The following is a 66863-nucleotide window of genomic DNA, read 5'->3' as shown; positions in this document are numbered from 1 at the left end:
AACCCCGAAATCGTTTGTTTGTACTAGTACATTTTGAACCCTTTCCATATACTTTTCACATTAAATTGCTTCTGTCATTGTGGGGTTACAAATAATGCTGTAGTAATCATTCTTGTATACATTTCTGGCCACGTGTTCATTTGGGGGGGGGGTAGAATCCCTGGAGGTTGCCGAGGCACCTACTCCTCTCCTCACACCTGCGCGTGGCTCTGGCAGCATCGGCCCAGCCTCCAGCTCTTCTGGCCCCTGACCCGTTGGTCTGGTGGCTTCCCCGGCTCCAGGTGGCAGCAGCAGCAGCAGCAGCAGTTGCCACAGCGCCAGTTGGAGAGGTCTGGGGATATCAATTTTTAAATTTAATTCTAGAAATAATAGGCATCCCTTAAAGCTTGATAAAGGCTAATATAAGACAATTAAAGGAAAAAAACATTTAAAATACATTTTAGAACTTCTTTCAAGAATGGTTGGGACAGAAAGCCTGGAAGTTTAATTAAATTTTTAGATTATAGATCTATGAATGGCTTTAAAATTTTTGATATTTCTTGGAGATACCTCAAAGAGATTCCAGAAGCCATTATAGTCTTTTCTGGAACATTCTTCGGTGCACCGTCTTGGACTAAATGCTGGACAGGGTTGAGGTAGTGGGAAGAAATGGCTTCCAAGTGGTGGCTCAGCAGTGTAGCTGGGGAAGTGGGATGGACGGTGCGGACACCTGGGCAGAAAGAAACACAAGTAAGAAACAGCATCAGAGGGGACATATCAGCAAGGAAGTGTGTGATTGCTAAGAATGGACACTGGCGGGTGCATGCGGGATTTCAGAGATCCCAGCCCACTGCGGAATACCAAGGAGATGGAGACATAACCTAGGGGCTGTGTATTTGCCACCATGAGACACCAAGAGGTAGGAGACAGATAAAGTATCTGAAAGTCACTAGTGTATTCTATGTAAAAAGAAGCCCAGGTTGGGGAGAGACAGAGAGAGGCGGGCAGGGCTTGAATTTAGGGTATTCATACATAACTGCTCTCTTTCAGGGATTGTATACCTGAGTAGCAAGGTATGTGCTCTGACCAGGAAACAAACCAGAAACCTTTTGGTGCACAGGGCAATCTCAACCAACTGAGTCACTCTGGCTGGGCTAGGTACTGAATTTTTATAACCAAATCATGGAAGTGATGTTGGATCGCTTTGCTGTCTTCTACAGAGTCACTAATGACATCCACAAGTAAGGGGAGGGGACACATTCACACGACATAAGGAAGGTGAAGTCCATGGGGAGTCACTGAGGAGAGAAGCTGGTGACCCAAGAGTTCCATGGCCTGCCCAAAATCACAGACTGGTCAGAATACAGAGCCTGAGATAAACCCAGCCATGTGCCCTCAAAGTTGGGGTCCTGGCTGCACCCAGGTTTTCTCAGGGGCTCTGGAAAAGGCTCTGCTGGTGGAATCGTGTACAGACATGGAGATGGCATGGAGGAGACGGTGAACACTCGGCAGGCTAGATGAGCATTGGGTCAGTATTTGTCTGAAAAGGAGCCCAGACCTGGAACCATGCAGGTGCACTTCTGTCCACAACTCACCAAGGGTGGAGGGAGCCTGGGCCCCATTTATGCTGAGCTCACGCTTATGTAGTTCTGAATCACACCTTAATTGGATAATTGGGAAACTGAGGCCCATGGAGAGGCAGAAACTGCCCAAGGTACGTGACATTCAGAGTCCAGAGTTCAGGAGTATTCAGACCTTCCAGGCCAAGGCTCCTGCCTGCCCCACAGAGTTGGTTTGGAATCTGGGAATCCTGACATATTGGGAAGTTCCTGCCTATTCCTGCCTATATGGAGGCTGTTTTGTTCTGGGATCCAGAAAGAGAGCACTGTCATGTGTGTGTGCGCGCGCACACACACACACACACACACACACACACACATAATGACCTTGGGTGGGATTAGAAGAAGAGCAGACACAGAGGAGTTGATAACAAGAAGAAAAAGGAGGTTGGAGGCACTACCTCCACGTGACAGCACTCCTCCAGCTTTACAGCTATTGCCCCACATGTGCCTGAGCATCCCTGAGAAGTCCCTGCGCAATAATCCACTGCGCGGGCAGGAGAGACGGGCCCTGACGGGCACAGTGGCTCAGCCAGGATCTAGAAGAGGAAAGACTGAGGAGCTGAGTCTGAGCCCAGGTCTGTCTCCTCAAATCTGGGGCCCTGGCTGCACCCAGGCCTTCTAGGGGGCTGTGGAGAGGGGCGTGTTGGTGTCACTGTGTACAGTATGGCATTCCATGGAGAAGGGGGTGAGCAGTTGGTGGCCCACAGGACTGTCTGTGTAACTGTTATCAGAGGAGGGGGCTCAGGGAAGGGGATCCCAGGAAGTGAGGTCACTTTCCTAAAGAACTTGGAACCCCCGTAACCAGGCAACCACGTTCTTGAAACAGCCCAACAGCCAACTCACTTGGCAAGAGACACTTGACAGTGCAAGATGCTCTCTTGCTGTGTTCCCAGTAATTGGGGCTCTGGTTTCAGGAGCCCCTGCTGTGAGCGTTTTTCCAAACCCTGGAGACGTTGGTTCAACGCTCATCCCCAACGTCTCTGGCCATTTTCGAGACGGTTGCCTAAGGTAACACAAGGCACTCTGGGTCAGCCCAACTCAGGCCAGGCCAAGTCTGTGAGCCATCCCTGGGTAGCCCCCATTCCCTCCTTTTCATGTGGGGGAGAAGAGGGACCTGAAGGGAGGACCCCTGGGCAGGAACAGGTTGTTGGGTGGGACAGGGCTGGCAGGGCTTCCTGAGGGCCTCTTATCTGTGCCAATGGGAATTGTAGACCCTCAGGCTGTCATGCCTTTTCCTCCTGCGTGGAGATCTGAGCAGATCATGGTGTGAGCGAATCTGGAGTGGAGGGTCATAGGGGTCTGAGAACCAGCAAAAACAGGGCTCTGAGGTTTTCCGCCTGGTGACTGGGAACTGTCTTTACAGAGCTCCACACAGGAGAGTGGACAGGAGCTGACAGATGGCGTCTTCAACTCCATCCCCCAGCAGGAGGCACAGGTGCCCCATGCACCCACAGGGGTGCAGCACAGCCTCAGGGTGAGTGTAGGTGCCAAATTCACCTAAACTCCAGGGCCCCAGGGAGTCAGGGGCCCAGGGTTCCAGAAGCCGCCCTGCTACTCCCCTGACATCTCTCCAGAGTCTAATTTCCAAAGGAATCTGGGTCCCCATCCCCTCCCCCCAATCCACCCTCACTGTCCAGCCCCTTTCAGACCAGATGCAAAGTAACTGTCCACAAATTTTTAGGAATATCAGAAAAGAGAGTATTTTTGCATTTTTCTACAGATTTTCCTGTTTTAATGCCCATCCCCAAGTGTACATGTTAGTCTGACAATCCTTGCCCTCCTTCTCCCGTTCTTACACATCATCGTGATTAGTAGGGATGCTTTTCCTTAAAAGGACAATGGGGCTCATGGTACCAAGTCTGTTTCTTTGCCATTTGCTTCCCTGAGGACCACATCCCCGTGGCCCCTCCAGGTCGGGAGCTGGGGCCTCCCTGTACTGCGCAACATACCAGGATGGGGACCAGTTATCATGGCGGGTGATCCATCTCTTCACTGCTGTGGGACATGGACATGATCCCCTTCTGTTGTCATTTCAATTGTGCTTCCCTGAACATCCCATGTGTCCTAATATCCTGACCCCTCCCACCCCAGGAAAAGCCTCTTTGTTCTTATCTTAACATGAGATGTTTTGTCAGAAATCTCAGGGGTGCCCAGCATGGCTCAGTGGTTGAGAATGAACCTATGATCCATCCAGGAGATCACAGTTCGATTCTCAGTCAGGGCACATGCCCGAGTTTTGGGTTCGTGCTCCAGTAGCGGGCGTGCAGGAGGCAGTCAATCAATGACTCATCATTGATGTTTCTATCTCTCTCTCTCTCTCTCCCTTCCTCTCTCTGAAATCAATAAAGACGTATTTTAAAAAAGAAAAGAAATCCCAGGGGTAAACACTTAATACAAGGAGGTGCTGTCCATCCTTGACTAAGAAAATGACCTAAGATACTGATGTGTTTCATCATTCCTTACCTCCAATTCTGCTTTTCTTGCAAAGAATCCTTTCTCCTGTCAACATAAGAAACATTCAAACCTGTGAAGAATTTTTGTGAGTTTATTTGAGACAAACTGTCAACAATTGCCAGAAAGCAAAATTGCAATAGATTGAGATAATGTTCTGAGAATGGCAATTTTGCACTTTATTTTATATATTACAATCAAAAGAGGAGACTTATGTGGGTTACATGAAATTCATTGGTGATAGATTAGGGAGGCGGGGAAACCTCTGGGACTGGGTAAAAAGTAAAACAATAGACACATACTTTTTTTACATAGGTTGGTATAGGATAGTTAACAGTCAACAATCAACTCAATAATAGTGAGGGGATTTGTGGTCTCTGCAGAGTGGTCCCTGTGCTTTGAGGGGTCCGGAAAAAGGAAAATTACCTTTCCAAAGATATGTTAACATAGATACAAAAATATAACAGACAGGCTCAGTTAAGGTAAAGATTGACCTTTGTCAGGGAAGATGCCAGCCTAGCACATGACTGACTACCCACCATAAACTGCTCTTAGTTTAAAAGTTTTAATTTCAGACCATCCTTTGTGGTTACTTCAGGTCTCTGAGTTTGCACGGCCACCAGCAGGCCTCCCCTGAGCTAGTCAGTTTAGCATGTGGCCCCTTTTTGTCTACATTCTCCTTCGATCACTCATATCCCACCTCTTGCCACCGATCACTGAGTGCTTAGGGATTCAGTCTGAGCTGCAGCCCCAACCCACTTGGCAATTCTCCCGCTGATGGCATGTCCCTCCTGAGCTGCCTCTGGTGGCATGTCCCTCCTTTGTCCCACCATAGGGAGATGAATCATCAACCTGCATGATGCAAGCAGCTGCAGCTTCGTCACAGCCCGCGGGCCTGGTCAGCGCGCCCACTGCGCTCAACACACAAGTGGCCGTGAACCTGTTTGCTACCTGGGAGGTGCACTGCTCCAGCCCCAGCTGTGTGCCCAGATTGTGCAGGCTGACTTTAAAGAAGTTGGTGGTCTTCAAGGCACTAGAGAAGGAGCCCATCTCCGTGGTGATTGCAGTGAAGGTGAAGGGCTCCAGAGGCATCCTGCGGTCTCATGAGATTGTGCTGTCCCCCAATGGACAAATGGAGAGTGACCTGGCTCTGGCATTTTCGCTGCAGTACCCCCATTCCCTCAAGGGAGAAGGCAACAAATTACAAATCATGTTGCAGCAGAGGAAGCGGAGGAAGAACCGGTTTACCCAGGGCTACAAGACACTGGCTACGGGTGACATCAACATGGCTGAGGTGATGCAGCGACCCCTCGAGGGTGGCCAGGTGCTGAGCCTCAGCAGCAGCGTCAAGGAGGCCTCCACCAAGGTGGCCAATATCTGGATCTCCTCCTTGTCCAGCCAACCCATTGACGATAAGGACGGCACCGTGCAGGCAGGCCCCAGAGTCAAGGACAACCGCTCCAAGGGGGAGTATGAGAGCTTCAGCAACGATGCCATGCACAGGCAGGACCTGGGAGAGGAGCAACTGCGATGGGTAATAAGAACGACGCCCATGGCCAGTCAACAAAGTGTCCAGCAGAAAGTCCTGGCGTGGCTGCATGGTCTTGACGTGTCGGAGGAGGTCCTGGACTCAGAGAAGAACCCTATGGAGTATGTCCCCCAGGTGGAGGAGGACCTGGACCTCTTGTACGACACACTGGAGAACCCCAGCGACAGCAGCCCAGATATGGAAGATGATGAGAGCATCCGCAGCACCCCCAAGCCCACGCTCAGGCCATACTTTGAAGGCCTGTCACACACCAGCTCACAGAGGGGGATCCGGAGCACCCACAGCGCCTAGAGCCAGACGGAGCCTCTCAGTCTGGCAGATGTGCCCAAGAAGACCCGGGCCCCGGGCAGCAAGCAGCAAGACACAGTGTCTCCCATTCAGTGGCCCACAGCACACGACCCCTGGGGAGCAGCCAGCACAGCCCCAGGACAGCCGGGAGACAGAGACCTCTGCCCTGGACATGTTCATCCAGAAGTTGTCATCTAGCGGGCGCATCACCAAGACTGAGCCTCTGGTCATCCCCTCCACCAAGTCCAAGGGGAAGCAGGCCAGCCTCTGGGGCCGGGGCAAGTCCCTGAAGGAGTGACAGCCTGCATGGCCACAGAACAAGCAGGCCAACAGCCTGGACAACGAGCGTTGCCTGGACCCGCACAGCCAGCTGCACATCCCCAGGAAGACCCTGTACCACCAGCCAGGCTACATTCTCATCTCCCGCGGCCAGCTGCCCGAGAACATCATCGTGGTCACCACCTCCGGCCGGCAGGGCAGCTCCCGCTGGACGCCCTGCAGCAGCACACGCTGTCCCACAGGACGCCTGACTGGCTGGGCTACATGAGCTCTGGTCACCCCGCTGGGTTCCCACCCCGTGGCCAGGTACCTGAGCCGCGGCGTATGTCAGCTGCTGCAGCAGACCGGGCTCTCCGCCTGCTGCCCCCCCCTTCAATTGCCATTTTTACATATTTGTGTTTATCTTACATATACTTAAAATACATATACTGTATTTTTTCTTATACTATCCAGTAAAATAAAATGTATTTTAGATAAAATACTATTAAAAATAAATTTAATTTAGTTTATATAAAATTTAACTCTCTGATCCTTCAAAGTGTAAATTCCAACATCATTAAGTACACTTACAATTTTTTGCAGCCTTCATATCACATCACAACCACTCTCTAGTTACAGAACGTTTTTATCCAGACAAACCCAGGACCTGGTCGTCAGTCACTGCTCAACCTCCCCCTCAGCCCCTGACAATCCCTAATCTCTGTGTGTCTCCGTGGATTTACCTATTGTGGATTTTCATGGGAGTGAAATCATAGCATTTTCGGCCTTTTATGTCTCATTGTGTAATGGGTATGATGAGACGACTGTGACTTGGTTTGAATAAAAACAATTTTTATTAAGAGGGAAAAATCCCAGGAGGCAAAGATTATGTGTAAAAAAGAAACCCCAATATTATTATTGTTATTTTTGTTAATCTTCACCCAAGGATATTTTTTCCATTGATTTTTTTTTTTTTTTTTTTTGAGAGAGAGTGGAAGGGAGGGAAAGAGAGAGAGAAACATCGATGTGAGAGAGACACATTGGTTGCCTTCCGCACATGTGCCAGGGCTGGGAATCGAGCCTGCAACCGAGGTACATGCCCTTGGCCAAAATCGAACCCGGCACCCTTCAGTCCACAGGCTGACTCTCTAACCACTGAGAAAAACTGGCCAGGGCCATCTCATATCTTTTATAAATGATTGAAGACATAGCACAGTGAAAAGAGACATCTCTGATTTGGTCAAGGTTCTAAAACACTATCCAGGGAGGAGACAAGGTTGCCAGGGCCTGGTCTGTAGGGTGGGTTCCTGTTGCTGTTCCCAGCCCTCGTGCATGGTGATGTCCCTGTCTTCCAGGTAGGAGGTGACACACCTGACCTCCCACAACTGTGTGTTCGCCAGGAGGCCTCACCAGCAGCGGAAATAGATTGATTGCACTATATCTACATCAGGGGTCTAGGGTGTCTCCTGTGTGTGGGGACACATTACATTCTCCTGGGGATGGCGGGTGAGATTTTAGCTTCTTTAAAAGAAGCACAGTTTTAAAAAGAAACAATGATTGACATTTGGTTCCCCGAGGTATCTTTGTTACCACATCTAAAATCTTCAGGTTCTGTGTGGCCATCAAAGTGAGATTTGGGTGCCATTAGCATTATGTTGGAATCACTGTTATGTGACCCCTGAGTCCTCTTCAGGACTTTCCTGTGCAAGACGTGAAGGGTCAACAGACGAGAAATCACAAGCCCTGTGACCCCAAAGACAAGGTGACCTAAGGAGTAGGTTCACCAGTTTATTTTTTGGTGAAATAGTTTGAACATCTCATGGAAAGACAGCACAGTGAGCAACATATAACTGGTTGGTACATGGAAACACCGCTCGATACATTTCAACCTCAGTTAGGCTTTGGAGGGCAAGCTGCCAAGGTGGTGGCCCAGAGAGAGCAGAGAGAAGCCAGGTCCCCGGGGAAGAGAGGGCTCAGAATGTGGGGTGGGGCTCTGAGGGGTGAACTTCAGAGCCAGATGTCAGAGCTGCAGTCGCCCCCAGGGTAGCGGAGCTCATGGGCCAGGGCTGGGCCGAGGGGCTCCTTCCCAAAGTCCACCAAGAAGTTGGGGTTCAACTTCAGCCCTCCCTTCACTGTGTCTACATCAATCTGCAGCATCACGGAGCCTTCCCTGGTGGCAATGAGGAGGGGAGAAGAGAGAGGTCAGAGGGGGCAGTCCCTTTCCCCCATGGCTTTGTGAGTGCACAAGTGGGTTCCTGAGGAGGAAGCAGGATCTGCATGGTGGGGGCAGGTGGGGTGCCCGAGGAATCTTCAGAGAGCAGAAAGACCCATCTGGGAGAGGAGGGCTGGGAGGAAAGCCCAGGCTGTCTGCTTCTCACCTGATAAGATCAGGGTAAAACTGCTTGTCCCAGGCACTGTACAGCGACGTGGTGACGTAGAGACGCTTTCCATCTAGGCTAAGCTGGATCATCTGAGGGCCTCCAGCCACCCGTTTCCCCTTGGGAAAACCAGAGGTCAGCCCCCAGGACCCTGGAGGGGATCAGAGGCACCACCCAAACCCCAAGAGCTTGCTCATACGCTCCCCTCCTCCCCTTCCCCACACTTCTCCAGCGTGGACCTGAGTGCGCTCATGAGCAGGAGAGGGAGTCTCACCTTGACCACCAGGGGCTCTGGCTGGGATTTTAGCTCCTGGTCCTCCAGCACTTGCACAGGGCCTCCCTTCACAATGCTGCCCCCCAGGAAGAGCTGGGTGGAAGGGGCAGAGAACAGAGGGTGTCAGTGCGGGAAGAGCCCTTTGCCTCAGTCAGGGCTCCCCACAGTCCTGGCCTCAACCATACCTCAGCCCCCAGTTTTGCCTTTCCTGTGCCTCCCTTATCACCCCCAGCCCCTCCATACCCTTTTCCTCATGTAGTTTCTCTTCCCCTCCTTCCTCCCTCCCTCTTGCCCACTGTGCCAGGGCTCCCACCTGTCCTGTGAGTCGAGGCCTCTGTGGGTCAGAGATGTCGTATTGCCGCAGGTCCCCGTGCAGCCAGTTGCTGAAGTAGAGGAAGCGGTCATCCAGGGACAGCAGGATGTCGGTGATGAGGCCTGGGGTCGGGGTGTGGTTCAGAGGCTTTAAGGACTCCTGATCCCTAGGCCAATATCACCTCCTATTCCCACCCTCCCCTGGGCACCCACCTGGCATTTCAGGTAGCATCCAGCCCTTCACCTTCTTGGGGGGCACCTGTATAACCTTCTCTGCTGACCAAGTGCCTCCCTGAGTTGGAATTAAGAAGCAGAGAGGTGAGACTGTCAGAGTTGGAGGTGGGGGCAGATCTGGGTCTTCCCAGGGCCTATGTCTACAGGGAGACAGTGGATACAGGGCCTCCATACCACTAGGGTCTAGTTACAATGCCAGCTCCTTGAGACAGGAATCATGTCTGCTTCACCACTGTGTGCCCAGCACCTGGCACAGTGCCTGACATACAAATTTGCACAATCTTTCATTGAATAAATGAGTGAATAAGTATGGCCAGTTAGGGTTAAGGTGGAAATAGCCTAGGACTGAGAGTAGAGAGGCAGGCAGGTGGCCCTTTTGGGGGTCCTGGAGAAGTCTGGGCTGGTGGAGCCAGGCAGAGAGGCCTTGTCACTCCTAGGGAGAGGGGAATGTCATGGCTACAGGAGCCTGGGCAGAAGTGATGACAGGACGGCTGGAAAGGGCCAGAGGGCACATGTCACCTCATTCTTGAAGAAGCGCTGGATGTTGGAGCTGAGGGCACAGCCCACGAAGCCCTGGGCGGCAGCTGGGTTGTGCAGGAAGCGGATCTCCAGGGGGATGAGCCCGTCCTGTAAAGGCAGGGTCTGCACGATCTCACGGCACTGCCAGTCCCACACATATAAATGGCTTCCATACAGTCCTGGGTGGGAACAGGGCCAGAGAAGGGGCTCAGACTTGGGGCAAGTGGGCATGGGCAACAGCTGGGGCCCAGCCTTGGGCAGAAAGGTGAATACGGGCTGGTGGGATCAGGACCCCGGAGCAAGCAGAGAACTCAGCACATCCTGTACCATCACTCAAGAGTATGGGGTTCAGGTGAGAGGAGTGAGGGGCTGGAGAGTGGGGCTTGGGCGCAGAAAGAGGGTATGTGTCCGTGCTCCTGCCAACCCGTGGGGGAATTCTCACCAGCCTCTACATCAGCGGGGTTGAAGCCTTCTCTTAAAACTTTGGGAGCTGCCCATTCGGTGCTGATCATGACATTGTGTCGAGGTTGGTACCAGAAGTCATAGCCCAACGGTGCAGCACCCCCAGGTTTCTCCCAAGTCCCCTTCACCTCAAAGGTCTCTCCATCCAGCAGCACGAAACCCCCTGAGCAGGGAAGCAAGTAGGTGGCAAGTAGGAGCAGTTGAGACTACACCTTCCAGCCCTTACCTTAGGCATGTCCAATAGGCACCAAGTCCAGTACCTGGCACCCTCTCCTCCCACTGGGTTTTTCAGCACCTTAAATTCAGGTGTCCAAAGGGTCTCACCCAGAGGGTCAGGTGGGAGGTGGGGACTTACTCCATGCCCCTACCTCACATCACCTTCATCCCTCTCCCAGACCACGGGGGATGTTTTTCTCCCATTGAGACAAAGGACCTTCTGGGATTCAGCATCCTACGCTTCTTTCACCTGGCATCCCATTTACGGTGTGGGATTTCTGCCAGCATCTAAGTTCCATTCTGCTCACTTTATTTTCTTTATAGAGCAGACATATTATATTTATTTTTAGTTCAATATGAATACCCAGTATGTTTTTCCTTTGCTGTATATGTTATGACAAGTTGATAGTTCTTTGCTAATACAACTTGATGTCTACTCCTAAGTGTCATTAAGTCTAGGAATGTCACCCTGGCCAATGTGGCTCAGTTGGGTGTCGTCTAGTGCACTGCAAGGCTGCTGGTTCAATTCTTGGGCAGGCACATGCCTGGGTTGCTTGCATGCAGGAGGCAGCCAATTGATGGTTTCTCTCTCCTTCCCTCTCCCTTCCTTTCTTTCTAAAAATCAATAAACTATTAAAAACAAATAAATCTAGGAATGTCATGGTCCTCACATCTGGAAAAAGCAGTTAAGTAGAATCTAGTGCAGTAACATTAATCTGATGACTTTAACTGATACCTTACCCCAAGCCCTTGGAGGGTGGCTCTGATGAAATAAGTAAGCCTTGGAGAGAAGCAGCACAGTGTGGTGATGGACATGGATTCTGGGGCCTGATTGTTGGGTTTGAGCTCCAGCTCTGCAACTCACTAGCTGTATGACTTTGGGTAAGTTACTCAACCAATCTGGCCCCCCTTTCTAATGTGTAAAAGAAAGATCATAGTAGCTCCCACCTCTTAGGCTGTGTCTGCCATGTAAGACATTTTATAAGTGACAGCTCTGTTCACCATAGCAGAGATAGCAAATGTGGAGATTAAGGATCCTGAGAACTGAGATTTGCTCATAAATTCACTAAGGGTGATAGTAAATGTATGTGTTTTCTGGGGCCATATCTGTGCTCACATATTCCCCGCAGCAGACTGTTCTAGCTATAACTTTTAAGTGACTTCATTAGCCAAAGCTCATTTTCATAGAAATAATGGAAACAACTGAAATTACTTGACTGTAGTTTAGATACTGGATGAGACCAATCCCCCTGACTCTCCCTGGAAGGTCGTTCCATCCTTCCCCAGCTTGGGACCTGCTGCCCCCACAGATGTGCCACAGTGCCAGCAGGTAGGTACCTTTGCCATTGCCCTTGGGGTCTCCCAGGGTGCTGATCATCACTTCCCCACTGGCCAGGCAGTGGCTGGTGTGAAGGTAGCTCAGTTCACATTTGTCATGGATGTCCTTGGCCTCAATGACCTGGAGAGGGGAAAGGAATGACAGTAGAATCTTTTAGGGCTGGGAGTCCCCACTCCCTGCTCCTTCACTCCCCCACTTCTACCTGCTGTCCAGTCCTCTTTTCCTTCAAAATGACACAGTTTTCCCTGTGGGAATGTGGCAGAGAACTCAGTCTGGTCATTTGTGCAAAGTAGCAAGAGAGTCGAGAGACTGCTAACCCCCGAGGCAGAAAGCACTGACTTCTCCCCCTGTCTGTCCTGAAGCACTCACAGCCCTGTGGGACCATAGCTCCCCGTGGGATGGGCCAATGCCAGGGTCCACACTGTATGACCAGCAGCCAGCAGTGAGTGTCGGCTGAAGAGGAAACTCAAAGAAGTGCTGAGAGGAAGGATTGGAGGCTCTTGTCTAAGGGGAGCCATGGGCTCCTAACTGGCTAGGAAAAAATGGCTCTTCCCACTCAGTCAAAACAAGCAGCCTCCCCACTGCTCTCCAGTCCCTGCCCCATGGTGCTGGGAACTCTCTTGTGAGTCTAGCCACCTTTCTGCTGCTGAGCCCAGACCCTTCCCGAGAGCTGGAGGCATCTGGTTTAGGCCTGGCTACCTGCCCATAGGCTACGCAGGGTGGGGGGTCCATCAGGGTCCCTGAGCGGCAGGGGCAGAGAACATGCCTTGTGCAGCTTCGGGGCACGGGGCTCAGTGCCCACATCCACCACATAGATGCGGGACGAGATGAGGCAGGGCAGCACCAGCTTGGTGCGGGCCTTGGTGCTGTCCCCGTAGCAGCTGCTGCACGTGTTCCATCCTGAGTGATGCAGCTCGTCCTTCAGGTTGGGCATGGGCAGCCGGTGGATGACCTAGGATGGGCAAGGGGCAGGGGTGATGCTCAGCCAGACCACGCCCCTGGGAATAGGTGCCCACGGGACCCACTTTGGCTTACAGCGCAGTGCAGGCTGGATTCCAACGCTCCCCTTGCACCTCGGGGGAGCCCTTGTGCAATGAATGGCCTGCACCACCAGTCCCAGGAGGGTGGAGAAGTGTGGAGCTGGGGAAGGGCATCCCAGGGCCAGGGCTACAGCAGGCATCGAAGGGTACTCTGCTGCCCAAGACCCACCTACCTGGCAATACTGGGGAGACTTCGGGTCAACGTCCACTGTGGCTAGATAATCCGGGGCCTCAATGCCAGTGTTTCGGTAAATACAGGGCAGATAGATAATCTCCTCCCTGGGCCCTGGGGGTAGAAAGCAGGCAGGGGGGATGGGGGTGGGGTGGGGGTGGGGTGGAGAGGAATGGCAGGGGCAACGCTGGGTGTGCCCAAGGGTAGAGGCCAGGGTTTGAAAGCCCCCTCACCCCCAGCAGCTGTGACATCAGCAGAGGGCCCTGGCTTGCAGAGTTCCTTCCCATGGTGCGGTCTCCAACATCGCCCACTTACCTCTCATGGCCTCCAGAGGGGTAGAGTACCCCGGTCCACACCTCCCACATCCGGTAGCTGCGAAAACAATGGGGCACGGTGGCTGGACCACACTCTGGAGGGTGAAGGTTCCTTCCCTGCTATAACCTGCCCCCCTACCACGGCCAAGGCAGATGCACTGTCCCAGGCCCCATCCCGATTCCAGCCCCATCACCCCAAGCATCCTTTCAGCACCGATGGTGTTGGGTGCGACCAGAAGCACTGAAGACATAGGACCTGAAGGTGGACACACTCAACAGGACCCAGGGGAGGACAGGAGAGGGACCAGTGCAGTGGAGGCTGGATGGTGTAGTGGTTATAACATTGACTGGGGTCTCATTTTCAGTTCTCACTAAGTAAACGTGGGAGCTGAGGCACATAACTTAACCTCCCCCGTACCCACTCTTACCAGAAGTAACCAAGAGGGTGTGGGCAGTTATGTAGCTCTGTGCCAGCTGGTTGGAGCCGGGGGAAAACTGGCTGTTCCTCAGGAACTAGCCTCGGGGTCCAGAGTGTGCCTGCTCACTTCCTTCCCCAAAATGTGTCTCCTTCAGGGACTGGGACACTTCATGCTTTTCTGCGCTTTGGGTCCTGACCCCAGGCTGCTGGCCAGAGCCAGGATTATACAATTTAGGGCCTGGTAAGGCTTAGGGGGCTGAAGTTCAAGGCTACCGGACCCATGGCACCTGAATGTCCTCAGACTAGTTTTACCCCTGGGTGGGCCCCACTTTCTTAACATGCACAATAGGGTGTTTAGCCCACTATGGAGAGCTCAGAGGCCTGCCCACCAAAGCTGTAGAGAGTGGTTCTCCGGTCCCCTGGAGTCTGGCAAGAGAAGCCACACTGATCTATGGGAAGGAAGCCAGCAGCTGAGAAGGAGGGCTGCCGGGACCAGGCATCAGGCGGCAGGGTTTGGGGCCTGACCAGGAGGACGGGCTGAGGAATAGCACAGAGGGAGCTGCAGGTTGAAGGAAATCGCCAAGTGCAGCCCTCAGGCCTGGGCACTCCTGGCCTGTCCCAGGGCCAGTCTGTCTAGTGTCCTGACAGCTGGGGGCTGCATGTGGGGAGCCAAAAGCAGCCAGGTGGAGCCTGCACTGGTGCCTGGGCCTGGACCTAGGCCTTCAGCCAGGGAGCAGGTCCACTACACAGCTGCCAAGGGCTTAGGAGGCTAAGAGGCAGCTGCAGCGTTTGATTGTCCAGGAACCTGGTTTCAAGCTCCTGGTGTGCTATTTACTCCCTCCAAGTTTTCCCCTTCACTTGCTAAAAGTGGGTAATAATATCCCGTTTTCCTCTCTAGGTGGCTATGAATGTCAACTAGGACACTGTGTGCAGGAGGGCTTTTGTAAAGGAGAAGATTTGTATAAATATGGGTAGGGCTGTACCAGAAAGGGGTGAGGGTCCCCGGCAGTACTTGGTGCCCTGGGTGGGGTGGGGGGGAGTGAGGGTGGGGCGAGATGAGAGAGAGGTCAGTCCAAAGGGGAGTTGTTCAGCTGCACAACCAGCCTGTGTCAGGACTTGTCAGGGGCGACAAGGGGGAGGGGAAGGAGAGCCTGAGCACAGAGAGGGAAGGAGGTTCAATACCCCAGATAGGAAGACAGACACAAATACTGCCAAGCCAAGCAGAGATGGAGCTGATGCCACCTGCATGGTCTTCCCACACCCAGTGAGCATCAGCCCTTTTCCTGGGGAACACTCTCTGAATATATTTGGATTTGAGATGAACCCAAAGAAGCTCATTAAGTTTTCCCAGTCCCAGGCTGGTTGCTGGGCATTCTGCTGGCCCAGGAAAGAGCCAGATTTAAGGGGAAAAAGACTGACCTCTCCAACCAGACCCAAACTCCTCAGCCTGACATCCATTCCCACGGCTGGGGGAATAGAAGGACTTCGGGTATTGAGATGGCAGTGATGGGGCAACAGGCCCACCCTCCCCCAAAAGGGACTGGTGATTTGGGGTAGCTAGAGCACAATCCTGTGTCTTGAAGGCCTGGGGTTCCTACTCCCTGCGGAAAGAAGCTGGCCCAGGGTTGAAATCAGGATTGTGTTTCCTATGGGGACTGCCAGGGACATAGAGGTTCTACTCCTAAGTGCCCAGCACCTGAGCCACAGCTGGGGAGCTGGTGGTGGAGTCCAGGGTCACCCTTCAGAGCATGTCCAGAACTTTGGCTGAACTGGTAAATGAAGGGGGGGGAGGGGGGGACAGAGGACTGGAGTCCAGCCCTTTATTCTGTAACCAGCCACCCCCCACCCAGGTTTTCTGCCACTTCCTGGAGGGTGGTCCAGGGGTGGGCACTGCGTGGTTGTGGTGGTCAGAAGGCCCCCTCCTTACCCATGTTGCTGGCTGGTGCCTTTGGGTCCTGCCGGGTCTGCCAGGAGAGGGCAGAGAATTCGCCGCGCTGGAGTCAGAGGCAGGAAGTGCCTGGAAGGCCTTCCAGGGGCAGAAGCAAAGGGAAGAAATTTATTTGACCATTGGGTTTGGGTGGAGCAGGGGGAGGGCCAGGGCTGCAGCCAGAGGGAATGACTAACGACTAAGGGCAGCGGGCCAAGAAACTCTCACATGGCCCGAGTAGCTGGTGTTGAGTTACAGGGAGAGCATTTGTGTGTGTGTGTGTGTGTGTGTGTGTGCGCGCATCGGCAGCTCTGTGCTGTGCCTGTGCACTATCCCTCTCAGGGGTGCCTGGGCATGTGTGAGTTTGTGTCTGAGCCTGTGCACCCTCCTGTCACCGCGGTGTCTCCCTTGTGGGTGCTTCTATGTATGTGGCTGCATGAGTGTGTACCTGTGTCTATATGTGAACGTGTGCCTGTGTGCGAAGATCTGTGCTTCTGTATGTATGTGTGTGCCTGTGTGAGTGTAGTTGTGTGTCTGGACTTGTGCGTGTTCTGTGTGCTTATGCGACATGTACCTGCCAGAACATTGAGCCTGTGTGAGCATGTGCCCATGTGGGTGGTGCGCTTGTGTGAGTGTGGGCATGTCCTGCACTTGTTCCTGGGCCTCCTTAGACCTGTTCTTAGACCTTCCTGTTGGTGTTTAGGGGCACCCAGGGTTGTGGGCCTGTTTGTTCCTCCTTGCACGGCCAGGTTAGCTCTCCTCTGAGATGATCCTCTTATTCTAGACATCTGTGCTCCAACAGGCTCACCTCTACCCTTCCAAGGCCTGCAAACCCATGTCTTTCTGCCGCAGCTGCCTGCCAGGAACTGGGACTGGGTAGTGTCCAGGTTCCACTTCCCCCTGACCCGTTCATTCCCTTTGAGCTCTGAAATGAGGGAAACTCCTCAATGCCTATTACTACCCTCATAAACCTCAAGAGGTGGAAGTGGGTGCCTCCCTGTCATGTCCCAGCTGGTTCCTCAACAGGTCCCCAGGGTCGGGTACAGGGCCCAAGGGCAGCCCACCATGATGCCACTATCCCTAGCTCACCTACAGTGAGAATGCAGACACAGGAAAGAGCCGAGGGGGGTGACTGATATTGGGGATGACAGGGGACCCCTGTCCTGGGCAGCCACAGAGGATTTCCCTCTGTGGACTCATGACGCCTCCTCACTCATGGGAACTAGGGGGACAGACACCCTTCACACTGAAGACCAGTTTTGCTCTCCTTTCCTCCACTCTGGTTTAGAAAACCTGTGGCCCTTTCTATTGGCAGCCTCAAGCCCAAAATTGTCCCTCTTACTACCCAGTGAGAACTTCACCCCAGAGCTTTCATCAGGGAGATGGAAATGACTGTAGGCACAGCATCATCAGCTTCCTAGAAGAGTTGGGCAGGGCTACCCTGTCAGGCAGCCAGTGTGGAGGAAAGAGGGAGCCTTGGCTTCAGGAAGGAGATCAGTTTTGGGGAGTTCCCTTGTCTAGCCACTCAAACCCTGGTGACTCTGGAGGAGGGCAGCCCCAGGGAGTTAACAGATCAGGACTCAATCTTGCTTCAGTTCTTCAGCAAGCAGTTGTCATTTGCCTGGGGACCATGGCATGTACCCGGGACACTACAGCAGCAGGCTTGGCACCCTTGGATTCATGACTCCTTCAGCTGGAGGACTCCCTCCTGGATAGATGAAGACCCTGAGTCTTGTGATTTGTCATAGAAATTACGTTACTTATCCTGTTACACATCTAATCTATGGGGGAAAAGGTGAAGTGGGTTTGAAAACCAATCATGTGGCCTAGAAGAGGTACCAGCAACATAGGTTACAGGGACACAATGAAAGCTTGCCACCCCCCATCCACCCTCCCTCAGCCTTTCTACTGTGCCACGCCTGGCTCCAAAAGAGCTGAGACGACAGCCATAAAGTGGCTTTCATGCAATCATCTACACCTTTACAGAGGCCCACTTGGCCTGCACATTCTCAGTCTAGAACCCTGGAAAGAAAGAATTGCATAAGTCTTGGTTAATGGCCCCAATTAATCCATAAAAACCCTTAGCAAAGCCTCAATTTTGGACATGTTACAGTACTGTAAATAAAATATCCAAAGGAAATTAAAAGCCATTTCTATTTGAGGCTGGAATGACCTTTGGTCCCTAGAGTCATATCCCTGAGCCAGCTTCTCTACTAAGGCTCAGGACAGGCAGGAACATATCCCTCCAAATTTCCCAGGGAGCCTAGGGCTTTGGTTTTTGTCACCTCAGCACAAAGATGTTGCCTGGGAAGAAGCTAAGGGATACATCTCCAAGATTCCCAGAAAGATCAGCATCTCTGGGGCTTTGACAGAACTGTCTTCAGTTCTACATGGAATCAGAGAGGCCTGGGAAAAGCCTCGTGGCCTGGCTTCCGTGCGCCATGTCTATCCTGCTGTTTCCACGAGGCTTTCCCCAGGGTCACAGCCACGTGTAGAAATGTGGAAAGTGCTACCTGGGAGAGGAATATTGTAGGATTCCCTCTTTCAGCTTACCAAAAGTCTGCTCAGAAACCAGAGTTTAAGGAGGCTTAAACTGAAAAATATGGATTGCTCCTAATATGCAAAGATCTCCAACCAACCAATTGAAGAAAGACAAACAACACAACAGAAAAATGTTCTGAGGATATAAAAATGAAAGATAGTTAACAAACAAAAAAAGATTCCCAAGATTTCCATTACATTCCCATGTAATGTATAGCTTTGTATATACTGACAAGGAACGCAATCCAAGAAATATGCCGAGGGGAAAAAAGCAGAAAACACTATGATCCCATTTAATTAAAACTATAAATAAAATTAATTAGGTAAACAATACAGTCTTAATTAATTATTTTATATATAATTGAACATGTAAATAATTGGTATGTACATTAATTAATTTGATTAAATTATATGTGGGGTTATATGTCCATAGACGAGGATTCATGGAAATAAAGCTTTTTTTATTACACCAAATGGAACTACAGTGTTGACCTCTGAGGACTTGGATTATAGAGAGCAATTTTTATTTTTCACATTATGTATCAATTGTGCATTAAAAAAACTTTGAAATACATGCATAATTTAAAAATTGAAATAGCGAGCCCAGCTGGCGTGGCTCAGTGGTTGAGCACTGACCTATGAAGCAGGAGGTCAGGGTTTGATTCCCGGTCAGGGCACAGGCCTGGGCTGTGGGCTCGATCCCCAGAGGGGGCATGCGGGAGGCAGTGGGTCGATGACTCTCTCATCACTGATGCTTCTCTCTCTCTCTCTCCCTTCCTCTCTGAAATCAATAAGGACATATTTTAAAAAATTGAAATAGCGAATAAATACAATAACACTGCTGCTTTTAAATGAGTAAACATTTAGCGGGTTAAAATCTCGTGCTGGGAGAATAGGAGGAAAAGGGCATTCATTCGGGACTGGTGTCAACTGGTGCCGTAAGAACAGGTGCAGTTTGTTGGTACCGATCTGAAGTTAAACTGCACATACAGCATTTTATCTAGATTTTCACTTCTAGGATGCAGTCCATAGAAGTACCTGGAAAAGTACACAAGAAACAGGCAATAATGACAACAGCAGCTGCCACTTAGGAAATGCTTCATCTGCCTGGTGCTGCCTGAGCTCTTAACACAAAGAAATGAACCACACGCCCTCACATGGAAGCTTACACTGGGCCAGGTACTTCTCCAAGCTCCCTATGCTCTGCCTTATGCAGTTCTTACAGAGGTGGGCACTCTTACTTTGCCCACTTAACAGAGAAGGAAGTGACCGCACACAAACGGGACCTAACCTGCTCCAAGTCATGCAGCTCGTGAGTAGCAGAGCCCAGGATTTGAATGCAGGCAGTTGGCTTCAGACTCTATGCCTGTGACCACTACACTGGGAGGTAGTAAGTCACACAAACTTCACAGCAGCTCCTTGAGATAGGTCTTTGCGTTGTATTGCTTGGGGCTGGCTAGCCCATACAGCCCTTTTTATGTTTATTGGGAGACAGAACCCACCCACCACTAGAGGAACCAAAGAGGCCAGATACTCGCTAACCCAGGTCCCCATGCAGTGAGGAGCAAGCATGTGGCTTGCTTGGACAGCCAGGTGTGCCCAAGGAGGGCTCTGACACAGAGAAGTAGGGACAGTGGGGAGTGGGCTTTGCTTAATGAGAGGGGCAGGCAGGTGTGGGGTTGGCAGCAAGCTGCAGAAGTTCCAGGGCTGCACTTGGAATCCGAGGGGCAGAGGCAGTGTTCCGAGGGTGGGGGCTCAGATAAGAACAGGCTCTGACTGCTCCAAGCAGCAGTTCAAGCACAGCCACCATTGGCACTTTATGACTCAGGGAACTATTGGTGCTTGACAGATTAGGGGGATCCAGGAGGCTGTGGCAAGCAAACCCAAAAGGAGAATCCCATGGTGGCCCCAAAAGGATGTTGAGGTCCAGACCACTTGAGCAAATAACAGTTCTTCTCTTAGTCTTTTGAGAGCTTCTGGTCCCAATAGATACCAAATATGGGACCATGGGACACCAGGTGACTTTGAGACCCAAGACCACCTCGCCAGCCCAGGGTCTCAGAAGCCCTGGAGCTCCTGATCCTTAAGTAGAGCTGGGTGGAGCCAGAGAATGCACCGGAGAGAGAAGCCACGTGATGCCCTGGGGTGCCCTCTAGCTTGCCCTCTCTTGCCAAATAGCACCTCCTTCCTCTGTCCCCTCCAGTGGCTTCAGGAGAAGTTATGCAGGAAAGGTTCTGAGAAGAAAAATCACTCTAGCTTACATTACAGGGAGACAGTTATGGCAAAAGCTTCCAAGTCTAGAGTGCTGACCAGAGTGCAGTTTACCCTCATGGTCCAGGATCCATGGTGGGCGCAGGAACAGAGAGAGGTGGGAGTGGGACCTTCTACCCACTATTTCCCTAATAACCCATTCATAACATTTTTGCTTGCAGTCCCTGACTCTGGGTTGTTGTTTCGGGGTTTGGTATCCTGTACAAAGAGGAGACACCAATAGTTCCACTGAACTGGAACCTGAAACAGCTACCCGGCTCTTTGGGGCAAAAGTGGGGGACAAAGCGTTGGCTGTTATGATTGATCCTGATGACTGAGAGACAATAACGTTCCTGTTATATGACAGGGTCAGGGAGGGAGATAACCCAGGGATACCTTGCACCTTCGTGTCAACGGTTAAATTAACAAAAGACTGAAGCAGCAGAAGCAAGGTAACTGAGTTCAGGTCTTCCCCAAGCGGAGGTTTAGGTGGCTGCACAAGAAAAGAACCATCTTAGGTCCTGGCTGTATAACTTATAGGTTTAGAGGCTGAGTTCTGGTAGCTGGGCTCAGATCTGGGCGCTAGCACATGCACGCTGTGTGCCTCTCTCTACTTTAGTTTCCACATCTGTAAAATGTGGGTAATAACAGTTCATATCTCGAGTGGCTATTTGAGAATTAAGTAATACTTGTAAAGCACTTAAAACAGGGTCTGGCATGTAGCAAACACTCTATAAACGTTAGCTATTATTTAAGGCAAGGGAATGAAAGGAAAGTCATAAATACCAACCACAGTATCAGGATCAGTTGCCAAAATGAGAGCAGTGCACACAAAAACCCATACGGGAATGTTTATACCAGTTTTATTAGTAAGAGCCAAAAACTAGAAAAACAATTGAGATGTTCCTGAACGTGCAGATGATTAAACAAACTGGGTGATTACTCAGCAATAAAAAATAATAAGCTATTGCGCAAAGGAAACCATCAACAAAATGAAAAGGCAATCTACTGAATGGGAGAAAATATTTGCAAGTCATATATCTGTAAATAAGTTAATACCCAAAATAAATAAGAAAATCATACAAGTCAATAGCGAAAAAAGAAGAAAAGAACACAATTTAAAAAATCCGCAGATGACCTGAATCGACATTTTCCCAGAGAAGACATACAGATAGCCAACAGGTCCATGTGAATGTGCTCAGCATCACTGATCAGGGAAATGCAAATCAGACTACAATGAGATATCGCCTCACACCTGTTAGAATAGCTATTATCAAAAAGAAGAAATGTGGAGAGAAGGTAATAGTGGATTTAGGTTCTGATTGGAATATTTTAGCAATTAAGATGTTATTGGTTTTTAGTAAATAGGCGTTATTATGTTTATGTCTTCTATTTACATTCCTATTTTGCAGTTTTATTAGGAATAGCTGCTGATTTTCATGAAGTGCTTTTTGGGGCATCTATTGATATGACCCTATGGGCTCTCTCCCTTACTTTATTGATGTAGTGAGTTAGGTTCACAAAATTATTTTAAAATAATAAATTTAACATCAATACACTATATGAGAAAAAGATGAACTCTTACTTTAAAGATCAAGAAATGACTCTATGGAAAGGTGAACAATATTTCTAACTGGGAAATTTTAATATAAAAAAGTCAATCCTTCTCAAATTACTAAGTAATTATTTTCCATGAGGAATCACCATGGATTTGAAAGAATGGAAGAAATTATTTTAAAGTTCATGTGGAGCCCGGCCAGGTGTGGCTCAGTGGTTGAGCGCTGACCTGGGATCCAGGCGATCAGGGTTCGATTCCCGGTCAGGGCACATGCCCGGTTGTGGGCTTGATCAATGACTCTCTCATCATTGATGTTTCTGTCTCTCTCTCCACCTCTCCTTTCCTCTCTCTGAAATCAATAAAGATATATTTAAAAAATAAATAAATAAATAAATAAATAAATAAATAAATAAAGTTCGTGTGGAAAATAAATGAGTGGCAAATGCCTAAAAATCTACAATAATCAAAACAATATAGACGAATAGGTGTCAAGGCCAGTCAATAAAGAAAATATAGTCTTTTCAACAAATGGTGTTGGGAAAACTGGATATTCACATGCAAAAGAAGATGCTCCTTTTTTTATACCATATATAAAAGTCAACCCAAAACAGATGAGATCTAAACATAAGAGCTAAAACTATAAAACTTTTGGGGGGAAAAACAAAACACCACACTGGAAAATCTTCATGACATTGCATATGACATCAAAGATATGGATATGATATCAAAAATATGGGGACAAAAGAAAGAATAAACAGGACTATATCAAAATTCAAATCTGTGTATCAAAGGACACTGCCGGAAGACAGCCTAGCTCCTGCCTTGGTGGGACTCTTAGTTTAGGGAGGCAGACAGTCTTCAGACAAGTGTGACACATGCTCTGAGAGGGATACTGCAGAACTGAATTACAGAGGGTATAAAACTGCAAAAATCCTCAGGGGAGACCCACAGAGTAGTGCAGCCATGGGCAAGCTGGACATGTTTTCTCTCTCATCTTTTTGTTATAGCCCCTGGGGCCAGGCTTGAGCAGTACGGGGAAATGATCCTTATGTAACTCTTTTGTAGTTGAAGATTCATATTTCATTTCTCCTAAAAAAAAAAAAAGGGGGGGGGGAGTAGTGAAAATATTTGTGAGGTGGTGGAGACAATGGTTTAGTCTAGTTTTCTTTCTTTTCTGAGAATTTCAGGGCATCCCCTATAACCAAGGGTATTCTGCACATTATAAAACCAGTCCAGTCATTACTGACTTAAGAGCTTGAACTTTGGTGGGAGCTAAATGCTAATGAAAATCAAAGTAATAGACAACCATAGAAAACGGGGTACACTTAAAAAAAGTTTTCCTACATAGTACCAGATCTGCTTTAAAAAGAAAAGAAAGAATATTCCTAAATTTCTCTTGTTTCAGTTTATGTCTTTTTGTGTTCATCTTAGAAGAGAACCCATGATGGTCACCTTTTGAGTACTGCATCATCGAATGTCAGTGCTTTGCTTTCTGTTAGCCTCTTAGGCTGGATGATTCCAGATCCTTTCACTTTTCTGCTTTTTTTTGTTTTTGTTGTTGTTTTGTTTTTCACTTTTCTGCTTTAAGGCCCTGTGGAACTGGGCTACCTGCCAGATCTCCAGCCACCTCGGGCTACTTCTAAAGAAGGATATAGCCAGCTCATTGCTGGCTGATTAAGTTCATATGAGGAGGGTGAAGAGGGATGTATTTAGGGGTTGAGGAATTCCAGTAAGCCCATTGTCATCACAACCGAGCACCTGTATTTTTGTGCAAGTAAGCCCATGAATGGCCCCAAAGTTGCCTGGAATATGGGGCTTTGGGTGTGGGTGGCTATTAATTAGAGGAAAAAAAGTGAACACCTATTTTTCAAAACCAAAAGTTGATATTAAGAGCTGGATGTCTCTAACATACCAAATTCTTGACCCTTCCCTTTCCAGGGTTTCATAATCTAATAAAATATTTTTTCAATAAGGTTAAAATGTCATGCATTGCTTTTGTTCAAATCAACTCGGGGAATTTAAGAAACAAAATCGATTTAGTTCCCTGCTGATCGAAAAACTGAAATTCAAAGTTGTGTAGGGAGGACAGCCAACGTCGTGGTTTTAGGTTCACCAGTTTGATTCTGGACACTGCTTCCAGCCTTTCCAGAGTCCTACTGAAAAGGGAAGCCCTGGAATTTAGTTTCACTCCCACAGTCGATGGAATTTTTCTGCTGCTTCACCGGTGGGCAAGAGCATTTTCTAATAAGAAAGCTTTCAGAGACACGTCCAAGGTCCTGCTGAGTAATCCACGGGAGGCATCATTCACAACCGTAGGATTCCTTTTTAAATGCTGGCTTTGAAGACTCAGATCTCCCATTACGAGCTGTGGGCTCGGGCAAATCCCTACAACGCAAGGCTCGGTTTATCTATAATGGGGTCCACCATGCCTGCCATGTGGGGCTGCTGGGAGAAGCTCAGTGTAAGCGATCCTGATTCACTGTTAGTTTCACTGGGAGCTTTGCACAAGGATCCAAAACGGACAGGAGAAAAGAAATCTGCCTCCCGGCTCAGGGTAAGCGTCTCCAAGCGGCCCCCACACCTACCTCCCACACCATCGCCTTCCTTAAACGCGCGTCAGAACACTCGGGCCCAGTCCACGCTCCACTGCGCTGCGCGCCACGTCGCGCAGGCCCAGCTCCGCGGGCTGGGGCGGCCCGGCCCGGAAGGGCCGGGGGCTCCGTAGCGACCTCACCAGCATGGCTGCCGGCCGTGGCTCGCAGGAAGGGGAAAGAGGTGGCCTTAGGTCACTTCCGCTTCCGGTGGTGCAAGCGATTTCGTTTCCTCTGCTGCAGTGACTAAGATGGAAGCGTTTGGGGAGTCGCGGTCAGGCCTTTGGGCCGGGGGGCCGGCCCCCGGGCAGTTTTACCGCATCCCGCCAACTCCCGGCTCCTTAGTGGACCCGGCGTCCGCGCTCTACGGGGGTCCGATTACGCTCACGCAGTAAGCTCGGCGCCCCAGCTTGCGCAGGGGGTGGGCCTGTGGGGCCTGGTGGGCCGGAGGGTTGGGAGAGAGCTGGGGAAGGCGAGGGGCAGCGCGGGGCAGAGTCCCGGGGAATGAAAGGAGCCGTGGAAAATCCGAAGGGGAACCCACTGCGCAGGGAGAGGACTCGGGCGCTCCCCGCGCGCCGCCCCTCCAGCCTCCCCCTCTGTCTCCAGGAACCCCATGGTGACCGGCACCTCGGTCCTGGGCCTGAAGTTTGACAGCGGAGTGGTCATTGCAGCAGATATGCTGGGTTCCTACGGCTCCTTGGCCCGATTCCGCAACATCTCTCGCATTATGCGAGTCAATGACAGCACCATGCTGGGTGCGTCCGGAGACTACGCTGATTTCCAGTATTTGAAACAAGTTCTCGGCCAGATGGTGTAAGTCATCTAGAGAATATGGTGTAGTTCCCAAGTCGGGAGGGGAATCCTCTGTTTTGTTGGTTTTCTTAATCTCTTTAAGAAGTTCTAAGGTGGAGGGAGGCACTTGAGGCTGCAGCAGAGGATGGAGAATTGTTGGGAGTGGAAGATGTGGGAGGGAGATGCCGACTTTAATATTCTAACAAGCGTTTCTTTTCTCACGACCATTTCTTTCTAAGGATTGATGAGGAGTTGTTGGGAGATGGGCACAGCTATAGTCCTAGAGCCATTCATTCGTGGCTGACCAGGGCCATGTACAGCCGGCGCTCCAAGATGAACCCCCTGTGGAACACCATGGTCATTGGAGGCTATTCCGACGGAGAGAGGTTGATTTGATTGAATACAAGTAACATTTCCTTGGCAAGCTAACCTGTAGTGCCTGTGTAGTGTGTTTATCATGATCCCCTGAGTAAATCCCAGTTTTTGGACCCCATGAGCTAACATACAGAAACCTAAAGTGAAATGAGTTCTTTGACTTATTGTGTCCTGTTAGCTTCCTCGGGTATGTGGACATGCTTGGTGTAGCCTATGAAGCCCCTTCACTGGCCACTGGTTATGGTGCATACTTGGCTCAGGTAAGGTGAATTAAGAGGTGGGGAAAGAGGGGAAGACAGAAGGCAATGGGGATTAGTGGTTGTATGCTTGTTTTTACATTGTAATTCTGACATGAGGAACAGGCTAGGATCCCTGTTGCTGGGCAGATGGTTCTTTGCAGTCCAAAGGCTTTAAGTGTGGCACTTAACATTCCAATGACAAGGCATGTGCAGGAGTTAGTAGACATAGCAAAGAGAGGACACCCTAGAACTTCCCCTTCAGGTGGGTCTTAGCACAAATAAAGTTTATTCTGGTGAGGCAGTAGGTGGAATGTTACCTTTTCACTCACTTGTGCATATTACACTATGGACTTGAGACAAATAGCCTGGTATTCAGCCCCTGATATCTTCCATGTTTTTTCCCTAATCTCCCTAGCCTCTGCTTCGAGAAGTTCTGGAGAAGCAGCCAGTGCTGAGCCAGACGGAGGCCCGGGAGCTAGTGGAACGCTGCATGCGGGTGCTGTACTACCGAGACGCCCGTTCTTACAACCGGGTGAGGAGGGGAGTGAAGAAAGGTGAAGGGGATCTAATTGGGAGATTCTGAATACTTGCAAATGCCTGGGGTCTCTGAGCTTTGAAGAAGTTTGCCCTATTTCTATTTTCATATTAGGGAGAGACCCTCTACTTGACCTTTGACCAGGCCCCAGAGACTTTCATGTGGGGGTGGGCATTTTCATTGAGAGCTGTTTTCTTTCAGTTCCAAATCGCCACAGTAACCGAAAAAGGTGTTGAAATAGAGGGACCACTGTCAGCAGAGACCAACTGGGATATTGCCCACATGATCAGGTGATTGAAATTAAAATTACAGTAGGGAAAAAATAGGTGGTAGAAGAGTTGGGAGGCCCTTTGGCTTGCACTAAAGTGGGTTTTTCTTTTGAAATCTCAACCCAAAAATTCTCGGTGAAATGCGTTTTGGTTGAGTAGAACTGCTTTTAGGAATTGATTCCTCAACCTGTCACTTCACAAATTTATTATGCTCTCTTCCTTTTTAGTGGCTTTGAGTGAAATACAGACGCATTATCTAGAACTGAAGCTGTACCTTTCTTCCAACTTTGAACTTGGCTGGTTCAAAGGTAGACTTTTCTTTTGTAAAATAAATCTTTTGAAACAGTTGCTGAGTAGTTGTCTTTTGTCTGACTAGGTAATAACAAGAGGGAAACCACTAACTACTGCCATGTGCCATCTCCCTCCCTGATTTGAGAACCCTTTGGCTCTTGGTTCTTATAGCACTGATAATAGAGTTCTCTGCATGACAATACAGAAGACCTACTCCTGTCTTCATTTTTTAAGGCAGTTTTCTTAATCCTTGTGGGATAACCTAATTGGCTTTTGTGTTTAGTATTTTTCTTAAAGTTTCACCCATGCGTTAGATTCTAAAATAAAGTTTCTGGTTAATGTTGGCAGCAAGTGTAGTTTTAGTTAAAACACCGTTCAAAAATGTAGCATCTAGTAGAGCTGTTCTGTATAAGGCTACCCCTAGGCTGGAACCGACAGCCTCACTCCTCCCATTCAACTTCCGTGTGGGAAATACTAAGTAATTTTCAACATTTAACCTAAATGTTTATTGTTGAAACCTACTAATTTCTAGCACTGTCAAAAAACCCCTTACAAGTTTTGTGTGTAGCTGTAAAATCAGTTGGGGTATTGGCCAAATTCCATCCCTGAATGGTGCTAACCCCTAATTTTAAAATGAACACCTTAGGTAATTCTGACGCATAACCTCTCTAAACCTTTTTTTGAAAAAGTAGGATAAGACAGCAAATCCAAAAATGTATAGAAATTCAGTGAGGTAAGAGAGGAGGGAGAAATCAAAACATCCTATTATCCATGATTAAAACAAACTAGTACATTAAAGCAAAAGAAAACCATGAGCTTTCAATTTGAATATTCTATACAGTCTCAACACAGAAAGCAGTCAATAAATACTTGTTTATTGATTAAACTGAATTATAAAAAAACAAAACAAAAAAAACCCAACCTTCTACTACTAAGCCATGCAGGCAGAATCCACAGTAACTTCCTGGCCAAAACCCAGCTGACCCACTGTTGGTATTACGGTCTTAAAAAAATTACCCATCAAGAAAGTCATTCCGTGTGCAGAGGCCAGGAACCCAGCTCTGCTACGACTGGGCTGCTGTGGAGACTACCAAAGAGAAGGATTAGGTCGTTGTAGATAGAGTTGACCATAGTTCTTGATCTTTCTGAAAGGCAAAGGGTTGACTTCAAAGTCCATAATTCTGTCAAAATGGCATCAGGCAAAAAGCCGGGGAAGAGAAGCCCAGATGGATCCTCAGTTCAGTTTTTAGATGCCACGGGGTCACAAAGCTGCCCAAGCTGTTTATGGGAGGAGTCCCTCCAGTTCACTATTATAGTGTTCTGGAGGTTAAAAAACAAACCAAAAAAATGGGGGTAAGGACAAACAGGTGGTAACAAACGTCACACCTGTGTCTTCAGGCCCATCACATCTTGAGCATCTGCCAGTCTGTGAAAGCCTATTAAAATAGGGAAACCTAGGAAAAAAACATTGTTTATAAACCCATTTCCCCTCATTTCATTAAATGTTTCACTTATGTACATTTTAAAGATGAACCATTTACAAGCCTGTGCAGTTGCCTTCTTGGCTCATAGGAAGGAAACGTTGCTGAAACTCAGGATGGACAAACTGGTGTGGGGAAGGTGGACCTGGGTTTTTGCTCCTTTTCTGTTACAGTACATTTCAGTTTATAACCATGAGTACATACAATTTTTTTTAAAAATCCCTCATGCAAATTGTAGAAAAATTTTTTCTTTCCTTGAAGCTGGCAGTGAAAAATAAAGATTCATGTCTTTTTCTCTGTGTACACCCCCATGTATTTCTTCTTCAGGTCATTCTTCTCTAAGCATTAAGAGAAATAGGAGAAAGCCACTGGGTAAGCAGGATGTCAGCAAGTGGTCTTTTCTTTTTAAAGTTCAACACTTCTTGCACAATTAGCTCCTGGCTGTAGGAATGTGGTCTCTTGAACAGGCACTGTCCACTTAAGATGAAGTTCAACAAAGCAGGGACTGCCCGAGGGTCTGCAGGATGAAGACCCCACACTGGGAATGGCTTCCACCCTAACGCTCTGTGATCACCTCAGTACCTCTTGCTTGCTAATGACATGTATGATCCTCTGTCCAGAGTGATGGTGTGAGAATGGGGAAAGGGGCCAAGGATTGCAAGTGCAAAGAATATTGGTTTTGTTGTGTTTTTGTTGGGAGGGCGGTGAGGAAAAAATCTATTCATCATTCTGGATGATTAAAGGTGGTTTCATGCATTTTTAAAGCCACAATTTTATATCGAGTTGCTGTAGAAACCAACTTCTCTGGAGAGGGAAGGTAAGAAAGGAGAAGGAAGAGAGAGTTCAGTGGGATTTTTTTTTTTCCATTTTCATTTTTATATAAAAGTGTTAAGACCACAATGAAAAAAGTTTTTTATCCATATATATAATAAACCAGTTTGTGAGCTACATATTTTTCTTTCCCATCTTCAGAAATGTTCGCACATTGACAATGGTTGGATAGCATCATGCCCAAAGACATTGGCCACACAGTAAAACAAACCCAGATGTACTATGATACAATTGAGGTAAAAGGGGAAACAAAAAATTTAACATTCATCCACAAAGGATTTTTTTTTTCTTTTCTTGATTTTGTCAGAAAAATACCAAACACAGTGATTTAATTTTTTTTAAAAAGTCACAAAAACCTGTTATCATAAATGAATGACCAATGGGGCAGCTCCTTGGCTCAGACGTGATTACTATTGGTTTTTCTAATAATCCACAAATCCACAGGGAAGTATAAGTCAACATCAGGGGGCAGTGGTGGCATAAAATTAAAAAATATAAACCAAATACCCCACCTGGTATACCCCCTTTTCCCTAAACCCTTCTACCCTCCCTCTCACTTTCCCACCCCTACTCCACACGCCCTCAAGACCCCAACACTCAAATCTCCATCAGATCTAGGTCAGCTTCTTCAAAGCCATAGAAGGACTCGGTCTCACTTTCACCCTCAAACAGCTGGTGAAGGCTTTCAGGCTCAGTTGTCTCTTCGGGAGATGACCTGGGTCGGGGAGTGGAAGCCGAGTGCTCCTCAGACTGTTCCCCACTCAGCTTCAGTTGCTCCTCTAGGGAGGCAATTAGCTCCTCCTGCATGTCAGCATTTCTTGTAGGTGAGTTAATATTGCCATCAGGGCCAGGCAGAACACTAGCCACAAGGAAGGATCGCTGAACCAGCTCTGGACAGTCCCCAATGACGGCCAACACCTCAGCCAGCCAGACCACCACCAGTTGCAGCAGGACATCAGAATCACAAGCAGTATCTGCCATTTCCCGAGCCTGCTCCTTCCACTTTTTGTGCAGGAAGTTCTTGACTGTTCGTTTGATGCATACGTCTAATGGCTGGATTTTGGAACTACAGCCTGCTGGGACCACTGCAGGCAAAGTGCTAGAGGCACTAAGCATAGCCAGCACCTCTTCTGACAAGTGAGTGCGATGACAGTCCATCACGAGCATGCCTTTGCTGCGCTGGCAGGCAGTGTGCTTCTGCCACACTCGGGTTGACCACAGCTCCATGATCTCATCATCACTGTAGCCACTTTCCTTTGCCTCTAGCAATATAGAGTCTGGCACATTGGCCGGCTGATCCATTTGTCCTCGGTAGAAAACCAGGGTGGGGAGGACAGTGCCATCTGCCAGTATGGCCAGCACCACATCACACCAAGGTTCCCCTGTGCCCACTGTCTGCAGTGCATTCTCCTTTCGGTCATCACTGCTCAATACCTCTGTATCCAGAAACAAGGAGATCTCATCAATGGCCACAATCATAGACAAGGGTAAGTCCTGGTTGTGAATCTGCCGTTGAACAAATTCAATGAAGAGTCCTGCATTCTCTGCCACATCCTTAGGTAGGGTGTGGGCCACAGCACGCCGGGCATGGGGAGTCAAGTGGTGCCGCAGCATGAAACGCACAGCCCACTCATAAGAGATCTTAAACCCCCCTTCCAAAGAACGTCCTATTTTGGTGGCCTTCTGAAACAAGGTCTCTTCATTTACTGGTAGCTGTTGTTCTCGTTGGGTCAGCACCCACTCAGCCAGTTTCTCTTCTGCCTCGAAGCTCAGATATTTGCCTTCCAGGTTCTCCCCCTGGGAGGCCTGGAAGCGCCGAAGCCAACGGCGGATGCGTCGCTGGGGGTTTCGGAAGTGTTCAGCTGCCTGCTCTGTATTACAACATAGGGCAAACAGTACCACTCGAAGCTTCTTCACAGACAGCTGCTCCTTCTTGCCAATCCCACCACTACTCCCACCCCCCGAGGCTGGCTCAGGTTCTTGGGTAACTGGGCTCCCTTCATCCTGGTCATCAACATTCAGACATTCGGCCCCCTCTGTAGCCAAGGGTGGGAGAGCTAATGGCTGGGGGGGCGTGGGGGTTGGTGGTGGGGTTGCAGTTGAAGCTGGTGATGGGACTGCCTGGGCCATGGGCATTGGTAGCTCTTCAGGCTCAGCCGGGGTGGGCTCCGCAGATTTCACAGTGGAAGCTTTATTAGAGGGGAAGGAAGGAGGAGGGTACATATTCTTCAAGTTCCGGTCATTCACTCGGTCACGAGTCTGGCCATGCCTAAAGGGTTAGCAAAGAGAAAAAGAAAAACCTCAGTAAAACCCGGAATACAAAATAACAGTAGCAGTAATAATAATAATAATCAAACACACTGCAAAATAGAAATTAAACCATGAAGTGAGTTTCTTTTACCTTGAGTGAGACATCCAGGAGAGTGCTATGGAAAATGAGACAATAAAAACAGAGTTAATTCAGTGAAGAAACAAGCCTTCCAAGGACAGTGTCTTGGGAGTTGGACACTGAAGTCTTATACAAACTTCAGGTTAGAATGCTTCCAATTTTGTGGAATAAGCCGAAACAGTGAATGGGTTAGGCCTGGTAGGGATGCTCCTTACTCATGTAACATCACCCGTGTCCTTACTTTTCCCCTGCCCTGCTAACCCTGATCTTGCCCGCTTACCTCGTGGCAGAATGCTGCTGGACCGGTGAGAGGGGTTGAATACCAAGTGCTTGGCCATGGCATCTCCCACAAAGGTAACAAAGGTACAGGAGGTGCAGTACAGCTTGATTCCACTAGAGAGAGCCGAGAGGACACAAGTCAAGTACAGCAGTGAACCAGAGAGTTAGACTTTAAGGCTTAAGAAAGGAGTATCCTTTCTTATCTCTCTCAAATTAATTCATATACCCACCCATCCCAAAACAGTTAAAGGGCTCTAATGTAAAAATGTGAAAAATTCAGAGGCCATCAGTAAGTTTTTCCTTACCTCACAGAGTTTTTAAACAAAGCCAAATACTTGGAGCTCTTCCGTGGGACATGATTGCTGAGAAAGACAAAAAGTGGTATGAGTTACAGCGTTCTGCGACTGCCAGCCACTGACAGTGACCCAACAAGAGATGCCTCTTGCCCTGGCCCGTGGCTCAGCGATTGGAGCATCATCCTGCACACAAAAAACATTGTGGGTTCAAACCCCAGTCAGGGCGGATGTGGGAGGCAACCGATCAATGTTTCTCTTACATTGATGTTCCTTTTCCCCCTCTCCAAAAAAAATAAATTTTAAAAAATTCAATAAATACATATCCTCAGGTGAGAATTAAAAAAAAGAGATGCCTCTTCAAACCATCCTAACCTCAAACTGGGCCAGTTTCCCTATTATATAAGTATTGTTATTAATATGCATATGAATTACAGTGGGGGAGGTTTAGGATTAGGGTCTATGAAAATGCACATAATGATTGAGAGGGCCTGGAGCTGGACCCAGAGGCTGCAATTCTAACAAGCTTCCATGTAGTGTTTGCTGGTCCCTGAACCACACTTTGAGTAGGAGGTTGCATAAAATCAGAGCACAGCCCATCAAAGCCAAATGAACATGGGTTAGCCTCTCTCTCTGCTCAGAGAGATGGACAAACAGCTCTAAGAGCTGAAGGAGAAAGCATACTATGAACAGGGGAGGAAAGAGAGTGTTCTGGAGAATCTTAACTCCCAGACAGTGACTTACTTGATCATGTGATTGGCGTAAGCTCGAGAACAGCAGGTGCTATAGCGACACAGAGAGCAGTGAACATAAGTAGGAAAATGATTTGGGAAATCTGGGATCTCAAAGCTGCACTCCAGACACGTCTGCCGGCCCATGACACTCCTGTCAAGAAACAAGGAAGATTTTCATCAGCTGCCTCTGGGCACCCAAAATTGTAAGGACTTTAGACAACAGACCCTACTAAAAGGCTACCATATTACACTGGGATGAGGAATAGTGGTGCCCACCCAGCCCCCAGTCTCTAGAAGAGGGCACTGACATTTTCCTAACAGCTCTCTTCTGGATGTTGCGCTGGACAGGGGGATAAAGGAAGACTGGCAGAGGGTCTGTTGACGAGGTCAATGGTCCTGCCTCCTGCAAGGTGCTGGCAGGTGCTTCACTGGAGGAAACAGGAACAGTTCGTGGCTGCCCTCGGGAAGCCCGGATTGTCACCTGTGGGTCAAGGAAAGGACCAATTAGACATCAGACACTAAAAGTCTCTATTCCTCTCCAACGAAATGTTGACAAACCCTTTACCTTGGTGCCTGGTTTCAAACCTTCCAACTGCTTGGGTTTACGGAAGGTTTTATGGTGCTGAAGCTTGTGTTCAATTTTGTCTTTGGCAAAGAGAAACTGCAGTCTGCATTTGTTGCAGTGATAAACGTTTCTCTTCTGAAGGGGGAAGAAAAAGAGAATCTTTTAACACTTCCCAGTGAATTTCCTTCCCTGAGGAGAAGGTAGATCAATGCTAAACACATCATCCTTCGCATCTTTCTGTCCATACACAACAGCAAAGCCTACCACTGAGAATCACCATCTCCCATTCCCCCAAAGAATGTGGACTCAAAGCCAGGATGACTAGGTTCTCAAGCCACCTCTTCCTGACTTACTTTAATAATCTGGATGAGTGGCTCAAGCTTTACTTGCCTGTACTTTATGTTTACAATGTGGACAGTGCTATCCATTCCTGAACAATGTTCTTTTTTCCCCCTTAATCCTCAGCTGAGGATATTTTTTCCATTGCTTTTCATAGAGTGGAAGGGAGAGAGAGAGAAAAAAACACATTGATGTGAGAGACATATTGACTGGTTACCTCCTGCATGACCCCTAACTGGGAGTGGGGATCGAGCCTGCAACTGAGGTAGGTGTCCTTGGCTGAAGTCAGGACCCTTCAGTCCACTGCCCAATGCTCTAACCACTGAGCAAAATTGGCTAGGGCTATTTTTTTTTTTTTTTTAATAAAATGTCCATGGTAAAAAAAAAAAAAAAAATCATCCTTTAAGTTTGTCTTTGTCTTCAACTCTGATCCTTAGTCCCTTTTCAGCCCTGGTCCCAGCATCCATAAATTTTAAAAATAAGAATACGGTAATTGCTTGGAGCCTGGTACCTGGTGCCTCATGTAGTGCTGCTGGAAAGCGTTGCCATTTTTGAAGACCTTCAGGCAGTATGGGCACAGCAGATGCCGAGTATCCTCATGGATCATCCGAAAGTGGACATCTACCTCCGAGTAGAGCGAGGAGCGATACTGACACACCTGAGTCACATAAGAGGGAATATAAGCCAAGAGTGAAGCAAATAACTGGGGCCTCAAAAAAGAGGTAGCAACAAAAATGTTAAAATATGAAAACAAAATTTCTTAAATGTATAAATCAAATCATTTTTCTGACTTTGTGATAAATTCAGCTGTGAACTAAGATAAAAATGAGGAAGGACAGGAAAGTCTGAGAACAATTCTTGTTCTTTGACTAAGAGGAGCAGTTTTCTCTGTGTGTCCCCAAAGGGCAAATTCAGGACACAGACACTCACTTAGTACATGTGTATGTTCTTTTGTTTTTCTCCTGTGTGGAGAATCCTGAAAACAGAACCCGTGTTTCCTATTTCTTCCGTATCTCTTCGGAGTTTCTAAAACTGAGTGTGTGCGGTGTGTATGCAATGGTCATGAGTGGATTCTCTGTGTTCAGCCTGAGAGTAAAATGGCTAACGCTCTCTGGGGAGAAAGGCAATACCTGGCAAACATAAGGCATCTCTCCAGGCTTATGAGTATCCTTCATATGCTGCAGAAATAGTGGCTCACTCTCAAACGCCCACTCACAGATCTTGCACTTGGCTATAAGAAGAAAAATAATCAATAAATTCACCTGAAAATAAGGCCAAGGTCCTCCTAACTCATTCTATTTTCTGGGCTATCTTCATTTTCTATAGTTAGGAAATCACTGTCTCTTTCTTTAAAATGGTTCCATCTTCATATCTGTGTTGCTGGTAACAACAAACCTTGTCTCTAGCTCAGCCTTCTTACCAAAGCTCCATTCTAGATTTTGAGTTATCTGTAAGACCATTTTATTTTATTTATTTTTAATCCTCACCCGAGGATAATTTTTCCATTGCTTTTCAGAGAGAGTGAGAGGAAAAGAGAGAAACATCGATGTGAGAGAGACACATCGATTGGGTGCCACCTGCACGCACCTTGACCGGGGCCGAGCCTGCAACGGAGGTACACAGCCCTGGCTGGAATTGAACCTGGGACCCTTCAGTCCATGGGCCAATGCTCTAACCACTGAGCCAAACCAGCCAGGGCTATAAGACCTTTTATATTGGACAGTCTACCATCAACGCTAACTTAAAGCAGCATCCTGCTGCTTCCTACTGTTTCCCTTCTCACTACCCTACCTCCTCCTGAGCTCAAATCTTAGGCACTATTTCTGGCTCCATACCCTTGTGTTGTCACCATTATTTCAAAATGCATCTAGGAATTGTCACTTCTCCAATCTCACAGGCAAAAACTTGGTAGAAGCCCATTTGATTTCCTACTGCTAAGTGGCTAAATTCCAATTCCTTGTATTTCACCAATAAATATATTATCTATTTTTCCATATCATTAACAAATCAATTCTTTCAAAACACTACATTACTTAATTCTTTTGTTCAAGGATTGACCATGATTATCACCTATGAATAATTCAACATTTATTGAACATCTTAAATGAGTACAAATAAGAATTTATCCTAAAAAAACCGAGAATCATAAACAGAAGTTCTCACCTTGTTATGAGTTACTGTTATTATAGTATTAACAAATTTATGATAACTTAACTTTGTAGCTGCCCATTCTGTCAAGCTTATAAGGCTGCAATTCTGAATTTTTTTAAAAAAATATATCTTTATTGATTTCAGAGAGGGGAAGGGAGAAAGAGAGAGACAGAACATCAATGATGAGAGAGTGGTCATTGATCAGCTGCCTCCTACACGCCCCTGACTGGGGATTGAGTCCGCAACCCGGGAATGTGCCCTGACCAGGAATTGAACCGAGATCTCCTGGATCCTAGGCTCAACCACAGCCACGCCCGGCCGGGCTGCAATTCTGAATTTTTGGTAAAAATTTTAATTGCTACATATTTTTAATTACATAAGCAAAATAAAGGTGGTTATTTATATTTTTACTGTCACTAAAATTATTTTCAAGTTTTTGCAAGTATGGAAATTGTAAATTTGAAGATTTAAGCATTTATTGGACAATGCCCAACCCGTCCCCACAAAAGATGAGCAAAGTCAAGATAATTCTTTAAAGTAAAACAAACATACAAAAAACACAGGGGTTTTCATCTGGGATCCAGAAAAGAGGTCTTAGGAAATCCAGGTATCCTCTGAAATTACTTCCAAAAATGGAAAATGTCTATTTTTCTAGGAAGAGAATTCACAAGTTTTGTGTTTATTCTCAAAGGGGCTGCAGCCCACACATAACCACTGCCAAAAGGTACATTAGGTGCTAGGAGGACACATGTAGAAATACAAAATTCTGCCAAGGGGAATGAGGAAAAGCTGTAAACTATATAACCGTGAAAGAAGAACAGGAGTTTGCAGGCAGAGGAGCCAAGAGAAGAGGAGCACAGGCGCGGAGGTATGGAAGTACAGACACGGTCAGGAAACGCTAACTAGCAGCATAGTAATATTTTCTCCTGTTTTGTCCCCCTTACCTCTTAATTCCATTCATTCCACTTCTTTAAATAGTTTTTTTCCCCTAGGACTCCTCAAAGCATTGGTGTTTTCCAACCTTCTGTCCGACCCTTTCTTATACTACATGCTTTCCCTGGGCATATCATTCAATCTCGAAGGCTTTTCCTACAACCTACACTTCAGCTCTATTGTTACAGCTGTCACATAACACCCATAATTATATAAAGCCATTTCTAATGCACAAATACCATGCTAAGATTTATATGCATTATCTTATACCAAGAAAATCAGTGAAATAGGAACCCAAGATATCAGCGGATTTAAGAGATCTCTAGTAACCTTTCACATCTGTTCTATAGGGGAAGAAACTGGTGTGGAAAGATTCAAGAGGGAGAATTAACTAATTTTCCAAAGTGACTATCCTAACACTGCCCCTCCCAGCACCATTACCCTCACCACCTTAACACCTAACCAGTCTCTTACTCTGAGAAAATTGGTGCAAACTACTACAGCTTCTGAGTCCTGTTCTCCAAATTATGGAAGGATAGAGTCCTTATGCCTTTCTAAGGTTCATCCAACCTCATCACTCCATGTATTCCAAGATTTTATCAAGCAATTAGTTTCCCTCTCTGGAGTCTTTTTTCATACAGTATCCTCCCAACACCTATCAGGGGACTAACTTAAAAGGGAGGTCCAAATACAGATGCTCCTTCTATAAAAGGATCTAGGTAATAAACCCATTACATGTTTCTCTCTCCAGTGGTCTTAAACCAAAGCCCCTTCTAATTCAGGATCTAGCACTGAACTCAATTCATGCTGAACAGAACATTAAGTTGGGCTTGAGAGAAAACAGGGCAAGTGAAGTAAGGAACTGACTACGAATATGCAAAGAACTTCCTCTACACTGTCACCAACAAGTAATAAACCAGCTCCCCCTAGTGCCATTCAACGATAAAGAGCTAAGTATTCTCAGATTTAAGTTTCCAAACTTACTAGTAGATTCATAAGGACTATGAACATTTTCCAAGTGGCACTGGAGCTGGAAGGGAGTAGAAAACTGGCGATAACAGTGTTGGCAGATAGTATGACCATCCACTTCACCATTCTGTTGATCAAGTTCTACATGGTGCTTCATATGGTTCATGAACCTATAGTACAGCACAAAGGGAAAGTACAGAAAACATATAAAAACCAGTAGTCTTGGAGACATGTAACAGCAGAATCACAGAACTGATATTACCTGCTCCCTCCTTCCTCCACTTCCTCTGTTAAAGAACCCAGAAAAGGGTTCTTGGAACTAAGACTTCTGTGGAAGGAGATACACTGATCTCCCTTACCTTTTAACTGGTGTCCCAGTTATCGTTTATTTATTACCACAATAAGTACTTCTATAGTACTAGCTATTGATTTAATCATAATCCTTAGCCAAGACTGGATAATAGGACCATCCTCCAAAGAAAAAGACTTAAACATATAAGAAAATTTCAGTCTTGTCTTGTCCAAGGTAACCTCCACGGTTTTTTAACACTTACCGAATGTTGTTTTTTAGCCTTTTGGTACAATGTGGGCATCGGAAAGACGTAGCAACCTTAGGGAAGTTTGTAAGTTGGGCCACTTTGCCACCATCCCGTCCATAGTAGAAGTCATCTACTAGCATAATGAGCTTGGTCTGGACCGCATCACCCACATTCTCATTTGGCTCTGGGACTTTGGTAGGTGGTGACAGAGCAGGAATTGGTGTTGAAGAGGGTGTGGAAGCAACAGGAACTGTTTTCTCAGGTGATGAGGGCTTTGCTGCTGATGGGACACTGGGTTCTGAATCCAGAGACTTTCCTTTCTTCTGGTATTCAACCATTTCTGGGCAACAGTACTATAAAGAAAGAGGACCTCTGATCATTCTGGTTATCCTGGGGGCTAGGGTGTGCTAACTCCCCAACTTCACTAACATTCATTGGTAAGTTTGATTCTAGGTGATCTCATCCAGTTTTTACCCTCAAGTTTTCTATAGCATTTCCAAGTGTCACTCTTTTTCTAGTATGTATTTACAGCCACATGCCACTCCAAACACCTTATCTTGTACTTCTCTTTCCTGCTTTAGTTCCTTTAACCACTCACTAGCATAACCTGGTTCTGAGCTCTCTGGCAGGAAGAAGCTCCAACCTTTGCATTTGGACCAATACCAAAAAACAAAAGGGTTAGGAATGGGAATGGTTAATAGCTCCTGATTCATCAATGACGCGTAAGCAGAAAGCGAACGGAGGCCAACTTGGTTTGAATTCTGGTTATCTAACAAACCTGAGCTGTGCAGTTTCAAAATCTACCACAACTAAGGAATTAAGGTTGCATATGTTTAGATCTATTTGAGAGTCTTTAAATGTATTGTATGACAGTCCACAGTATATAACTCTTCTAAAAACAGTCCAAAAGACAAAGCAACACTTTAAAAAGCTTCCAAGTCATTTTTAAAGTCCTTGTTTCACAAGCTCCCAATGCAATAGGGGGTATACAGCGGTAGCTCTTTAAACTGGATCCCCATCACAGGTGATATCACTTACACACATGTGACCTCTCAAAGCTTCAGTTACACGGAATTGAGCGTTACACCGGGGACATATTTTCCGCCCACCATCTTGGAGATCAAACGAAGGGATGGAAGAGGTCACTGGAAGAAGTGAGAAGCATTGATAAGATTAATAAAATGATCCTGGATAAAACTACTGGCTTTTTGGGAAAAGGTTACACTCCCTGAGAGGCATATCAAGGCTGGTATGAGGGATATTCCTTTTACCATTCTTCTAACTCTAGGCCAAGGGTCAGCAAATTACGCTTGTAGACCAAATCAAGCCAGCTGCCAGTTTCTGTTTAGCACATGAACTAAGAATGACTTTTTCTGTTTGTTTTGTTATTTTCTTTATGGTAAAAGACACATAAATGCAATTTACTTCTTAACCAATCTTAAGTGTACAGTTGTGTTAAGTACATTCACAATGTTGTGCAAGCAATCTCCAGAAGTCTTCTCATCTTGCAGTAAAAATACTATACCCATTCACTCCCCATTCCCCCCACTGTCTAGTCCCTGACAACCCCCATCCTCTACTTTGTGTCTCTGACTACCCTAGGCACCTCACATAAGTGGAATCAGACAGTATTTGTCCATCTGTGACTGGCTCACTTAACATCACGTTCTCAAGGTTCAAGAATGTTATAGCATGTGTCAGAATTTCTTCCTTTTAAAGGTTGAACAATATGCCATTTTATGTATATACCATGTTTTGTTTAGTCATTCATAGGCTGAAGGACACTTGAGATGCTTCCACCTCTTGGCTATTATGAATGCTGCTGCTATAAAGATGGGTGCACAACTGTCAATTTGGGTCCATGTTTCCAATTCTTTTAGGTATATTACCCATATAATTTTTAAAAAACTTATTTAGAGAGAAAGAGAGGCAGGGAGAGAGAGAAACATCAATTTGTTGTTCCACTTACTTATGCATTCACTGGTTGATTCTTGTATGTGCCCTGGCTGGGGATGGAACCTACAACCTTACTATACGGGGATGACGCTCTAACCAACTGAGCTACCTGGCCCGGGCTCATATGGATAATTTTGTTTCTTTTGTTTCTTTGCAAATACCATTATCAGTAGTAAAAATCATGCTATTTTATATTCCCACCAGCACTGCATGATGGTTCCAATTTTTCCACACCTTCACCAACAGTTGTCAAGTTTTGGATAGCAGCCGTCCTAATGGCTACGAAGTGGTATCTCATTGTGGTGGTTTTTATTTGCATTTCCCTAATTATTAGTGGTTAGTACTGCTTCATGGGCTCAGTGGCCATCTGTATAGTATATCTTCTTTGTGAAAGGTCTATTCAACACCTTTGCCCATTTTTTAATTCGACTGTTTGTTCTTTTGTTGTGAAGTTGTAGAAGTCCTTTATATATTCTGGATAGTAATCCCTTAGCAGGTATTTGATTGCAAATATTTTCTCTATTCAGTAGCCTGACTTTTCAGTGCTGATAAGAATCCTTTGCTGCCCTGAAGACTTTAGTTTTGATGTAGTCTTACTTTATTTTTTCTTTTGTTGCTTGTGTTTTGGTGTCATAGCAAGAAATCGCTGCCAAATCCAATGTCATGAAGGTCCCCCGTGTTTCCCCCAGGAGTGTTACAGTTTCAGCCCCCTGCTTAGGTCTCCGACTCGCCAAGTTAGTCTTTGTCCAGCTTCATGTTTTGCATGTAGATATTCATTTTTCCCAACACCATTTGTTACAGGATTTTACATTTTTTAATGGTTGAAATAAAAGCAAAAGAATAATAAGATCTTTGGACACATGAATATTATATGAAATTCAAAATTCAGAGTCCATAAACAGTTTTGGTGGAGCAGAATCATGTTCTTTCATTTACATACTGTCTGCGGCTGCTTTTGCACCAGTGGCAGAGTTGAGTAGTTGTGACATAGATAGCGTTGTGCATAAGGCCTAATGTATTTACAATACGGTCATTTACAGAAAAGGTTTGCCAACCCCTAATGTAAGCCGTTAAAAAACCTTCATGCTCATATCCTTCTACACCTGCAAACCTTTCTACCAAATCCTGACTTTAAAACCTTGTTCAGAAGTCCATCTCATCTATGAAGCCATCTTTTCACTGTCCCACCCATATCTGATCAGTAAATCCATTTCACCAATTGCAAAGCACAATTACAGAATTCCTGGTAGCTGATTCAGTTACACTTTCACAAGTGGCTATCCCCTTTACTACCCTAAAGCTTCTGTGAGAACAGAATGTGGCAACTATACTCATCTATTTCATAGTGTAGAGCTCTGATGTAACATATATTTATTAATGCTTTTGAATAATTGGCTGCTCAGAGTCTCTCAGGTTATTGTACCTTTCATTGAAGACTCAGGTCCGCTGGTTCTCTGAGAGCCATGGGAAGAGTTGCTGTTGGGCACCACCACTGGCCCCGGACTCTGGCCCAGGGAAGGGATGGTGTTAAGGGTATTCACCAGTTTGGCCACTTCATTGCTATTTTCACCCGTAACCCCAGGTCGCTTCACAGTGACAAAGCTGGTAATGCTCACTGCAGGTGGAGAGGGGAAGGAGGGAGCTATGTTGGCCAAGTGATAATCATCTGTTCTCCACCCACCACCCCGCCCCAGCTCTGCAGTCTCCTCTTTCAAAACCTCACCTAGCTTGGGATTCGGGGTCTGGTTGGCTTGGCCTGGAGGTTGAGCAGCTAGTTGCCCCAATGAGGTTGGCTGTGTGGCAGTGGGAGTGGTGGAAGTGCTGGGAGTGGACTTGGTCTGCTGGGACTGGGACTGTGGGACGGTACTTCGAATGGTGAGAGTGGCTGGGATGACGGTGGTGAAGGTGTTGGTGGTGGGCCGCACAGGCATTGTGGAGCCTGGCCTCACTGGGGTCATCTGAGAGAACACTTGTGGGACTCCAACTGTCGGCTTAACAAACTGGGTACCTGGGGCTTCAAAAGAGAGACAAAGAAAAGTACCAAATCTTGGTCAATAAGCTCACCTATAATACACTGCTCCTGTCTTTACTGGAAATATTAGAGTAAAAATCATTTCCCCAAACTGGTGACCATCAGAAGTTACTAAGAATAGCATAGATTCTAATATCTAAGAAGGTAATAGGCATGCAAGCTGATAAAAGAAATTAGTCTAGATAATCAGCCCTAAAAAGATTAAACTGAAGAAAGAAGATTCCCACCCACTCCTCCCAAAACACTTTACCACACTGCCTTTTCTATTCTAAGAATATGATCGGGAGGGGCTGGACCATGGTATTGGAAAGGAATGGGCATAGAGGGGGAGGCAGTATGGGTATACATAGGCCCAAAGGGCAGACCTGGTCCTGATAAAAAACAATCTTTCTTTCTCAGAATACTAAAGGCGTCTTCCATTCTCTTATATAAACTCAAATAGAAGACCAACTATGCCACTCTTCTAGGATGTCCCAAAGATGGAGTCTCCTGGCTCAGCCATAGACAAGTCCACTGACATATATTTAAGAAATATTAGAACTAGATAATTGATAAGCTCAACACTCTGTGGGCTCCGAGAACAACAAAAACTTACGACAAGCTAGAGATACCCTTACAACTCAACTAAGGTATGCTTTTTTGGCCTGAATTATAGTAAAGTTAGATACTAAACAAAGAACTGGGGGAAATTATAAGTTTGAAAAAAAATACTAACTAGTCATTGGCAATATTTATCCTCAAAGGGTATGCCAATTGTTTAATTTACATCCAAAAAATCTATACTATAAAATTAAAGCAAAATAAAGTTTATAATCCCACTGTGTATGTGAGTAGAACTGTAAGAAATACAGAATTTGGGAGTTTGTGTTAATAATAATTCTTCAGGAGAACAAACTTCATAGCTTACTAAAACATGAGGAACATAAAAATGACTGTATAAACCCTGTTTTACTACTTCGTGAAGGGTGGTAAAAAGTTAAAAAGAAAAATAAACAAAACTACCACCCTGGCCAAAGGTTAGAAACAGTTTTCAAAAAAATGGGCTTAAGTCAATATGATTTTTATATTTTTAGATTTCCTTAAATACCCTTTTTAAATGACCTAGAGTATTTTGAGACAATAAAAACAAATCTTTAGGATGCGCGTTTACTCCACATGGACAGACATTTTTCCTTACCTGGGACTAGTGTAATTGGTCTAACCGTTTGGCCTTGCTGTACATTCAGCACAATCCCAACCTGATTCATTGCATTTTGTACAGGCCGAACATTTCTTACAGGAAATCCCTGCATTAAAAAGCAAAATGATCTTTAACATGGAGGTCAGCTAACACTAGCAGAGATTGCAGTAAGGCCTACATCTAAAAAAAATTCCCACACTCTTACCTAAGGGTTCTCTCTCTAGAGTGAAGTTTTTAAATGACCAAGATAGAGAAATTTAAGAATTTTAGCAAACTTTTGAGTGACAAAATATCAAAACTGAAGAATAAGCTTTGGTACATGGGCAAAAATGAAAACCTAATTCCTGACTCAAGAAAATCTCAGCTTAAAAAAATTCAACCAAAGATTGGCTCATAAACTGCTAAAGGCATGGGGCAGGGGGCACTAACAGTATTCACTAGAGTAATTCAACAAGTAATTGTAAGAAACTGTTCCCAAAGTCTACTTCAAAGGCCATAAATCCCTGGCAAGTTTCTAAGAGAAGAGTTTGTAACTCAGGAAGCCAAAGGCAAAGAAAAGCATTTGCCTTTACATCCCACATTCAGCATTGGGCTTTCAACTTCAATTCACATTATATATCAAAGAAGTCATCTTTCTGCTCTTCCAAAGATCTGCCCACACTTCACCAACTTCACATAGACTTCCAAAAGTCAGCTTACCCTGTTTTAAGAAAAGCAGCCCAAGCAAAGGGCAAGAAGCCTTCATGGCTAAGCGTTCAGGTTTCTGAATCCAGTATTTCCCACTAATTTCTGCCCAGACCTCAGATCACTTAATAGCTCTCTAAGGGGCATGAAGAGGAAATTACCCAGCTGTAAGCTATGTTACGCTTTCTACAAAAGTCAGCATCAAATTACCAAACAGCGAATGAGAAAGCCAGGTCAAAACATAGGCTCTCAGAACCATTTCTACTGGGGTTAAAGGCTTTAAGGCAGAGCCTCCAAAGGTGCAGTCTTTCTCTCCTTTCTACCAGTCCCAGAATTCAGTCCTACTCACCTGGGTAGTGATGAATATTGGTTGTGAGGCCACAGGAGAACTAGTCACATGATTGGCATTCTGCATGACCTGGACAGGCCTCAATACTGGTTGACTAACCATTGTGCCCAGACCTGGGGCTGGATTCTGGGTTAGGATGAGCGGCTGTCCACCTTGTTGGACCAAAGAATTGCCAGCTGAAGTGTAAAAGGGAGGGAAAATATGAATGTAATAGAAAACAAACCCACATTTTATAAGAAACATTATGACCTTAGATAAGAAATGGTGTCCCAGAAATCAAAATATCCAAGACTATCCCTCACTTCAGGTTTAATGTTACCAAACTCACCAAAAATGTAAGCTTCACCCAAATCTACAACTAACAGAAAAACAGGTAGATAGGGGAGGTTCACTAACATCTCCCCTATATACCTTAACTAGGGATGTCTTAACACGTTAAGACTTCTACATGTCTATTACTTTGACTCATTATTTAAGTGACCACACATAATCTCCCCATACAAAATCAGCAAAACAAAGTAACATGTTTCTTTTTCTTACAAATAACATAACATGTTTTTCTTAAAACAAAAAACAAGAACACCATATTTTAACTAGGTAAAACCTATTTTGTCAGAATGTAATTTGCTGCTAACCCACCTTAACCTTTTTATAAGAGGAATACTCATCAACAAACAATTCAGTAAGTACAGAGACTTTAAAGACTGGCATCTCTTCCTAGCAAGCCAAATCTCAGAAGTGCAAAAGACTATCATATTCCAAAACCAGACAGAAAATTTTGGGGAGCCAATATACCTAAATCAAAGATAAAGCAAAGTATTGCCTCAACTGTTTTACCTCAAATCACCAAAATGAGATGGATTCCTCTGAACTGTATGTTCTACTTGACAAATGGAGTCACTGCAGTTAGCTACAAAGCAAGACCAGCACAGTGGGTATACAGGTGGCTATTAATGGGCCAACAGTGGTTTGTCCCACATTCTCCCAGAAACTGAGAGCCCATTAGACCCTGACAGTTCCTAGGCCAGCAGACTAGTGATTATAGAGGCTGACAGAAAAATAATTCCAACAAGTTCTATCTATGCTATCTATACTGGCAATTTACTGACTATATATTTTAAATATTTTATTATGGAAAAGTTAAAATATATATAAAAATAGAACACTGTAATGAATCCCATGTACTTATCACCGAGTTTCAACAATTAGCCAATCTTGTTTCATCTATACCTCCCACCCACTTACTAGTGCCCATAGTATTTTGAAACAAGTTCTAGATCTTATCATTTCACCTACAAATATTTCACTATAATATCTCTAAAGGATAACTTTAAAAAAGAGAGAACATCAACACCATTATCATGCCAAAAAATATAATAATTCTGTGACTATAGTTGATAACACTGTCTTATGTAACTGAAATTTGCTAAGAGAGGAGAAATGAAATGTTCTCACTCCTCTCCTGCAAAAAATAAATATATGAAGTGATGACTGTGTTAACGATCTAGATAGTGGGAATCCTTTCACAAAGGTGTATCTAATCACCACAATGTACATTTTAAATATGTTGCAATTGTATCTGTCAATTATAGTCAATAAAGTTAATATATAATACTTCTTTAATATCAAACACCGAGTAAGAATACAAATTGACAATTTTAATTTTTTCAGAGTTTGTCTGAATTGGGTTACAAAAGGGTTCACATAAAGTGTAACCAATGGACACATGTCTTAAGTCTCTTTTAATCTATAGCTTCCCCATATATCTTTTATGCCTTTACAATTTATGGTTGAAATTTACTGACTGTATTTTCCATTTATTATTTTCACTGCTAGAGTTAAAGAAAATAAATTATCTATTATGTATTTAAGCCTAAAAATTCTTAAGATAATGACTAAACTCAACATTCCAACTAAATACAGGAAGGAAATGATGGAAATGTTTTGTATTTATGTGAAATCAACCAGTATTTGCAAGTCTTGAAAGACAGGCATGGTTCCTATAAAATCTGCACAAACTCTATTATAAAGAATGTTGCCCTAACAGAATAGCTCTCAGTTGGTTAGAGCATCCTCTCGATACATCAAGGTTGCCAGTTCGATCCCTGGTCAGGGCACATACAAGAAGCAACCAATGAATGCATAAATAAGTGGAATAACAAATCGATGTTTCTCTTTCTCTGTCTCCTCCCTCCTCCCTCTCTCTCTCTAATTTCTCATGAAGTATTTATTTGAATGAATTCAAATAATTCCAATGAAATCTAATAATTCTAACTCTAATAAATTTTGAAATGCTTTCTGCATTCTTATTCTTTTTTCAAAGAAATTCTGACAATTCAAAGGTCGTACAAAGTTTAATTGCTAGAGGATGAAAGAGACAATCAGAATCCTGAGGCTTTAAAAAAGCCTTTATAAGAATTATCCAACCAATCTCCTGCCTCTAAGTTTGCTCTCAATAAATAAACTAGGTACTACAGCCATAAATTGATTAAATAAGGGAATGAAATTCATGGCAGCTTCTCTCACAGTAATGTTCTGTTTGTTTTACAAAGCTGAAGGTCTTGATTTTTTCCCTTCATTCTTATATGTTTACTTACTACACTGCTTTAAAACCCAGATAAAAGGGCTAAAATGGAGTTGAAATAAGCTAAAAAGCAGTTGAAAATCAGTTACGCAGAAAGAAATTTATAACATTAAATTCACATCTTTCACAGCTCAAAATTAAGCAGTGGTTTATTTCGATTCATATTTCTTTTCAATGCAAACATATGGTCAGAGCTGCAGGAATAATTTCCAAACGCTCAGTGGTAGATTCTGAAGAGCAGCAAAAAGAATAGTAAAAATGTGCCAAAATTTTATTCCTGAGACTTAAAAAAACACACCCCAAAACATACAAAACAACAGCTTTATTGAAATAATCTACATACCTTACATATCACCCATTTAAAGTGTACAATTCAGAGGTCTTTAGTATATTCATAAAGTTTGTGCAACAACCATCACTATTTAATTCTATAACATTTCATCACCCCAAAAAGAAACCTTCACCCATCAGTAGTTATTATCCATTCTCCTCTCCCCAGCCTTGACTGCCACTAATCTACTCAGTCTCCATGGATTTGCCTAATTTGCCTAATCTCAACATTCATACAAATGAAGTCACACAATATGGGGCCTTTGTGTCTGATCTCTTTCACTTAGCATTATGTTTTCAAGGTTCATTCATACTGTAGCATATATCAGTATTTCATTCCTTTACATGGCCTAATAATAATCCACTGTATGGATATACCACATTTGTTTATCCATTCAACAGGTTAAGTTATTTCCACTTTTTGGCTATAAAAAAGTAATACTGCATGGAGGAGTGGCTCAGTTGAGCATCAACCAACTTCACACTCTATGAGCAACAGGTATTTTGGAGTATAGGACAAAATTGTCTCCATTCCTCCTGCCCTTGTCCCATTCATTCTTTTAAAATAATCTTTATTTAAATTATATTTTAACATTTGATCTATATACAATATTATGTAAATCTAAGTTATAAAGTATAATGATAAAACAACCACCACCCAGTTTAGGACTAGAGCATTATAAATACTATCAATGGGCCCAGCCAGGCGTGGCTCAGCAGTTGAGCATCGGCCTAGGATCCAGGAGATCGAGGTTCAATTCCCAGTCAGGGCACATGCCTGGGTTGCGGGCTCCATCTCCAGTTGGGGGGCATGCAGGAGGCAGCCGATCAATGAAGGCTCTCCTCATTGATGTTTCTCTCTCTCTTTCTCTCTCTCTCTCTCTGCATCTCTCTGAAATCAATAAAGATATATTTTTAAAAAAAAATACTATCAATGGGCTCCTATTCTTTCCCAATCCCTGGCTTCCCTCCCACATATATATAAATGTTTCTTAAAATCAAGAGTCAAGTAAATATTTGTTTGGTTTTTTTTAATGAAGGGAGGGCAAGGAAAATAAGAGAAACAGGCAAATTATAAAAGTTCAATCAATGCCCCCCCCCCCCCAAAGGGACAGTCTTTCAAAATACAATTACTGGAGAAGGTTGCTATTGGTAACTAGGAGCCAGAATGGTTTTAAAACTGGTTTAAAAGGAGGATGGGGAGTAGAAAAACAAATAAACAATTTTTTAGCTTTCTAAAGAGCCTGGTAACCAAGTGAAACAATATTAAATTGCTTAAAAGTTATTCTCCCTTGCTTTGTTAACAATGTAATAAGTAGACAATATACCAATATAATTAAAATGAAGGCTAGCAGGGGAACTGGGTTGTTAAGAAGGAATAGTTTTTATCTACTCTATTGTGATGTTTAATCCCTACACTTACGCTAGCATTCCAAGAGTATCTGATAAAAAAAAGTTACAGAATTTTATGTATATACACACACACACACACACAAAAAGAAAGCTAGACAAACTGGACCTATTAAATACTCAGAAACCTAAGCATATACGTTCTTTTTTACAGGCAAAAGGAAAGAAACCATTATTTGTACAGTTGATCCTGGAAAATATATGGAGTTTGTACGATGCTGTCTTTTAAATGCCGTCTTTTAAAGGTTAATGTGTGTTTATCTATGCATAAACAATTTTTGGAAGAATACAGACATATATAACTGTGGTTACCAATCTATACCCCCCTTTTTAAACCATGAACTTGGATTAACATTTTATTTTAAATACTAGAGGTTTCTGAAATAAATAAAATCAACTTATATACACTGTATATTTAAAATTTTGCACACAGGCCCTAGGTTGGCTCAGGAATGGAGTCCATTCAAGGAGTTAAGGAGACTAGGTCATGAGATGCTTACCGTGGGCCTTGGATGAAAGAAAAGTTTAGCTAAACTGATTGCTAACAGAACTCTGACAGATTATTTAAAAAAAAAACAAAAAAAGCGGGAAAATACAGTGGAAAGGCCACAAGCTTTGAAGTCTAGATCATTCAAATCTAGCTTAGTCACTTACCAACTATTTGACCTTAAGCAATTTATTTAGCCTCTATAGGCCTCAGTTTCCACATCTGTAAAAACTAAAAAATTCTCTAGATAGTGGTGGCCTCATCTTTATATATACGAGGGTCCCTATCTGCAAGTTGAAAAAAATTCTATGGATTTTCCACACAACAAAAATATATTTTCAGTACCCAAAGACTGAAAACACACCTATGGAACTTATAAAGATTTCAGTTTGATAACAATTAAAGTTGGCAATAATATGGGGAAAGAGCTACTGGGAGGCACTTTTTTAGAGCAACCAATTAGGGCAATCTGATACTGTCTATCAAATTTGAAATGCCTGACTTAGCAATCTTGCTTTATATTGCAGATATGCTTATATAGTGAGTGATTAAGTGCCCACCAGTAGCTCTTTCCCCATATTATTGCCTGAGAATGTGCACTGTAGTAATGTGTAATCACAAAAAATTGGAACTGTAATAAACATCCAACAATAGGGAAATAAACGGTTATATCCAAAAGTAAGAACACCATATGCAGTTCTAATGGAAATATAAATGGATACAACATTTATTTATTTATTTATTTACTTACTTACTTACTTAAATCCTCACCTGAGGATATTTTTTCCATTGCTTTTCAGACAGAGTGGGAGAGAGAGAGAGAGAAACATCAATGTGAGAGAGGCACATCGACTGGTTACCTCTGGCACGTGCCCTGCGGGGATCGAGCCTACACTGAGGTACGTGCCCTTGGCCAGCATCGAACCCGGGACCCTTCAGTTCACAGGCCAACACTCTAACCACTGAGCTAAACCAGCTAGGGCAATGCAACATTTTTAGATCGCCAATCCAGGAAAGAGTATTGACCAACACTGTTAAAATTGTGATGACTTTTGATCCAACAACTTGATATTTAGTTCTGTAGTATCAGAATTAACTAAGGGTGTGAGAAAAGACAGAAAGATAGAGATGTTCACAATAGCTTTTTAAAAGAGCAACATACCCTCCTACAACCTATTGTTAATTAACAATTAACCAAGCAAAGAGAAATAGTCATAAAAAATGTTACAGATAAAATATTTAGTAAAATAAGAAGACATTTCCCACATATTGAAGAAAAAAAGCAGGTAAAGAGTAGTATAGAGTCTGTATGATCCATTTTTGTAAAAAAGTAATATCTAGAAAGTGGGATTATAGTTTAAAAAATGTTTTCTTCTATTTTTTTCTGCCTACTTTTTCTACAGTGCACATATTCTTGTGTGAATAAAGTTATTTTATTTATTATTTTTTTAAATATATCTTTATTGATTTCAGAGAGAAGAAAGGGGAGGGAGAGAGAGAGAAACATCAATGATGAGAGGGTCATTGATCGGTTGCGTCCTGCATACCTCCGACTGGGGATCAAGCCCACAACCTGGGCATGTGCCCTGACCGGGAATTGAACCCCGACCGCCTGGATACTGGGTTGACACTCAACCACTGAGCCACGCCCGCCTGGGCGTAAAGCTATTTTATTTTTAAAGAAATAAAATAATTAAAAATAAAGTCCTTTGCAGCAATGCAATGATTCTGTGAAGGTGCTCATTCTAGTTTTGCATCTTGAGCCATAACTTGCCAATAACCCATCTTCAGAACGTAAAAACAGTCATCGGAAATGAAATAAAAACCAATACTATATAGTCTCTCTAGTCAATAAATACACTAAAATCACTACTCTTTACCATTTCCTTCAGGTAGACAACAACCTTATCCTATTTTCCATACCTAGTAACCAATAACCAAATGAATCTGCCAGAGAAAATACAAAATAAATCTGCCCTGGGAGGATTCTTAACAAACTAGTGGGGCCCTTCTCATTAAAAAAAGAGCAACAACAAAATAAAATTATAAAAAATAAATAAAAACACTCAAAAACAACAAAAACCTCAACCCAGATCTCTTTTTAATAGTTACAAATTTGAGGTTTACAGTTTCTCTCCTAGAAATTATCAGCAGCAAAAATCAGCTACACCATCATCAATTCAGCACTAACTCAGAAGGAACAGCACCACCTACTGCATCACTTCCCTATCAGAAAACCATTACTAAATCCACTCTCCAACTAACAGAACCACATCAGTACCTAAACTTTAAACAGGTACAGCTGTTCCTAAGACCATTTTTACTCTTCACCCCTCTAACCCAGGAAGAATTTCCCAATAATCCCACTTACCATTGTTGTTGGCAATTAGTGTGACAAGAGTCTTCTTTGTACTGTCGCTGTTCTGTGCCCCGCTGCTACTAACGGTGGTGGATGTAGAGAGGTGCCCAGCAACGGAAGCATGGGCAGCGATGGGCACTGGAGCCGAGACTGGCTGCTGGCTCACAGAAACTGTGGGGAAGGGGAGGCACAGTCACTTGGAGGCGGGGACAGTTGACACTAAAGGATACTGTTCTAATCTTCCCTTTTCATCTTATTGTAGGTCTCTATAGCCAAAAAGTTTCCTGCATTATTTGTAAATCCAACTGTTGATCTATTTCTCCTTGTATTTGTTGCTCACTCTACCAATTAGGCACAATGCCACCTTCTCTGTCACATTTCCTGATTAATGAAGTTAAATCACAAGCTCACTGAACCAGGATTTTAATGTGTTGCTTACACAGCTCAAGCAAACCTCTAGGACTCAAAGGTTTATCACCACCACAACCGGTATTCATAACAATGCATACTAAGCCGTCCACAAGACCCTAAACTGTGCCCTGTTTCAACACAAATCAACACTATCTTCAGGTCCCAAAGCAAGGAACATAAAAATAAAGAGAGCAACCGGTACGATTTGGCAGGGAAGGGAGGACTACCACCCACTTTCTGAATTCAGAACTAAAACTTGACCCTGCAACATCACCTTTTTGAAAGAGAAGCTAATAAGCCTAAGTCTGTCCTTGAAGGCAGATATGAAGCAAATCCTACTCAGCTCACAAATGAAACTAAGTTCAAGTAAAATAAAAAAGAAAAAGCCAGTACTATGGGAACCTGTTTTTTGACCGCGCGTAAATGGGCCCTGACATACATCACATTACCACTTTGCATTCTTGTTCACACATCATTTGGTAAGAGGATTGCCAGATGTTTGGTAAACATTGGTTAATAGAACTCTCAATGTTTTTAACGAATTAAATGTGGTGTGTCCAGCTTTATGTATGAGGAAACTGAGGCACATACAAACTAGACATTGGGAAACAAAGGCAGCACCAGTGCCACGAGGCAGCCCTGGATTCTTAAAGTCCTTCTCCACCTCACACTTTCTTAACAAAAATGCCCTTCAATTGAGTCAACTTAAACAGTAAGTCAAAAGAATTTTTGTTACCTGTAGTAGTTTTATCCACTGAATTATAATCTTCAACTACAGAATCCTCAATGACATCACTGATTTTCTGCCATGGTTCCAGCTCCTCCTCCTCACATTCCATAAACAGGTCGGTGTCTGCCATGCTACAAGGAAAAAAAAATTAAGTAAGATGTTGACCTCAAAATGGAAAAAAATGTTTTATACAAAATATAGAATCTGATTAGTGAATCCATTGGTAACCTATCCCCTTGTGCTACCCTCCTACCATGTCCCCTAACCTGCCCATTTCCAAGGGTCGAAAATTATGATACATTACAATACTATTTTCTTTATTACTGAGCCTTTTTGCAAACTCTTAAATTTTGCACCCAAGATGAGAACCTCATTTGTCACACTCTAGTTCCAGCCCTACTACTGTCTAGTACTCAGTAATGGTTTTGGAGTCGGCTACATGCTTTTTTTAAAAATTTATCTTCATTGTTGAAAGTATTACAGATACCTTCCCCCACCCCCCATTGATCCCCTCCAGCCGGCATCCACCCCACACCTAGGCCTTCCCCATACTATTGTCTGTGCCCCTGGTTATGCATTTATGCGTATAAGTTTTTGATTGATCTCTCCCCACCCTCTCCCCCATCCCCGTCTTCCCTCTGAGATTCGTAAGTCTGTTCCATACTTCTATGTTTCTTCTATGTTGTTCATCAGTTTATTTTGTTCATTATATTCCACATATGAATGAGATCAAGCTACATGCTTCTTTTAAAAACAAAGCCTACAGCCAGGCCGGGCGTGGCTCAGCGGTTGAGCATCGACCTAGCAATCGGGTTTCGATTCCCGGTCAGGGCACGTGCCCGGGTTGAGGGCTCGATCTCCAGTCGGAGGCGTGCAGGAGGCAGGCGATCAATGACTCTATCTCTCTCTCTCCCTTCCTCTGGGATCAATAAAGATATTTTTTAAAAAAACACAAAAAACAAAGCCTACAGCCTGGCCAGTGTGGCTCAGTTGTTGAGCATCGACCCATGAACCAAGAGGTCACCAATTCGATTCCTGGTCAGGGTACATGCCGGGGTTTCGGGTTCCATGTTTCTCTCATTGATGTTTCTACCTATCTATCCCTCTCCCTTCCTCTCTAAAATCAATAAAAACATATTTTAAAAAAACACACACAAAAACAGATAGTCCCTTATTATCAAGTATCTAGTCAGCATTCAAATGTTAAATTCTCTCAAATACCAACTTTTAAAAGTTTATTTGAATTAGGATTCAAATAAGGTCCACATATTATGATTATCTGATAAGTTTGTTAAGTCTATTAATTTATACACATTCCTTCATCTTTTTTCCCCTTTGCAATTTGCAATTTGAAAAACCAGGTCACCTCCTGTAGTTTCTACAGTCTGGATATAGTTGATCACATACACATGGCATTTAACATATGCCTCTGTCTGCTGCATATCCTGAAATCAGCAGTTGAATCTACAGACATGATTAGATACAGGTTGAACCACCTCCCATGCCCCTCACCCGTCTACTCTTAAGGGTGGTATCTGGAGGCATGATCAATGCTCTGGTCTCACCATTCTAAATCTATCATTCCTTCATTTCTTTTTTTTTAATCCTCACCTGAGGATTTTTTTTATTTTATTGAATTTAGATAGAGAGGGAGACAGGAGAAAGAAACATCAATGTTAGTGAGAAACATTCAACAGTTGCCTCCCATATGGCCGCAACTGTATGCATTCCCTTTCCCTTCCAGTTAACAAGATGCCTTTGATCACTTTCATGATTGGCAGAATTTACATATAGTTTAAATTTTTTAAGGACAATCAGAGGTTAACAAAAAAGATAAAGTTCTTTTTTATTTTTTTAAAAATATATCTTTATTGATTTCAGAGAGAGGAAGGAAGAGGGAGAGAGAGATAGAAACATCAATGATGAAGGAGTTATTGATCAGCTGCCTCCTCCTGCATGCCCCCAACTGGGGGGATCTAGCCCACAAGCTGGGCTTCGAGCCCACAAGCTGGGCATGTGCCCTGACCAGGAATCAAACTAGTCCTAGGCTGATATTCAACTGCTGAGCCATGCCCAGCCGGGCCACAGTAAAGTTCTTTTCCAAGCAAATTAGGAGTTAGAGGTAGGGAATTGATAATGCAAAAGGCCTAGACTTGACCTACAAGTGAAGAGCTCACTTCTACCCTCAATAAAATTTCCAATGGAGCTAAAAACTTTCATAATAGTCCTGTATTCTCCAACAGATACCAGGCACAACCTAAGCTGTGCAGCACATCTGCCAAAGGAACTTGGGTTCAACGGCTGTACACAGGTTTTATAACAGGAAACCTAGTTGCATAAAGGACATCATAAAAGAGTCTTCACGCATGCTGACGGATTTTATCCAACTTAGTGATACCGAAACAGGGATAATTTGTCCCCAGAAGACATTTGGCAATGTCTGGAGACACTTTTGGTAATCACAATTAGGCATGGAGGTGGTGAGGGTGCTACTGGTATCTATCTATTAGGTAGTGGCCAGGGGTGCTATTCAACATTCTACAATACACAGGCCAGCTGGGGACTCATCTGGCCCAAAATGTCAGTAGTGCCAAGATTGAGAAACCCTAATCAGATTGAATCCATGTTCTGAAAAAGGGGAAATTAAAATAGACCAAAAAAAACCCATCCCACATTCTATGCATAAAGGATTATCATTTCATGTTAAAATACCTATCCGCTCTGCAACCGAAAAGATGATCAGAATAGGTTCCTCAAAATAGGTTCAAATGGAGACATCTTATACAGCAAAAGCACTTTTATGAAACTCAGACGCGTAGCTTTTTTCACCCTATAATTATCTACCTTATCTTCATACTCATCTGACAACTGTGCCATTTTTATGTACTTCTGGCCCAAATTCGTAATTTCTCCTCATAAAATTGAAGCATCATGATGTTACTTTAACTCTCCAAAATTACTGGTTACTAGCAGTATTTTTACTACCAGTATTTATCAGCATTGACTGGTGAATAATTTTTGTGAAAATAATTTCCCAAAGACCTCTAATCTAAGTGCCATTTCCAAAATTTCTGGTTGTGAGCCCTTTACATTCCTCTCTGGGCTGCTTTTGTTAAATATACCAACTCTTCTTGCCTCTTCAACTTCTGAGTTATTTTCTCAGAGGGCAGTGAATCACAATCATGATGCAGTCCTATTTCTGTGTTCTTTCTCAAAGTCTTACTGCTATGCTTGAACTTAAAGTTACAGAAGTAGTTCTATATCTCAGAAGCCAAAGGTTGTATCAGTAATAAGTTTAAATAGAAAAATGTTGGCCAACAATCCAAAGTCTACCAGTCATCAGCTGTCTGGTCTATGACTTGTTTTGTAAAAAAACAAGAAAAGCCATTGACAATGTTTACCCTAAAACAAAGCAAGCGTTTAAGCGTAACTTCCTGTTTATGGGAAATACAGCAATAGAGGAACAAGTAGCACCACAAAAAAATAATGAGGTAAATCCAGAAGGTGAGACTTTCTATAAGGAAATAATCAGACAAGTGCAGAATATGAAATATTACATATAAGACATGGTCTATTTTTATTTATTTATATTATTTTATTTTAATCCTCACCCGAGGATATTTTTTCCATTGCTTTTCTGAGAGGGTGAAAGGAGGAGGGAGGGAGGGAGGGAGAGAAAAACATCGATATGAGAGACACATCGATTGGCTGCCTCCCACACGTGCCCTGACCAGGGCTGGGGATCAAGCCTGCAACCAAGGTACATGCCCTTGGCAGGAATTGAACCCGGGACTCTTCAGTCCACAGGCCGACGCTCCAACCACTGAGCCAAACTGGCCAGGGCAAAACATAATCTCCTTTAAAATGTCAATGCCACACACACAGGGAGACCAAGTGATTAAAAGAAACTAGAGAGACGTAACAAAATGCAACATGTGAACCTTTATTGGATATTGGTTCATAAAAAAAGCTATAAATAACATTTTGGGACACTGGAACCTTTGAATATAGAGCTCAGGCATATCTCATTTTACTGTGCTTCATAGATACTGCATTTTTTGTAAGTAGAAGGCTTATGGCAACCCTGGGTTGAAAAAGTGTATTGGCACCATTTTTCTAACAGTCTCAGATATGGTATTTTTCAGCAATAAAGAATTTTTAATTAAGGTCCGCACATTGTGTTTTTAGACATAATGTTACTGTATGCTTTAAACGAAAGTATACTGTAAACAAAACTTTTATATGCACCAGGAAGCCAAAAAATTTCTGTGACTTGCTTTATTGTGATAGTCTAGAACCAAACCCGCAACAGGTATGTCTGTAGATACTACATGACATTTGGGAATTATTTTTAATTTTTTTAGAAAGGATAATGGTATTAGTTATGTAGCAGAATGTATTCTTATCAAATGCATGAAATATTCAGTGGAAATGTTATGACTGTGACTTTCAACTGGTTTTGTAAATATATAGATATTCTGGCATTTTCTTAAGAGACATCAAATATGCCAACATATTTAAAAGCAGCAAAAAGAATCCTGCAGATATACCTGTTAGTCTACTTCTGAGGTATTTAATGGGCAGCAAATGTTTACCTACCTTCATCTCAAATAAGATTAGGAAAATATCTGTTTTCTACCAAAGCTACCCGTATAGATTTGGCTCTTGAAGCTTTGAATTCCTTTAATTTGTCTGTTTCTTACATAGCTGTAAAGTCAATTCCAAGAATGAAGAATTCAGAATCTAACATTTTCAATTCACTGCTAATACATACCAGCTCATAAAGCAATATAAGAAGAACATTTGGAACAGGAAAAATGTTTTAAAAAACAAAAATTTTAAGAATACAACTGTCTTGCTCTAGGGTGAGAAATAATAATGCTCAAAACAACTGGCATTTGTTTTCAAGCTACATCAATCCGGGGCTTCAAAAACTACAGAAAATGTACAGGGCTGACTCCTTAATATGGCTATAAAATGAATTATTGTTAAACCTGTAATAAGCTTTTACTTATCCAATTTTTTGCATAGCCCATTTTGTCCCTCCAAAGGATCTGTTACATATAGTATTCACAATGGGTTCTTAGTTTTAATAATCTGTCTAATATTACCAAACATAAAATGCTTTCCATTTTTGTGACAACAAATCTATCAAGAAGCACTCAAATATTAGTTATGTGCTGTTTACTAAAACAACTAAAGTAAGGAATAAGTTCCCTATTTTTAAAGGGTTTAATATTCAAGAGTCCCTCTCCCAAGAAAAGCTTTTCTTCACTGAAAGTTGTATGTGGTCTAAATTCTATTTCTAGTCCCTCAACTGCATTTAATTGCTAAATACTAGCAAAACATTAGTCAATTATTTCCCTTCTCCTCTCTTCCCCAGAGTTACATGCAAAGATGTTTTTGTGGGTATGGCTTAATATCACAAACCAGAATGCCAAAGGATCTATCAGTCTTACCATATTAATATGACAAAGGCACCAACCAGGTCTAGGGTTTGTAATTTAAATCAGAGGTCTCCACCTTCAACAAAAAGACATGTATGGAAAATAAAGACTCAAACATATCTGGAAATATACTTTATTTTACTGTGACATAACCAGGCATTATTATACACTTTACATGCATTATCTCAATGAATTCTCACAACTTTTTGTCCTAAATACTACATTTTACAGATGAGGTCAAAACCGAGGTTTAGAGAGATTAAGTAACTTGCTCAAGGTTACAGTGAGCAAATATCCCAGGCAGGATTCAAACCAAGTTTTGCTCTAGAATTTTTCCCCAAATCACTGCCTTTTCTGTTACTAACCCTAACATTTGTTAAGTCTCCAGATGTTCCTAAATGGAGGAAGATTTGGATAATCTCAGGAGCAGAAGCATAGAGCAAACACAGTGATTCTCATATTTTTTGCTCTCGGGACCCCGAAGAGCATTTATTTATGCGGATTATATCCTTTGATATTTATAATATTAGAAATTAAAACAGAAAAATTTAAACACTTATCAGTGAGTTTTAAAAAAAGCTACATGTCAACATAAATAACATTTTCTATTAAAATTACTATTTTTCTACCCCAGTGTGGCTCAGTTGGTTGAGCATAGTCCCATGCACCAAGAAGTCGCCAGTGTGATTCCTGGTCAGGGAACATGTGGGTTGTGGCCTTGATCCCCAGTAGGGGGTGTGCAGGAGGCAGTTGATCAACAACTCCCTCTCATCATTGATGTTTTTATCTTTCTCCTTTCCTCTCTCTGAAATCAATAAAAACATATTTAAACAAATAAAACAAAATAGCTTGTAAAAATAAAAAATTGTATCTTAGAGTCTGAAGCTGTATCAATGAACTTTTGTACTTTGTTATCTTAAAATCCACTGGTGTATCTTCAATTTTGAAAGAATTTTTACCCATGGTGATTTTGAAACATTATGCCCATCTTCCAAAGGTTGACACATTTCATTATACAATATAAAAAAAATTAGCCATTGCCCTGGTGGTATGGCTCAGTTGGTTGAGCACCAAAAGGTCACCAGTTCAATTCTGGTCAGGGCACATGCCTGGATTGTGGGCTTGATCCCTAGTAGGGGGCATGCAGGAGGCAGCCGATCATCACTGATGGTTCTTTCCCATTGATGTCCCCCTCCCCCCGCCCCGTTCCTCTCTAAAATCAATAAAAACATAAAAAAAAAAATCAGTGATTAATACTGATGTTATAAGAAATTTTTTAAATATTAGCGAACTGTAAAACTTTTAAAAAATTCGAATTTCACTCAAGTTTTTACCACTGCTAACAAATGATGTCAGCTGTTTTCCTTGAAGCAACAAGCTCACATCATTCAGGAAAACACCACCAAACACTCAAGTGTAAAACACTAGTCTGTCAGTTGTTCTTTCAACTAAGAATGATGTTGCTCCATGAAACAAACAATGCTGTTCCACAACTCAATCTCACAAGTACTTTTACCTTATGACATGGATCATACCTTGTTAGGCAGCATAAGTACATTATGCATACTTCCCATTTGGTCACAGGTACTTAAAGATTAAAAGACATGCATGTGTACTCAAGGGCTGAGATTTAATAAAATTCATCATTTTTACTGCTTCATCAAGGACATTCTCAAGTAAGCAGAGTTTTGCACAACTTCTTTGCTTTGTGCTAAAACACCACCAGTAGTTTAACCCATCCTTGCTTTTGGAGCATGAGTGCAAAATGTCAGCACTCATGCATCTTAGCATTATTTTGGAAATAGTCTTAACCTCCTGACTCTCAAGGGTCTGAGATTCCCAGGTGTCAGTGGATCGCCTTTCACAACTGCTTTCCTAGATTATACCACTAGTTTGAGGTGGGGGTGGAAACACTATCAAAACCCTGTTCACCCCAAAAGTCTTCACTCCGTTAGTCCATTTAGTTTGAAATACACCATCAACATAGGAAAGGAGCAGGAAACCAAGACACAGATTGCAATTTTAATTGTTTTGAGATTCTATTTTGAGCACCTTCATGGTAGACCAACAAAATTGTCAACGTGAAAGTTACCTTCATCAGTCTCAACTGAGGGACAGAGGGTTAAAAATGTAGAGATGACACCTCCCTCGCCATCCCACTCAAACAGACTTGGGGATGGGCCCCCCACCAAACTGAACTTCTAGCAATCTCCCAAGGTACTCTTTATGCACCCAAAGTTAAGCATGATTGTGCCAAGTGGATCGAATTTAGAGTCCAATCGCCAGTCCCAAGAGCAACGGGGGTCTCAAAATTCAATACCGTTCACGAAGCAGCAGCCTTCCCTGCTCCTTTCTCAATCGGTTAATTCCTTTAGTTTGAGGCACATCCCTAACATAGCTGATACGTGGGGTTTGAGCTGCGGTGGAAAGTGTCTAAATAAGAGTGTAGAGAGCTGGGCAACAAGAGGGCTGTTCTGACCCAGTACAACTTTACCTCAATTTCAATCTCAAAAATGAGATTGGGCTCAATGATCTACAAGGCTCTTTTCAACTCTACCTTTCTGAGATAAGAATGTCCAGGACTAGTGAGCAGAGAAACATCCAGTGAGTAGGAGGGAATCCCGCGTCTAACGGGAGAAGAAACCAGGAAAACTCGCAGAAAGGAGGGAAAGCAGGTGGATCTACAACATCACTCATTTTCAGAGTAGGTGCTGAGAATCCAGAGAAAATAGTCCCTGGGATAAACATGGCGCCCACGGCGGCAGAATATAGCCACCAGAAAATATTTTCCACCCCAACCCATCTTATAAGTCACGGCGCCATCCCAAAGAATATTTAGGGCCAAGGGAGGGGACTTGATAAAGTAACTGCAGTGCACTACGGCTTGGGATCTACTATTGGACCAGGCAGGGATTACATAACACAGGGAGAGGCTGAGCCATCACTCATTTTCCTCCTCGCACTCAAAAAAGAGCGCCCCACTCTTTCCCAGGGGTGCGGGAGCGGGGCGGGCCGAGCACTCCCCCACCTCGGGCACCTCGCCCCCGCCCCTCCCGCCCGCCTCCCCAGCGCAGCCTCGCCCCCTGGCCCCCACGCCCGCCCCTCCCGCCGCGCCCCACCGTCTCGCCGCCGCCCGCGCCCCCGCCCCTTCCCCAGCGGGCCGTCGCCGCCCGCTCCCGCTCCCGCTCCCGCTCCCGCGCCCTCCCACTCCTCCGAGACGCCTCGCGCCGGGCGTGCGTGTGGACGTCGGGTGTGTGCGGGGCCGTGGGGCCGTGGGGCGCGAGTGCGCGCGCACGCGCGCGCGCCGCGGCGGCCGCCGGGGGGCGGGGGCGCCGGCAGGCAGGGGCCTCCCGGCCCGACCCGCCGCGCGGCTCCAGCGGGTCGCTCGCGCACACACACACGCGCTCGCGCGCCGCACCCCACGCCAGCCGCCGCCGCGGGCCGCGCCGCCACTCGCGGGGGGCGGGGGCGCGCGCCATCGGGCCCCCGCCTCCACCCCTCGCGTACCCGCCCCATCCCCCACTCATTGTCTCGCCTCCGAACGCCTCGCCGGGCGAAAAGATAACGGAACCCCCGGGAGAAGGGGGTGGGGAGAGAGTCGGCTCGCTCACTCACCTCCCGTGGTCGTCGCCGCCGGTAGTCTGACCCGAAGAAGGCGCCGTCGCCTTAAAGGGACCTGCACTCGGCACCGGGAGAAGGGGGTGGGAGCAGGGGAGGGGACGGGGGCTTGGGGAGAGACGGAGAAGAGGGAACCGTTGAAAGCTCGTCTCCCTGAGGGTGCTAGGAAACCTCCCTCGGGTTCGAGTGATTTGGGATGGATTTTTTTTTCCCCCGAGGGGGGCGGGGGGGGCCCCGAGGGAGGGGGGTGGGAGGGCCAAGGAATGCGGCTCCGTGTACAGGAGCTGGCGCGGGGGAGAGAGACGCCGACTCCCCCCACCGACCCTCTCGCCCCGCGGAGGGATTCGGCTCGTCACTTCCGCCCTCCCCCTTTCGTGGCCTTTCCATTGGCTGGGGGGGTGGCGCGTCATGGGCTCAGCCTAACCCCTGCCCGGGCTTCTTTTCTAGTCAAGTTTGTCTGGGCTTGCAAATAAATAAATAAATAAAAACATTTATTATTTTTTTTAATGAAATAAAGAATAACTAGCTTCAGAAGCCATGTCTAAATTTTGGGGAGGGTGAGGAAAATGAGATTTCCAAAGAAAATATTCCCCAGTTCACTTGCCTGGACTTTTGAGGGAAATTTTGGGACTCTCCCCACTTTCCACTCAAGGCTTGTACCTCAGCAAGAGGGGAACCTCATGCCACAGGCCAGATGGTGAGGCCCAGTGACGCCAACAACTGTCACTGGGACAAAGGCGGCAAAATGACACTCTTTCTCAAGAGACAGTCAGCCAGGTAGCCTTGGGGCAGCCTTAAGTGAAGAACTTTTAAAAGCCATTTTACCCAGAACCCTCCTGGATTCTGAAAGTCCCCCGTGACTGCACATCAGGGGGATTCTGACATGTGAAAACGGCTTTGAAATCGTTGAGAACAGACTCAGCGAAGATGCTCACGTCTAAGAAACCTCAGACTGTGTGCTCTGTGCTTCAGTCGTGGCTGGGATGGATTGGCTCCCAAAACCGGCCCATTCAAGACCATCCACCTCTTATTTTCCCCAAACGAAAACTAACTTCTTTTCCAGGAAGCTAAGAAATGTTGTCCTTTATTACTTCCCAAGATGATTAAATGTTAGTATTTTCCTGATATATGTGAGGATGTTGTTGCTCTTCAAGCAGAACACAAATACTAGCTCTGGAACCACCAGAGCTTGTGAGGTGGGCGGTGAGGCCATTCCTGAGCTCCGTGGAAGGGCACAGGGCAGTGCCTGAGAAGCCTGGGAAGAAGATACCTACCCTGCCCAAACCACTTTCCCCCTTGGCTTCCATGACCCCAGCTGCTGCTTCCTCAAGAAGGGTGGACTCTTCCAGCCACGGCCTGATGACCAGCTCTCTCTGTAACCCATCTCCAGCCCACTTGTCCCTAACCCCCCAGTTACAGCCCTCCCAGCCTGGTGCTTACAAGCTGAGTGTGGCCACACAGTTAGATCCAGAGGAGATCATTATGCTCCCAGACTCGGATTATAGCTGCCTCCCCATCACTCCCTGACTCCAAAATGTTGGGGATAGTATTTGGAGGATGGTGGGAAGCAGATGACCAAGGAAAGGATGGACCAAGCTAATCCCCTCTTGGTGGTGTTTTTTTTGTTGTTTTTTGTTTTTTTAAAAAAACAGGTTTTACACAAAACAATAAACAATAAAGTTCTGTAAAAAGTTTTGCTTCATTCCAAATGCTAAATCAACTACTTGGTACAGGTTTGGGGAGATCCAGGTTCATATTTATGCCATTCAAACCGCCAGACTATGACAATAGGCAGTGGAAGTATGCACTCCAAATTGTGTGCATGGGTGCCCACACCGCCACCCATTTTCATTCCACCTCATCCCATTCCACACCAAAAACGTGATTTCAAGTAGTCATTCTTAGAAGAACTTCATTCATTATTTGAAATGGGAGAATCACTAATCCTTTTGAAAATATTTCTGGATCTGGAAAAGCCTATGGAGAGATTATGGAATCAATGAGCAAAAGACAAATTCTACATGAAGCTCTAATCCGATTTTATGCTTTCCTGAAATAATTATTGTAATTTATTACAATGTTATTTGCCTCTTATATATTCTCGTTGAAACATATTTTGCCAAACATATACTTGACCTCTCAGCTTATGCCCTCTGCCGATGAGGTCAAGACCAACAGATTGTTGACCAATAACCATTAGCATACCATATTGAAAATGCATCCTGCATCCATTCATTCAAAAAATATTTACTGAGTACTCACTATATGCCAAGCACTGTTCTACATGCTGGGAACCCAGCAACGAAGAAAACAAAATCTCTAAACTTGTGAAACATACCCTAGCGGGGAGAGACATAGACAATAGACACATAATCACATTGTTTTAATATCTACTGTTAAGTAACAAGTGGCTTCAAAATTTCCTGGCTTAGAACAATAATTGTATTATCTCTCATGGTTCTAGGAGGTAGTTAGGCTAAGCTAAGCAGTTCTTACTTAGAGTTTCATGTTTCGGCTGGGGCTGAAGTCTTCTTAAAAGCTTCCTCAAAAGTCTGAAAGTCGATGACTGTTGGCTTGACCAGAACTGGCTGTTGACCTCTCAATGTGGCCTGGGCTTCCTCATATCGGAGTGGCTGAGTTCCAAGATTGCCTGCTCCAAGAGGACCAGACAGAGGTTGTATGGCACTATCTGGCCTAACATCAGAGGTCACATAGCATCAGGTCCGCAACAATTACAGGCCCACCTCAATTCAGGGGGGGGTGAGGGACATCTCTCAAAGGGAATAGTAGAAACATCACATCATAAGAAAAGTACGTGGAATGGAAAATCTCGTGGCAACCTTGGAAAATATGATCTGCCACGCCTTACATAAAGAAATATATAGTGTGTGATATGGCATTTGGTGCTATAGATGGAGAAAAGAGCAGGATGGGGGAATTGGGAGTGTGGTGCAGAGGTGGGGGGAAATTGTTATTTTATGTGGGGTGGCTGGAGGAGGCTTCAGCATTAAGATGACATTTGAGGGCAGACTCGAAGACAGTGAAGCCAAATTCAGGTTATTCTCTTAGTGAAAGTGAAGTCATTGGAGGGTTTCGAGCAGAGGGGTGGCATGACCTGGCTAAGACTTTTAAAGGAACGCTCTGGGTGCTTATAGAGAACAACTGGTAGGGGCAAGGGTAGATGCAGGAAGATGAGTTCAGAGGCTACTGCAATAAACTAGGTGAGAGATGATGGTGGCCTGGACCAGGGTGGGAGCTGGGCAGCTGCTTCTTCAGCTAAGTGAATTCTTTTTTTAAATTTTTTTTTTATCTTTATTGATTTCAGAGAGAGGAAGGGAGAGAGAGAGTGATAGAAACATCAATGATGAGAGAGTCGTCATTGATCGGCTTCCTCCTGCATGCCTCCGACTGGGGATCGAGCCCACAACCAGGGCTTGTGCCCTGACCGGGAATGGAACCGCAGTCTCCTGGATCCTAGGTTGATGCTCAACCACTGAGCCGCACCCAGCCGGGCAGCTACGTGAATTCTTCAGTGTGTTGTTTACTTCTCTTTGATCTATTTTTCGGTATTTAGTTTGTGCTCTGGGAGAAGTTTTGACCCATCATGGCTAGCAAAATGTGTGCAAGAGATGGAGCTATGCCTGCCCCCAAAGAAATAAAGGAAGGCTATTAGGCTGAATGTTAAAATGTGGGTTTTGTGGGACTGGAGGCACCTTCAAGGAAAAAGTTCAGGAAACAATGGTAAAGATTAACAGACAATCAGGGAGTGGAGTAAGCTCTTTGACATTATAAAAGGTGTCCTAAACTATGCCACAGTATGGGAGGATTGATCCACAGTTGAATGAGGTAACTGGAAGAAATCAGGGGTAGAGACATTCTATAACATCAGAGGATTTGAAGAAAACTCTACCGCCTTGCAAAACTGGAGCAGTATCTCAAAAAAGACTATACAATTAGGGCTCCTATTTTCAGGAACACATTCCCCATCCTAAAGGAGGAATGGCCGTATTAATTTGGACATAATATTGGGACATTTTGCTGTCTTCAGCTAAGTAGAAGATTCTAGAGTGAAGTAATAGAACTGATAGTGCTGGTTTCTCTTCTATCTGAGCCCTCTTGATAATGATGGGAAACCAAAGCAGCAGAATAAATAACTTGGATGGAATCCTTAAAAATTCACATGCCTCTATAACATAGTGGGGAGGGGCCTGAAAGCCAATCCAGTCTAGTATATTGAAGAAATTGGACCCAGTACTGTCGCTAAACATCTCTCCCGGTCTTCAGTAGCCAACTGAGAAAAACTGAATCCTCCCCTTATGAGTTTCTTAGAAAGAAGGTCAAAAGTTAATGGAAGTACCAAGTTGGGCATTTCACAGTTGGGTAGCAGGAGAATGTGTCTTTTCGACACTTTATGGAAACACTTATTTGCTTCCTTGGCTTATGGTTTCTGCCACAAGTTGAAAATTGGAACCACCTGTAGCTTGGAGAGTGTCAGGGCAGAGAGACAAATGATTTCAACATGTCTTCAAAAGTAGTGAGCTATGGGGGGCCCCTCTGCTGTCATTTTGCTACTCTACAGATCCAATCAAT

The 66863-nt window shown here is 44.8% G+C and overlaps 3 protein-coding genes and 1 pseudogene across 9 annotated transcripts; 2 read left to right on the top strand and 2 right to left on the bottom strand.

Moving 5' to 3' along the window:
- The first annotated feature begins 1669 nt into the window (after positions 1–1669).
- On the top strand, positions 1670–7918 carry LOC107540759 (phosphofurin acidic cluster sorting protein 2-like; annotated as a pseudogene).
- SELENBP1 (selenium binding protein 1) lies at positions 7650–15853 on the bottom strand. Of its 2 annotated transcripts, XM_016217623.2 has the most exons (12): positions 15753–15853; positions 13409–13465; positions 13095–13207; positions 12648–12833; positions 11881–12001; positions 10307–10489; positions 9865–10043; positions 9325–9403; positions 9113–9234; positions 8800–8892; positions 8526–8644; positions 7650–8317 (listed from the first exon to the last, which is right to left on the bottom strand). In XM_016217623.2, the coding sequence occupies exons 1-12, from the start codon at positions 15754–15756 to the stop codon at positions 8155–8157; spliced, it is 1419 nt and encodes a 472-aa protein (XP_016073109.2). In that variant the 5' UTR covers positions 15757–15853; the 3' UTR covers positions 7650–8154. The 2 variants fall into 2 exon arrangements, with proteins under 2 accessions (XP_016073109.2, XP_087684334.1); XM_087828208.1 differs by lacking the exon at positions 8526–8644 and having other exon boundaries at positions 8212–8317.
- Positions 15854–24921: 9068 nt separating this feature from the next.
- PSMB4 (proteasome 20S subunit beta 4) lies at positions 24922–27250 on the top strand. Of its 2 annotated transcripts, XM_016217608.1 has the most exons (7): positions 24922–25083; positions 25299–25505; positions 25724–25870; positions 26038–26119; positions 26514–26630; positions 26835–26923; positions 27130–27250. In XM_016217608.1, exons 1-7 carry the CDS (start codon positions 24944–24946, stop codon positions 27140–27142), a joined length of 795 nt encoding a protein of 264 aa, XP_016073094.1. In that variant the 5' UTR covers positions 24922–24943; the 3' UTR covers positions 27143–27250. The 2 variants fall into 2 exon arrangements, with proteins under 2 accessions (XP_016073094.1, XP_087683969.1); XM_087827843.1 differs by lacking the exon at positions 27130–27250 and having other exon boundaries at positions 26835–26927.
- Positions 27251–28048: 798 nt separating this feature from the next.
- Positions 28049–62433, bottom strand: POGZ (pogo transposable element derived with ZNF domain). 5 transcript variants are annotated; one of them, XM_087827837.1, is made up of 19 exons: positions 62271–62433; positions 53215–53339; positions 52080–52238; positions 44898–45073; positions 43862–43970; positions 42376–42666; positions 42076–42294; positions 39735–39841; positions 38712–39049; positions 38173–38327; positions 35235–35335; positions 34616–34762; positions 33766–33900; positions 33509–33681; positions 33211–33351; positions 32479–32535; positions 32175–32287; positions 31907–31931; positions 28049–31774 (listed from the first exon to the last, which is right to left on the bottom strand). In XM_087827837.1, exons 2-19 carry the CDS (start codon positions 53336–53338, stop codon positions 30103–30105), a joined length of 4242 nt encoding a protein of 1413 aa, XP_087683963.1. In that variant the 5' UTR covers position 53339; positions 62271–62433; the 3' UTR covers positions 28049–30102. The 5 variants fall into 5 exon arrangements, with proteins under 5 accessions (XP_087683963.1, XP_087683965.1, XP_087683964.1 ...); XM_087827839.1 differs by lacking the exon at positions 42076–42294 and having other exon boundaries at positions 62271–62431; XM_087827838.1 differs by lacking the exon at positions 52080–52238 and having other exon boundaries at positions 62271–62431.
- Between the last annotated feature and the right edge of the window lie 4430 nt (positions 62434–66863).

Source organism: Miniopterus natalensis, chromosome 19, assembly GCF_054644295.1.
Source record: "Miniopterus natalensis isolate mMinNat1 chromosome 19, mMinNat1.hap1, whole genome shotgun sequence".
Taxonomy (NCBI): domain Eukaryota; kingdom Metazoa; phylum Chordata; class Mammalia; order Chiroptera; family Miniopteridae; genus Miniopterus; species Miniopterus natalensis.
The sequence above is the reverse complement of the archived record's forward strand: the minus strand, read 5'-3'. Positions and strand labels throughout refer to the sequence as shown.

What these genes read in the sequence shown, in the direction of transcription:
- PSMB4 (XM_016217608.1), top strand. Translation starts at nt 24,944, where the DNA reads ATGGAAGCGTTTGGGGAGTCGCGGTCAGGCCTTTGGGCCGGGGGGCCG. An exon ending in GGTCCGATTACGCTCACGCA is followed by an intron (nt 25,084 to 25,298) that starts GTAAGCTCGGCG and finishes CTCTGTCTCCAG; the next exon opens with GAACCCCATGGTGACCGGCA. An exon ending in GGCTATTCCGACGGAGAGAG is followed by an intron (nt 25,871 to 26,037) that starts GTTGATTTGATT and finishes GTGTCCTGTTAG; the next exon opens with CTTCCTCGGGTATGTGGACA.
- POGZ (XM_087827837.1), bottom strand. Translation starts at nt 53,338, where the DNA reads ATGGCAGACACCGACCTGTTTATGGAATGTGAGGAGGAGGAGCTGGAA. An exon ending in CTTTGAGAGGTCACATGTGT is followed by an intron (nt 39,050 to 39,734) that starts GTAAGTGATATC and finishes CTTTCTTTATAG; the next exon opens with TACTGTTGCCCAGAAATGGT. An exon ending in TAGTCCTTATGAATCTACTA is followed by an intron (nt 35,336 to 38,172) that starts GTAAGTTTGGAA and finishes TTCTTCTTATAG; the next exon opens with CCAAGTGCAAGATCTGTGAG.
- SELENBP1 (XM_016217623.2), bottom strand. An exon ending in GTGCCCCGAAGCTGCACAAG is followed by an intron (nt 12,002 to 12,647) that starts GCATGTTCTCTG and finishes TCCCCTCTCCAG; the next exon opens with GTCATTGAGGCCAAGGACAT. An exon ending in AGCGCTTCTTCAAGAATGAG is followed by an intron (nt 9,404 to 9,864) that starts GTGACATGTGCC and finishes ATTCCAACTCAG; the next exon opens with GGAGGCACTTGGTCAGCAGA.